Source organism: Parus major, chromosome 1 (assembly GCF_001522545.3).
Source record: "Parus major isolate Abel chromosome 1, Parus_major1.1, whole genome shotgun sequence".
NCBI classification, from domain to species: domain Eukaryota; kingdom Metazoa; phylum Chordata; class Aves; order Passeriformes; family Paridae; genus Parus; species Parus major.
The window spans coordinates 13005002-13071890 of NC_031768.1; the positions used below are offsets into that span (position 1 = coordinate 13005002).

Below are 66889 nucleotides of genomic sequence, written 5' to 3' on the forward strand. Positions count from 1 at the left end.
GTCTATTGGCCCCATTAGCATTAAGTGCAACACTCTGACATCAGAGATATACACTGGAAGTAGTGAGGAAAAACAGGACCATTGAAAAGGTTTTCAGTAGTTCTCTTCATGGTCTGTATTCATCAGTAGGAGATTATAATTTTCTAACTTCAGAAACTACTGATATAAAGTTACAAGAAATTATTTTACATGTCAAGTTCAGGCTCATATAACTGACAGCAGGGAAGGCTCAGGTGGGACTGAAGCACTTGCAGAGTTCTCCTTGGTGTGTGCTAGCTTCACAGAGCCATTTCCTAAAGGTCCACAAGTGCCTTGTGAAGTGCAGAATCTGCAACAGCATCTTTCTGGAGAGAAATCTGCTCTAACCAAACCCATGCACTGAGTGGTGAGTTGGTGACACTTCAGAGCCCCAGAGGAGTCCTGGCCCCCATCAGTGAGTTCTGATAGCTTCAGAACTGTCAAACCTCAAGAAGCTTTGTTTGCTTGTATGACTTTGCTTTGCTGCACTGAAACCATAACAAAGCTTAAATTGAATGTAGAATTTATGTGTTGTAATGAAAGCCCAGACCCTCCAGTGGAGGCACCATCTCAGACATGCTGCTCTGGTTGCAAACTCTGAGTGAAAAATGCACCTTCTGTTGGAAGGAGCTCAGCAGATACTTTTTTGTAAACAAACACATAGGAAGAGTTACAGAACTTTTGTGAATTAAGTAGCTCACATCAGTGCTGTCACCACTCAGTGCTACCAAGTCATGCAGTGCCTGCCTCTTACTGGCATTCTTATCTTTGCACTGACTTGCCATGTTGATTACCACTCAGTTCAGAAAAACCTAAAATTAGGTTGAGAAAGCTTCAGAACAGAGACTGTGTCATCTTACAGCTACTTCTGTCCATGCAAAGGCAGTGGTCACTGAACAACACAGGCCCCAGCCACATCAACAATGAGCTTATTTAACAGTTTGTTCATTGACACTGTCATGTTCCTGGGGGAGGGCAAGAAGGTAACTCTTCTGATGAAATGCCCAGGTTTATCTGCATTGTCTACATCCACATGAAGCTTCCTCTGTGAGTTGTTGCTCACAGAACTTGGTGTGTGTTCCCCATGTGGGATGGTCCTTTGGCCATATGTGCTGAATAACTAAAGGTGATGCTAACAGAGCATGAGATATCCACAGGACATGAGATGAGTTTAGCTGTGCAGAGAGAGGAAAAGAATTCAAAAGCATTGATTCTATTTCCTGGCTCTACCCACTTCAACACTAATGACATTTTTAAAAACCTTTGCTGCTAAAACATTTTACCAAATTCAATTAAGGAAAAGGTGCTCTGCAAAGGTCTTTTTAAATCTAGAAACTTGTTTCCTGAGTAGGTGTTTGACCACAGAGTGGGAAGTCTGGTGCAATCATAGGGACCTTTGCTAAGAACATGAGTGAAATCTCTTCACAGTGTTGTAGGAAAAGCATCAGTGACAGCAAGCTGAGAGGTGGTGTAGCTTTTTTAAAATCAGTTTGAGCCTTGGCAACAGGAAAGACTTTTAAAATAATGATAACTTACTATTAGTGTCAAAACTGTTATTAATGTTAATTTGCCTTATCACTGTTAGTTAGAAGTTGCTTTTAATGTTGACATTAAAAGTACAGGAATCGTTATGGGCATGCTGGATTCCTAGATCAGTAATTTGCATGCCATTAATATGCTATTATTATTTCACAAATAATTATTATAATGTACTTTATGCTAGCATCAATTTTCTAAAAGTAAGGGCCATGTAACCCACAAAAAAAAGTCTGTCTGTGAAAGAGGTCAAAATGTCAGTTTTCAAATGTCTAGCTGTCTGTAATTCATGGGAAATTTTGCCCACCTGTGTAATTCCCTTGTGCATATGTTTCCTACAAGAGAGTCACAGAGAGGTCAGAAACAACGATTAGTGTGGCATGAAACTTTCCTGTGATGTGAGACACAGCCTGGCATGCAGGGCTTAATGGCAGAGACACCACTCCAGGGTGCAGGTGTCCATTCCAGCTCCTCTCAGACACAAGCAGGTGCCTACAGCTGAGGTTAGTGGTGAGAAAGCACAGCTCATAGGGCAGAATTTCTGTGCCAGTCTCTCTCAGAAATGTCCCTTCAGATGAGGTGTTCCTTCAAGGGTCTGGCTTCCCCCTGTTCAGCACACAGAGGCACTTGGGGAAGGCTGCCTTCCAGACAGCTGAATCACCTCAGACATCAGCTGGGGCTCAGAGAAGACAGGTTACAACTAGAACCTGGGAGATGGTGTTTAGGCCACACCATGTGTCTGCAGCCTGGACCTAAAATGGCCTTGGAATAATGAGCAGCTCAAAAGCAGAAGCCTACTCTAACAGCTGGCACTTGCTTTGTAAAGCAAAGGGGCATCAACATACAGGCAATAAAATTCAGAAACAGGCAAAATATTTTTTCCCAGTAGCAAGTTTGCCTGAAAACAAACCCTAAACTGGTTGGGTGTACCTGAACTTGCTTGAATCAAAGCTTTGAAATTACTTCCCTACCTCTGGTAAAGGACTGCAGTGCATCCAGCCTTGTCTAATGCTCCAACACTCCAAGGAAGTCATTAACACTTGTTCTTCAGCACCCAATGGCCCAAGGAGCTCCTTGCCTGCAAAGGGCATGGCTATTTGGCACTGCTAGGGCACAGCTGGAGGGAAAGAGGTGTTTTGAGGCAGGTAAATGACACCACCTCCATCTCCTGCAGAGCTGTGGTTTTAGCCAGCAGCCTGGTGGTTCCACACTGAGGCAGGAGGCAACATGGAGGGGCTGGGTACTTGCGCTGCTGAAGGTGTGAGTGCATCGGTTTGTTCAAGCAACAAACTCTTCACTGAAGGCCCGGGAAGTAGGTGTCCTACAGCCTTGCTGAGGGACTTAACAGTAAGGTGGGATTCCCCTTCCCATCCCTGGCTTCCTGAGACTAAGGCACAGTCAAATATTCCCTGCCACATGGGATGGTGCAGGCCAAGCCAGGCTGGGATGTCTTCCAGCACTGCTAGCACACCACCACAAGGCACCACTGTGCCACTGAGTTGTTTGAAGTAACAGAAGGAAGTCAAAGTTTTTTGATTGGCTAGGAAAAAGATATTTCATATCAAACATGTTTTGGTTTTTTTTTTTGTTGGGGATTATCTTCAGTGAGAGGGTGAAACAAGCCAACAGAACAAAGAGAAATTTTGCACCCCTACCACTGAATTGCAAACAGGCTCTGGGGCTTTTCCAGCCATGGTGAAATCCTTGCAGCTCTCAGCTGCAGAAATCCTCCACCATCTGAATGCTTTCTGGCACCATTTATCAGGGGCAACCACCATCTGCTAACTATTGAGATTTTAGGAAGTCTTGACTAATTTGGACCTAGCAGTAGTGCAGGGGTAGGTTACATACCATGGGGTTTTATGCATGAGAGCCTTGGTAAGTGTAGCTCCAGGCAGGAACTGTTCTGCCATTCCACACTGTGGCAACATCCAGGCTCTAAAACTAAGTCAGTAAAGGCAAATGTGATGAAGATGTAAATTAGGAGAGGGAGCTCACAGAGGAACAGCTAAGTTCCGTATTTGTGCTTGATTTTTAAGCCCTGGGATTTAGCAAACACCCAGAAACCTGAGGGGGAAACCAACATCTATCTGCCTCTCCACTGGCAGGGAATACTGAGCTTCAAAGTGGAGGAGAAAGAGCGAGATAGGCAGCCAGTTCCTCTGTGTCAGTACAGACCAGAGTCACTGCAGAGGGAAGGGAAATACAAACAAGATGAAAACTTATCTGAGATCAAGTTTGCAGTTGCCCAAACAGGCAAACCCATATATTCTGCACAAGTATTTTCCTCTCAGACCTGAGTGGTAACTTAACTTTGTTGGGGCTGGATCTTCCTTTCAGCCAAGCATCACCTGTGACTCGACTGCCAGTTCTTCAGCCAAGGTTGTGGTTTCTTGCTCCCCATCCCCAGAAGGAGCAGCAGGGCACTCGGATTTGGCATTTTCCATATGAAGCCTGCAGCAGCTGCACAGCACATACCACGTCTTCCATAACCCAGCGTGACGCAAGGCCACATTGCTGCTAATGAGTAGAGGCACTTGCCTTAGTGTAGCAGATTGCTTGACTGCAGAAGTGTCTCTTCCACCCTACCAGCTCTGGCAGGCCTCCACTCAGCTTTACAAAGCAAAAGTGACAATAAAGCTCCAAGCAGAACATAGAGCCTGCAAGTGTTTTCTCTTTTCAACAGACACCCGAATTCTGACATGTCCACCCTCAATTTGTGGGTTTTGGGTTTGGAGCCTGCTCCAGGGAGCTGGGGAAGTGGCTGCCAGTATTTGGCAGGCACCAGGCTGTCTCCCTTGAGAAGGGATAGAGGAATAAAGGCTGGGAAAGGCAGGAAGCTTAGGAGGAGAGGGGTGGTCCTTCCCAACATTCTAGAAGGAAAAGGTTGTGAGAACTAGGAATGTTAGGTGTTCAGGCAGAAAACCAACCTTTGGAGACAAGAGTGTGACCAACACATACAAAAACCACAAAGGGAGTCCCTCGTGTGTGGCTCAAGCCAGTACACATGGCATTCTCATGGGGTGGCCTGGCTGAGGTAAAAAATGCACGCAAGGACCAGGTTATCACGAGCACAGCAGAAGCAAACCAGCCATGCTCCAGGCTTTGGCTCTCTGCTCACTCCCTGGTGAGAGGCACAGTGCAACCCCTGCCTGCCCATAGCCTTCTCCTGTGCACTACTCAAAGAGCATCTTTTCACTTTGCTTTTGCAGAAGCAGATGTTCCAGGAACGAAGTGGCCGAATGCTCCAGGCTTTTTCTCCCCGGCAGAGCCCAAACAGCAGTCCTACGCGAGGCCGCTCTCCATCCCGTTCTCCATCTCCACCCTGGGTCATCAATAAGACCTCCCCTCCCTCTTCTCCAAAAGCTGCCTCTGCCTCCCTCAGCAGCATGAGCGAGGGAGACGAGGATGAAAAATAAAATACCTATTTTTTTAACCATGAGACAGAAGAACAAGCTATGAACTCAACCACTGGATGGGGAGAAGCGTGAGGAACACCAGGGGTATCTCTGACAGCAAGGGATGGTGCTCTGGGAGCTGTCAAAAATGAACTGGAGCATAGCAAGGGAGATCTCAGGAAGAGCTTATCCCATTCCCACTCCCTCACAGTGCTGGAAGGCCCAGCCAGCAGCACTTGCCAGGCACAGCCCCAGGGACTGACAGAAAAACACACTCGTGCAAGTTCCTGCCCCTGCCTTGCTGCTCTCCAGCTGCTGCTCCAGGCCAGGCCCAGGGGAGCTCCGCACCGAGGGCGGCTGGCAAGAGGAGCCCAGCTGGCTCCTGATCCAGACCCAGCACACAGAGAAGTGCTGCCTGCAGCTTGCAGAGAGAGAAGATGCAGTTGTACCCTGCTGACCTTGAGCTCCTCTGGCACGTGAAAGGAATGGCGTGGCTGCAGCAAATACATTGAGAAACAGGGGATAAAGTTTGGGTTTTTTTCCTTTTGAATAACATCTTCCCCTGAGCCCAGATCATGCACTGAAATGAAGAGCTCTTCAGGCAAATTGGTGGAAATCCATTTAACATATTCAGTGCTGCTTGTTGACCAAGCCTCTGTGTGGGGTGTACATAAAGAGTCAAGCTTTTTGCTTTATCAAATCACTCTCCATGTTCCTAGTGCCTGAACAGCTGCCTGATCACTTCTGGTTTGCTCCCTGGCTTTGCACTTCGAAGGCATGAAAGTAAATGAAAAGACAACTGGAATGTGGTGGTGTAGGAAATAAGACAGTTTGAAGATGCTGATTGTTTTTACTGGTGAATTATAAAAATATCCCAAGGCCTTGGGACATGGCCTTCTAGGAAAACCTGCTGCTCCCAGCTATGTATCAGCAAATGACAAGCAAACAATGCTGTTGTCACATGATACTCAGCCAGTTAAACAAACTTCTCATCAAACTCTAAACGATGTGTTCAGACACACTGCCCCTGCAGAGGATCCCAAGGCTGTTCCTCTACACTAATATGGAGGGGGAAAAAAGGAAAAAACCAAACTGTTTGAACAGGTTTAGGCACAACTATATTATTTCTCCATCCATGACACCTGTACAGCCCAAGCAGAAATACAGAGGGTAGCACAGGTGAAGCTCTCCCCTCAGTGCTGATCTTCCTAGTTGGCAAAGCCAGTCCTACCTGACATTTGGTTCCATGTTCAGTCCCTCAGCTGGCACCTGCTGAGGTGGCTACAGGAGCTGGCAGGATTCCTGAGCCCTGGGGCTGATCTGCCTCACAGCTGCAGGAAACCCCCAGCACTGTGGCAGGGCTGTGCCACTGATGCCATTTGGCTCCCAAGCTTGCCTGGCACAGCTGTCTCAGCACACAGGCATGCTTGAGGCTCTCCAGCCCAGCAGCAGTTTTGGTGCCAGGCCAGCAGGTAAAGGCTGCCACTGCCCCTGTCTCACAGGCAGCCTGCTGGGCACAGCCTTGGACAACACGGGAAGGGAGCTGCAGCTGCCTGGAATTGTAAACCCACCAGGACACGCTGGCTGCTGTGGGCAGCACCAATCAGCACTTGCTGGTTCCCTACACAGGCAGCACAAGAAATGCTGGAGGAAGGAGGGCTCCATGACAGTGTTGGAAAAAATCTGAGGGACCAAGATGCCCAAGGAGCACGTGGGGTGGTTGTGCTTGCTGGCAGCAGCACCCCCAGCTACTGTCCTTACCTCGCTGAGTGACCTGGTAGGTAGACTCCTTTCCAGAAACTCTTCTGGGCAAGTAAATTACAGACCTTGGTACCAGGCACCAAATTAGCCCCACACTCTGCTCGCTCCCTAGTGCTTTCATTCCTCCTCCACTACCAGGTAACAGATTTTTCTTTGGGAACATTTTGCCAGAAACTTCTCAGACTACCACAAGATCAAGTATGCAGCATCTCGTACTTTGTCCTCTGGAGTCAAACTAGTTCCTTCACAGAGCTTTGCAAAAATAGATGAGCAGGAAATAGGGTGGAATGTGCAAAGGGACAGCTACAGCTACTTCAGCTGCCGCCAGCTGTGTGCCCGATGGGACAATGCAATTAAGACCTTTCTCAGCCTTAGGCAACCTGTTACTGTAATTTCATACCTGGGATGCACTTGATAGTTTTTCTGATCTTTTGCAAGTCTTAAGTCTTCCCATCACAAACCACTCCACCACCACAGGAACTGCCTGCTTCTGCTGGTGCTGTTGATAGATGAGCCATGTCCAAATGCAATGGAGGTGGGCAAGGATTTGTTGTTCTTTGCTTTTACCATTTTTCTTTTGTCCATTTTACTTTCCTAGCAGTTACTGTTCAGCAGCCCTTGCTCAGTGGTTTGAGTGGAGACAGCACCATGACTTGTAAATTGTAACTAGAGAAAAACTCACCAGTGACCTGTTCTTAACAGAAGCTGTTTCTCAGGGTCACAGGTGGCTACCCAGCAACAAAGCCATATTCTGTACTAGGTGTCTTGTTTCCATTTAGGATATCACTAAGCTGAAGCCTTTGCCCTGCTGGTACATTCATGTGCTGTCTTCAGCAAACCAGAACCTTATGGTGTCTGGACACGTGGAAGGCAATTTTGCACTTCTGAGTCATGGTTGGATTTTCCTTTTCACAAGTGTTGCTTTAATTCAGTCCTATTTATCAGCCAAGCTCCACATGAACAATAAAGTGTATGACAGACACAGCTGCCTCTCCCCTTCATTTTACAGCATCTTTGGACACGTGAACACAACCTGCAGAGGAAACCCCACTGATGGCACAGTGCCTGTCATCCCCATCCTTGCTAGGCCAGGGCATTATACCCCCACAAAGTCTTGAGAGCAGCTCTGCCAACATGCCCAAAATGCTGCTGCTTGAGTTCTGCTCTCTGCACAAACAGAATCACCTCTCCTTGCCTTTACCTTGCAACCAGAAAAATGTGGGTGAAGGTAAGGAAGTGCTGTCCCAGCAGGAAAGGTCCAACATTAGACATCAGCAAGTCTGATACCTTCTTTACCCTGTCCCAGCACAGTGGAATCAGGAGCCACTATTTTAATTATTACTTCAAAGTAGAAGAAAGAAACAGTGCTTTTGCAGCCATTCTGGTTCCACTGCTAAAAATGATCCCCAGCAGCAACTGAGTTGCTCTTGTGGGTGACAAGATGATGTATGGCTGTGCCAGATGGAAAACTGGAGCCACATGGACAAATCCTGACGCTGGCTTTTGGACTTGACTCTTCCTTGAACCAAGTCAGTCTGGTATATGAATATTCCTGCTTTGCTTTTTCCCATTTGTCCTTTCTGTAAGAAGTCAGTACCTGCAGCAGCTCTAAAGACTATTTATTCAACAGTCCTGCCTCAGGCAGGGAGAAGCTGAACCAGCAAGTGGAGGCTCAGGACTTCTTAGCCCAGATATTTTTAATTACAGAATAAGCAAATTTCAAAGTCATTTAGCAGAGGAGAGAAACTAATGGCACAGAGTCCACACCAAAGCACTCCCAGAAAATACAAGGTTACCTGTATCACCTGAGATGGATTTGGGTCTGTTTTCAGTGGTGCCTTGGTACCACTTGCGAGATACATAAGGAGCATCCCTGGGAGTGAGCTTACATTGTGCAGCCCAGCCCAGAGGGAACCCTTGTTTTGGTTCATGGCAAACTTCTCAGGAACAAGGCAGCCCCTGAACCAACACCAGGCCTGTCAGCTCAGCAGGGTTTGATGCTACAGTAAATTTGCTTGTGTAAGGGTACCAAACCATCATGGAAAGTCTCCTATGTGACAGCACACAACTCCCTGACCTTCTCATAAAAGAGCTGAAAATGAGGCAGAAAATAGAGCCGGGGCTTTGCCTCTTGCATGGAGATCCTTTCAAGTACCAAACTTCTTAGAACTCCAAACATCTTAAGAACTCCTCTTCTGATTGGATTTTGACAAGAGATTGCTTTCCTCTCAAGCACACACTCACAGGAATTTTCTGCCCTTATCTTTCCTAAGGGAAGGAAGGCTCTTTCCTGGTGTAAAGAAGGGTAGCATTAACATTTCTAATCCAAATGGAAATCAAAGCCACTGCCTCATGGGTCTGCCTGAGGGAAGAGGAGACAGATATAGATTGAAATAAAAATAACTGAAAGCCTTTGGACATGCACTTTCAGCATGCTAATTGGGGAATGTGCGACTGAAACTCCAGCAGAAACTGAGGTGCTTCCCAGGACAAGGATCTGCAGATCTCCCTGCAGAATGCAGCAGGCTCCCATGGTACAATCAGTTCCTCAACTATGAGACCTGAACTCCCCTGCCTCAGCAGTTCTTCATGGCCAGTTCAAACAGTTCTTAAACACTTGGTATCTCCATCCCCTTTTAGATACTCTCTCCAACAGCATCAATCCCTGCTTCAACAAGGAATGCAGAACTGCAAGTTCTGAGCCAGGTGAGGCAGTTCTGCCTTTCAGACAAATACATTTTAATTTTTTTAATGTTTAATGGGATTAATCAAGACAAAAATTCCATTATCTCAAAACAATTATTCCTGTGCCTAAGCACGTGACAGCACGAACACTCAAAGGGAAAATACTCCCTAGTGGCACCAACTAGGCTGCATGTGCACATCAAGTCTCACACATTTTTCAAATTCTAGAAACAGCTTTCATAGAATGAATTATGTCCTCTTCAGCACATTTTGTGGTATTTTTTTTTACCGTATTCCTGTGTTTCTGTAATCATATTTCTCTACAAACACTGGTTTTTCATAAAATAAAGTGACTGAGAACTGCAAAGGCATAATCTGCTCAGTAAGAGCAGATTAATTATAACCTGCTCTTTACAAGTCACCAGCTCTGATTACCAACAGGGGATGTTATTTTAATGTTCTACACACCATACTGGGCTCCAGCTTTTTCATTTCAAAACTAACACATTAACCAGTAGGGATCCAGTTACTTTGCTACTTGACCGTACTTAAGATAAGTTTATATCATCAGTTTAAAAGTTAATGAGCTTCATTTTTACCAGTGTCCTGAGCTTGCACTTCTATGGCATGTCATTAAAATCCAAATGCCAAAACAAAATAAGAAACTATCCCTTGGGGGAAATTTTCATTTGTTCCACTCACCCCCCCCCCCCCCCCGGTTATATAAAAGGCCTCTTACAAATTAGTGCATTTATATCAGAAAAGAAGCAACCATTTAAATATTCATATTGTTCACATGCAAACAAAAGTGTGTGACTCTTTATCCTGTGTAAGAGCAAAATGCCCCCAGAATAGCTGGTACCAAATTAAATATAATTCAAACAGCACCACAAATCTTGAGTGGCTTGTTTTCATCTTTTCCCTCCTCAAGAGAACCTTTTCTTCAAGTAACTCCACACCACAAACTTGTATCACAGCCACAGAGAGAACATGAAGGACTGTCAGAAAACACACAAGCTCACAGTCTGTATCTTATAAAGAAATGGAAGAAAAAATAATGCTATGAGGTCAAACAGCTCTATTCTGACACCTTTAAACTTCCACTTTGGGAAACAAAATCAGTTTGTCATTAAGAATGTAGAGCTGAACCACCCAGGAGCTAATTAAAACCCAGCTATTATGCAATGAATGGTGGTGGTACCATGCCATCAGTAGAACTGACTCCAGCCATTCTGACCTGAATGAAACTGCACCCAGAGAACTACCCATATCTTCTTGCATGTTGTATGCAACTGTTTACCAAGAACCCAAAAGTTGAGATTCATTATGTATTTGAGCACTAACAGCAAGACAAAAGACATTTCAAAAGACCAGAACAAAGCATAACTCCAGCCTCAACAGTCACAAATGGCTGTCTGTTTTATGCAGGCAGTTTCCAAGTGCTGCATTGCACTGATCACAAGACACTGAAGGGACACCCTAATCTGAAAACCAAGGAAGAATTGTTTCTCTGGGGGAAAACCACCTGTAGTGCAACAACAGACAAACTACCACAGCTGTGACTCACACCTGGCACACACAGAGGGCCAGGTTCCTTTACCTCAGTGCAAACCTGACCATGCCTCCAGTGTTGGACCTCCACCACCCCAAGGACCCCATACCAAGCATTCCTTGTCTACAAAGAGATTTATTAACCAAAGGGTGAAGAGCCAGCTGGATCAGACAACGGAGGTGCTCAGGGGCAGCCGTGCACACCCACAAGCCCAAGCCTGCCAGGACAGCTCTCATGGCACAACATGCAGCATCAGCTTCCATAACCACAAGCGTGTTAATGAAACTCCCCTGGAAGCTTCCAAATACTGAAACAGTGTGACCCTGAAAATGGGCAGAACTGAGGCTTTCTTCTGAAAATGGTATTTTAAATCAATGTGTTGCAGGGACCTGCACATTTATTAATTTCAGGGAAAGAGTCCACAGTGGCAGATCAAAATGGAAAATAATTTTACAATGCTGAAATGCTGGCTCCAGCTGCACACTGGCAGAAGCACAGTGATGTGCCTGCTGCCTTTGGACTAGGAGACACATGAGGGGAGTAGCTTGAGCTAAAGAAATACAAAAATTAAGCAAGTTGCTAGGGCAGAAAAGGACTTTGGGATTGCTGTGACACCATTTCTAAATGGCTGCTGCTCTTAGACAGTAGGCATTATTTACTACACTCCATGTAACTCCCAGAGAAGATGGGAGCTTAAACTTAAAAAGCTTGAAGTAAAAACAGCCTCCGAGTAAGATCATGAATATAAACTGATCTGACATTAAAAAAAAGTTCATTTTTTATCAAGCATGCCTGACTTTATATGTCTTACTTAATTTAAAAACTGTCTACTACAAGACTTCTTTCCACTGAAAACAAATTGAAGTACTAAGTCTACAGACATCTAAAAAAGACATGAATTGTATAACAAGAAACTGATCCCTTATTACAAATTGTTCTCCCACATATGCCTGTGTCCTAAAGCCATAAATCTCCATTATACTGCTGCTGCAACTGTTTGCTTTATCTTCTACAGGCAGCAACTGTCAAATATGCGGTACATGCTGACACATTTTGCAATTTTGAGCTGCTTAATTAGCTCCTCAGCTCCTGTGAATACCCCATCATGGCAAATGGTAAGCAGCGAGAAAGAACAACACACAGATTTCTTCTCAGCTGAAGTTTTAAAATAAATTCTTCATCTGAAAGAAAATTATCTCAGTTCTAGCAAAATTCTGGCCATCTGGAGCCTCATTTATTACTTAATAAGAAAACTAACGAGCCAAGCAAGACAGGCCCCCAAGCATTTTCCTGCTCTGGAGTTGCTTGGTAACAAACTTTGTGTTTTTTCGTTTTCTTGAATAACTTACGAATGCATGCAAAACTTCATGGAACGCTGAAGAACTTCCAAGGTAGAAGCCTTTCAAGGTAGAAGCTGTTTCTAACAGCTATTTTGGCTGTCAAGAATATCATAAGAATTCTGGGGGTTTACATAGCAGAAATAAACCCAAACCCAAAAACTGCTTTTATGCTAAAATTCCTCTTGAGCTCCCAAGTACAGCTCTCTGAGCATGCCCCTCCATAGACATGTGAGAAATTGACCTTGGACTGCCAAATCACAAACTGAGCTCCATACTGTGTGAAACCAAACCAGTCCCCTAAAAATACCAACATGTAGTTTTTGCATCATTTTATTTATTCACCATGGAAAGAAAAAAGGAAAATAAGAGTATACACAAGTCAAATATACAGGCAATGGACTAGAAACAAGACAAGTCACAGAGGATTCAAAAATAAATTTAAAGTATTGCCAAGTAATCTCATGAAAAATTACCTTCTCACTCCTCCATTACAGGTTTAGGAGATTCAAATGATGCCACCTCAGAGGAAAGGCAGCACGAGACCACTTTCTCTCGTGGATGCCAAGTGCAGCACAGAGCAGCTCAGCAGGAAGAGCTGTCCTGTACCTGACCTTGGGAACAAAGGGACTTTGTAACAAACTCGGCACACCCCAGTGCAGGGTCAGCACACCTTCCATGTGAGGTGAGCCAGCCTGCAGGTCCCTGAGGATAATCCCTGCTGCAGTGACAGGAGCATCGAGGGCACTGCCTGGAAACTGCCCCTGCCTGATGTGAGGGCATGCCCCTGCCCTCTGCAGAGGGCATGGATTTCAAAGGACTGCATCCAACACCTCTTCGTGTTCCTCCACTTCAAAGGAAAAATTCAGTAAAGCAATTAACACCAGAAGGACAATGTCAGAATTACCATACACTCATCAATCCTAGTACTACATGAAAACCCCTACAGATTAAAGCAGAAAACCAGTTCTCTATGCTGATTTCTGAGGACTTTTAAGGCAACATAATTGCAATTAAAGCACACGAACTTTAAGTTTTCTTATTTATTTTTAATTAGAAAGCCACTTCAATTACACAAATCTTCATTGTTTCAAATTAATATCAACAGCCTGAGTCCTGATCCTGAGAACAGATTTAAGTGGCATTCCTCTCATACACCGTTGACTTGTGCAAGTATTCGCAAGACTCAGCCCTGAAGTCACAAGACAATTTATACCTACATTTCTCATTTGTGAACAAACTCAACCTCTGAAGTCAGTAACACATTGTTCTGGTCATGTGCCATCATATTCTCTTAACTTCAGCAAAAACACATTTACGTATGTTCATCCACAGACAGGTGTGTATGCCAGGGAGAAGCAAGGAAGAGCTACCAGAAACCACAACCTGGAAACAAGCAAGGAAAGGGAACACCGTACAATGGGGAATGGTTATCCTCAAGATAAATACTAACATGAAACATTTAGGCTGTTTTCTACAGAATTATTTTCATTAATCTTGACCACTTTTGCAGCACCTCACACATAAGGACCTAGAGATAACTATATTAATAAGGTGAGGAGGGAGGAAACCTCTTCCATGTCAATGAGGTCAAGATACCACCTTAAATACTATGTCTGGGTGGAGGTGAACAGGAGATTGCACTAAAGATCACTCTTGCTCATTTCTTGGAGAAAGTGAACAGCTGTTTGAAAGTAAATGCTACTGAGGACAAAGAAAAGAATACTACCCAGTTGCAGCAGTAAATGTAGCCTTTCATAGCCAAAAAGTAGCCTGAGTTTTCCAAGAACACTACAATTAATACCCATGTTCTTTATGCATGTGCCAATGGACCTGCTTTAAACACTGCCCAAGAGGTAGCACAGACTGCAGCAGGACAGACTTTCTCTGTGCTCTCCCAGGTCATCACAGTCAATTACACAGGCAAAGACTGCACCTGAGTTGCCAAAGAAGCATTTTGGTATCTTCTGAAGATTTCTCATCAAGTGCGGACTCTGAAAGACCCCTTGTTGCCTCAAAACAAAGCCTAGAAAAGCAGGGAGCACAAATACATACATGATTTGATATATCTATTGATATTAAACTAGGCAGGGGATTAATAAAATTACATTCAAGACACATACACCAGAAAAATGCACAATGAACAAAAAGTAAACTATTTGTTACACTATGACATACAGAAGTTGTTTGTAAATTCTCAGAAAGAATCAAGGAGCAGACATCTCTTGTTCAGTTTGTTAATCACTAAACACAACAGGTAAGGAACATTTTCACTGAAAACTTTTTTTTTGTATTTGTGTGTCCTGTAAGACAAGCAATGACATTAGCAGGCCGTAACTCTGAAATTCATAAAAAGAAAATATACTTTTGTATCATCAGAAAGTTTGGAATTAACAGGCCCAAGATATTAAAACATAGTTATAAGAGATTCCAATCACAGGTAGAAGTAACTGAAAAAATCTGTAGTTAAACCAGCCATGTTAAAAACCTAACCATGCTCATTTTTCAGGCACAGCCATTGAAAAACCCTCTCCTAACTGAAGGTCTTTTGTTGTTGCTTCTGCTTCCTAAAACAGTGTTCGGACTAATACCCCTATGTAGACACATGGCATAAGGACAATGAGTGGGGAACAACTGATGGCACACCTTGCACTGCCACTAAAGCACAGGCTGCCTGGACAAGGTTGGAGAGAAGAAAAGGTGCTTCTCTCTGGTATTCATTGTAACGCTCCCAATAAAGACCTTGCGGAATGGAAAGAAAATTAATTCCTTGTGCTCCACCCTGCTGCTTTGAGGTGTTTGTAATAAGCTCAGGGTTCTTGGAAATGGGAGTCATTTCAGGGAAGTTCAATTTTCAAGCACTGGAGCACTACAGTCCTGAAAGTCAGCCAGTTTTTTCTGTGACTCATGAAATGACATCACTAATATACCATAACATCCTCCATGGTATCTTCAGCTTTTGATCACAGTTTCAATGGTTTACCTCCCATGGCCTGCATTCACTTCATGACAACAAATCCAATATGTCAGCATCCTTCCTTTGCTTTCTGTTTCCTCTCCTCATCGTGTATAAGGAGACAGCCAAACAAGGTTAGGATTTACTACTTCAAAATACCATTTCTAACAAAAGCTGAAACTCAAGTTTCTTATGCAGACTACCTTATTCCTTGGAATGTTTTGGGTAATGTTCCTACAAAAAACTGACCACATGCAACTGAAGGTATTAGTTTCATCACAAATTTCTATCTTTAAGCAAACTCTCCTCTGCAATTACTTGAAATAATTTTAAAAACAGTACGAAATTACAGGTGGGGGCAAAAGATAAACGACTACATTTCAGTAGCTGTGACTTGCAACCAGTGTTTCAGTCAAACCATTCCCCTGGTTTCACCGCAGCAGCACAACTGTATTGCTTGAATAGCAACCTGCCTTCTCTGCAGCAGTGCCTGCAGGGCTGGGAAGTTGCTGCTCTGGAGGCCACACGTGTCACACCCTCACCGTGCCCTGCCAAGATCCTGTGGCCAGGGCCAAACGAGTCTGGTTTGGGAACAGGAGGGTCTCATCAGCCCCCTCCTCTTCCTGCCTGCTGGCAGAGGGGGCTCTGAGGGGAGCACTGCCCAGCTGGCCAGCAGGGAGAGCCTTCAGCAGCTGCCCTGCTGCCATCTGATCTGCAGGGAAGGGCAGCAGCCCATGGAGACAAGGACCTGGTGCTCCCACAGGCTTGGTCCCAGTCCCTGTGTGTGAGAACACCCACGGGACCTTGAGCCCTGTGAGCTCATCCACTGCTCACACCACGGCGTTCAGGAACTCACTGCAACAGGCAACACAAGAACTTCCGACTCCTCAGAAATGGGGCTCTATGGAGTTTATTGCTCAAAGCACTTTATAATGCTCCAATGAAATGTGCTATGAAGTGCAAAGTACTATTGTTAAGTCAAACTAAGATTTTTTTTCTTTTTTTAAAATACCTAGGAATTTCTCAGCATTTCCCTAATAAATCAGTACTTTATAAAAATAAATACTGGGAGGACAAAAGGGACAGTTCCCCCACAATTTTAGTAAACAAATTTCATTTTTCCATGCTAAAATCTTTATCTTTCCAAAAAATATCAAAACACCTAAGATAAATTGAGGGTACATCAGAGCTGCTTACAACTCATCTACTTTATTGCCACAGCTAATGTATCACCAGAATGTCTAAATTTCACAGGTTTTTCTGAAAGGCCATAGTATCAGAAACAGCATTTGGCAAAGACTTTGTGAAGAACAGTTTTCTAATAGTCAGCAATGACCCTTATGATAAATTAAGGGGAAAATACTTGAATTTTTTTTGTCTTTGATATTTTTTTAACTTTAACCAGGTACCGGCCACATTTTGTCCCTCCCATTTCTCCTGTATTTCCAGTTTCATGTACTTAGACCAATGACACATTCCAAAAGCTGGTGTACAACATCTTTATATACACTACAAATTCAGATTACCAGACTGTAGTCAGACTTTGAATGTATAAATAACTTTGCAAATTATTTACAGGTTTTAAACTAATCAGGTTTCAAGCAACCAACACTCTTAAGGCAAATTCATTTGTATGACTGGCTGTATGGCCTCTCAGCATTTCTCTGCTCACCCCAATTTACCCATAAATGATAGGCAAATAGGAAATTGAATTACCCCCTGCCCCTGTATTGACAGAATTTCTTGTATGGAGAGATGATCTAACTACTTAGAAGCTTTCCTCAAAACAAGGGAAAATGCACAGAAATGCATTTCTGAGTCAAGAAAATCATTAAGGTGCATACCAAGAAGTGGAAGTCCTACCGTCTTATAACAACACAACTTTTGGATGCACATGACAAACAGGTTTGGAAATTTAGAGAAAGCATCAGTTTAAAGCTGCACAACCCTTTTTAGAACTATGCATTTATAAACTCACTAGAGATAAGATCTGAAGAGCTCAAAGGGATTTTCTCTTAGGGGTGACACTGTGCAATACAAAACGCCGCAAACAGTGGATTTTCAAAGCACACATTTAACTACGTTAGAATTTTTCTCTTACACCATATTGCTGTGCAAGATACTATTCACCACTTTAAGGGATTCTGCACATTTTACCAATCCTTACATTGGCATAAGAATTGGACACTTCAAATAATATCTGTTTGTTACAACATTGTGTTCCTAAGTGCAATCACAGTGCGATCCCTTTTGTCAATGCACGACTGAAGCAACCAAGCATATTCCGGTGAAGTACACAGGATTCACATACCAAACGTGCTCAGTGCCTTCCTTTAAGTCCCAATCATCACTTTGTTCTTAGTATTTTTCAATGCCCTGATTAGGTCTTTGTTTGGAAGTAATTAGCTACTGTGGTTTGAAGGATTTTGGAACAAAGCAGAGACTTTATATTGAATGCAGAGGTCATCTCCAGCAGAGACAAAAGGTGGCAAATTATCGATTAGCTTTATATTTAGAAGCATCCCTTGGTTCACTGCTAGGATTGCTCCAGTCATCTGCTTCAGGTGTGGTCTTGTAGTGCCGCCATGCTGACTTATTAAAAACAGGAAGTCTTTCAAATGATTCACTTGAAAGGGCCTATGGAAAAACAAAAGCAATAGTTAGGTATCATTGGAGATACAAGAGCAAGGTGATACTCTGGGGAGTTCTACAGTTACAGCTTCTCTACCCAGCAAGTGTCACAGTTACCCCAGTGTTACACCACAGCACTACTTTGAACATACTTCAGCTGTGACTAGTAGCTCTAGTTATACTCAAAAGTCCCAGTCAGAGTGAAAAGAAACTACTAACATTGAAAAATATTTCCCTTCTTTCCAGGGAGTGGTGCCTACACAGATAGCAAGAAAAAGATTTTTGGTCACGAACATTTTAGTGAGATTTGTCACTGACATAGAGCAGACAGCTAAGACAACATTTCCCCTCCTCAATGCTCTTGGGCTCTGCCAGCACACTGACCTGTGGGGGCTGAGCCAGTTCAGTGCCCTGGGTCACCTTTTTCTTCTGACAAAGGCCAGACTTTTCCTCCACATGCACACATGCAGAGGATCAAACCCATCAGAAGCAGAGTTCACAACTCACTTGCTATATACAGCATGGCTCAGTGACAGTGCAAAGCCAACAACCTGCACAAGCTGTACACTCTGTTCTTTTAAAGTCCCTGATGGAATTCAAGCAGTGTCAGCCTGTAGCCCCTGGGTAGCCTGGGCTCTCCCAGAAAATGGCAACAGGATCAATACAGTCTTTTGCATCAAGAGCTGCATAGAATAGAACATATTTGCTAGTCAAGAGTTGGCCAATAGTCCTCTCATTTCTATTGTGACTGTAACTTAAAATCAAAAAGCATTAACCAAATTATCTCTTATCACGGTTCTTGGAAGATTCACCACTTATAAGAGATTAACAAAATGTAACAATCCAACACAGGGACTGGAAAAAAAAAAATCAAAGCAAACAAACTAGTATTAGTTCCAGCTTTATTTATATATTTATTTAATTATATATAACCTAGGGGTTTAGGATTTTATGTAACTGATTTATGTAAAAGTGTCAAAGGTAGCAAAAAGAAATTTGAAAACAAGCTACAGAGTGAAAAGAACCTGCTACATACAAACAACCTGCACTGCCTTAGCAGTTTATAATAGGGTGAAATTCATACCTTCAAATAAATAACAGCATCTGAACCCACGCCTTCCATTGAGTAGAGTTTAAGGTCACCTTGAAAGTACCTTGCATACAGACGAGAAATTGGCAATCCATAGCCAAACCCAGCCTGCAAAAACAAGAGAACAAAAGGAAAAACATGATGGAAAGTTTAAAAAATGCAACAGATCTCCATTAATTTACAAGAGAGAGGATACCTAAGTACTAGATTTGCATCAAATTATTTTTGAAGCTTCCCTTTATTTCTCAGCTTATACTCTAAGTCCATATTCAGCCTTTTGAGCAAACTCCTTTTTTCCTGTGCATTTGTTTTTTTGTACGAAAAGGACTGAGTCCTTTGCTAGAACTCCTTTGTCCATTTGCATTTTCTCAGAAGCAGGAAGGTGCAGCATACCATACATGCTGCCTGCAACCAGCAAAGCAAACCAATGCTCTACACAGCTTCCTCACTATGATGACCACTGCTGTAGTATTGCATTCTTTCTTTGGTAAAAATCAGAGTTTTGACAGCGTATTTTTTCTCCCCCAAGCCTGCAATTATTATCTCAAATGTCTTCACACTTAGGAGACTACAAGAAAGCCAGAAACAACTTTTGCCTACTTCATCTAGGTCACACTATTAAGTTTCTGCTGATGCCACAGTGCCACAGAGATCAGCAGAGTCCTGCAGAGGAACACAGACTAATACAAGGTAAATTATCCTCTCTCTTTAACAAAAGATCAGGACTCCCCAGCACTGAATGATCTCCTGAGGACTGAGACATTACAGCCCACACCATTTTCAAAGCATAATGGAGTTGATGGTATGAAGTTTAGACTTTAAATTGACAAAACTAATATTCATAACATGCCTGCAACAAGATCAATTACTTGGCACCTCTTCCAACCTCTCTTGTCAGAAAAGTTGTAAGAAAACCCTCCAAGTCTCTCTCACTGGATCCAGGGAATAAGATTTTTGCAACACTCAATTACTCTTTCAGATGACAGGCTATGTGCTGAGAACCACAGTGGTTGGTTATGCACCCAAATCCCACCTGAATTTTTCACTATCCAGTGTAATAAAGAAACTATTCCAAACACATATGCATTTGGAAAAAAAACCCAAATATATACTTGGCAAGGTAGTATGGGTGGACTAAGAGAAAAATGAGACACTTGAAGCTTTCACAAAACTAATAAATTAATTCCACAATATTTCTACAAAAGCAACCTAACAGAAAACTGATAAACATGTCCTAAATGTTATAAACAAAGGCCTAAAATTATACAAGTAAGAGAATGCTAAGAAGAAGGATTTGCAAGCATTATGTACAGCTAATATGTGGTATCACTTTATAGGAAATCCCTTGAGGGAGAAGTGAACATTAAAGAACTTGTACTACAGTGTCCATCACATATTCTCTTGCTGTCATCTACAGTATTTTTTGATCCTTTTTGCCTTGTTTTTACAGAATTCTAAATTTAGTTTTAAACTGGTTTACAGTTGCTCACTCAGTTCTTCTGAGCAAAATGAGAAACAGAAATGCCAAATATGCCCTTTTCACACACTGCTTGTCATAGTTATTAGTGTCCATTAACAGTTAAAACAGTTGCTTAGCTGCACTTTTCCCAACATCATTTTTTAAATTTCACAAAGAGAAATTTCATCTCCCACTAGAGACTTATGCATCACTTTCAAACACCTGGCCTTGAATCCAGAGGTTTCTTTCTTAACCTCTGAAAGATTGATTTCACTGTCTTAAAAAGAACTAAAAAATGTCAAAAGCTGGCTTCCTTTTCTGGAGACTAGACAATAAATACATTACAGAAACTGTAAAGCAGAGTGACCAAAATGCAACTTACGGAAAGTCCATATCCCAAGGACCAGCTCAGGTAACGGGCAATATCAAACAATACCATAAACACTTCATGCTTTCATCACTCCAGAGCTACCCCTCCTTAAAATCCCACTTCTGTTTGTCTCCTGTTCCTTTATGCTCTGTGCTAGCCCACATCATACAGCCCACTTTCAAACACTCTGTGCACTGCCTTTAGGGTGCTTTCCAAACCAGATAACTTAAAAGAAATAGAGAGACAAGAGACCCCATATGAGTACCTTGTTAAATCCTGGCCTTACAAAGGGTCTATTTTGCAAAACACAATTAACAAGAGGTGTTTACTAAATAGATCTGCGCTTGGCCTAGAGGACAGAATAGTCTGTAATGGCACAATTCCCTTGAGAAAGGAAAGCTCCTTAGAGCAAATTTATCATTAAACGTTATGGTATGCATTAAAAAAATAGGAAGTTATTACATTTCTGTGTTACTAGCATCGACAGATTTAAATTAAAACTAATTTAAGCCACATTTCTCCCACTATAAGCAAATGCTGCCAGAAAGAAAACAATTAAATTCCCTAAGAAAACCTACTATCATTAAACATGACCATGTGTTTTAATGTGTACTCTACATACTGTGCAGATGAACCTAAGACCTGCTAGAATCTGAATGCTGCCATGGTAACAAGGTTTCTCAGCAGGATTTAAACAACATTTGCAATGACAAGGAGCAAAAATTTTCCCCAATCAACAGAAGGATACTTCTCTTCCACTGCCCAATTCCATGAATGTTTCATAAACTAGACAGGGGATCATATAACAAGGGGAAGAAATGTTAGAACAGAAAAATATGTCTATTTACATTGCACCCCAGCTTAGCATAGAATATTACCTAAGTCAAGGATAACACACCACCAACCTTCTGCAGCAGTGTAATTCTGTGGTTTGGTCTTTGGCATTAAACAATAAAGAAATTCCTTCTGTATGGGCATCAAAGAGGATTTATGTGGAACTTTTCTGCTGAAGGGTTTTTATTTCCAGACAGACATATGAATCATTGAAAAATTATTTTTATAACTAGATCTGGGCCATAACACATAACCTTTCAAATTTCACTGCTAAGTCCTTGTTCCTGTTAGAGGCAAGATATGGCAAAGACTCACAGTTTGTGACTTTTTTCTTTCTGCACACACATATAAATAACAGAGCTGAACAGCTCTTCTCAATGCTCAGTCTTGTGCAGGCAATGGTCAGACTCACAGGGTAAAAGCTATCAGACTCATGAGAGAGGGGGATCCTTTGTAGGTTTGACTAGAGTGGCATAGACTGGGAAAGGAAAATAAAACTTGAAAAGGGATACAGAAGAATACCAAGGGTAAATGCCACAGAATCAAAGTAAGCAGTATTGAAGATGAGGAAGTAAACACAGCAATGCATTGCAAAAGAAGCACTGAAAAAAGAATAGTATCAGTCGTAAGATGAACACATTTTACAATCAGAGCTACAAAGGAGGAGACAGTTTAATAGTGAATACAACTGGTAATCAAGGTATAAGTTTATCCTGAGAACAAGTTTCAGGAACTCCTTGTAGACTGATACGGTAAATTGCTGATCAAAAGTGAGACAGAACAAAGGCAGATTATGCATCAAGAGAGATTCTACCGTTTGTGACAAAGAAAAAAGCTTATATTTGAATTAAGGCCTGTTCCCTCTCACTCACCCACATTCAAGAAGATTTTCTACGAAAAAGAAGTTTGAGACATAAGACTGAGATGTGCTGTAGAGGTAGGAGCTGTGAAAGACCCATACCAAGTCAGTGCAGACACAGGGCTGGGTTTCACACCTCCCCCAGTGCAAAGGGGTAAACTCAGTGCAGTGCACTGCCATGCCACAGTGGTACCCACTGTGGTACCCACTGTGGACCAAGGCAGCACCATAAAGACTTTCTGCTCATAAGCTAAGAGGAAGTTTATTGCCTCTGAGTCACTCTGAACTGATTTTACCCTCAGTTTACTGTTACATATTTTATATCCAAAATAGCAATGTGGACAACAGGGAACAGCCCCAATCTGTGCTAGGGAGGTTCAGGGTGGACATCAGGAAGAATTTCTTCACTGAAAAGATTGTCAAGAATTGAAACTGGCTGGTCAGGGAAGTACTGGAGTCAGTCACCATCCCTGGAAGAGTTCAGGAAACAACTGGACATGGCACTTGGTGCTGTGGTTTAATTCACATAGTGGTGTTTGGTCAAAGGTTGGGACTCAGTCTTGGGAGGTCACTTCCATTCTTAATGATCCTGTGAATCCATACTCTGCCCCACATTCTATTATCCATCTGAAGGCACTTGAAGCACAGAAGTATCAGTAGGGGAGAAAAAAACCAATCACTTAGGAACATGATAAATGAGAATGCTCCTAAGCAGGAAAAGGAAATTTCTTGGAGAATCATCTTTTCAATAGGATTAGAGATAAAGGATTGTATAAGAAACAGTAGAAATGAGAAGAGGCAAAATACAGTATCTGTATTAGTCCACTTACTGAAAACCAGTCAAGTGGAACAGTAGCTATACAATTTTTATCACAATGAGCCAATATGCAATTTAATCAAACCATTTAGAAGTAATATTTTAATATTTTTTTTTAAATCATGTTTACTATAAGAATCTACAACATTCAACACTGAAATAATTGCCCTGATGCATCTCAGAAAGGAGTATCACATAAGATATTTCCAATTAAATAGGAATATACCAAATAAGTTCATACCACATGCAGGTTCGCAAATGTTTTTTGTTGTGTTTTTATAGTCCAGACCTTACAGAAAAATTATCTTCAAGCTTCAGTAAAAGCTTGTGGATTGCCAGAAGGTGCTTCTCAAATGCTGAGCAGTGTGGCCCACCTTTTTAATCCATTTATGATAGGAAACTTAGATTAACAGTAAATTATACACCAAAGAGGAGCTCATTAGATCATTCACCTGATCAGTAATATAGCACTAAAGATCCTGCCCATTGACCTGTGAAAATACTGTGCTTACGCAGCTTTATTTATGTTTGTTTCCAATAATGTAATGTCAAGACAAAGCAAAGTAATTTTCTATTCTGTAGACTAAGTGATGATAACAGAATTAATTTTCTCCTGTCCTACCTAGATAGACCTGCTAATGATAAGCCATTTCTTCAATGGAAAACCAATGGAAATCCAGCAGATTGCAGTGAAGGATAATGTAAAATCAGAGAGGTGCAAAGGGACATTTATATACATAATGCAATTGCTTACCAAAGGCACGGCCCTTGAGGGCTCCAGACTGGGCCTGGGTGCTGTTGAGTACATGTAGTTAAACAATCTGTCTATTTTTCTTAGAGGTACACCTCCACCTTGATCACTTATCTAAGGAATGAAAATTTAAGAGCTTTAAACATTATGTTCTAAAAAAAACCCCACAAAACATCAAGAAGCATTATCTAAATTACTTTAGATATACTAAAGAAGCAGTTAGGGACTTTGGGACTGTCTGGTTTGGAGAAAATAAAGCTGGGAGTGCCCCTGCCATGGTGTACAGCCTCATGAGGAGGGGAACTGTGGAGGGAGGTGCTGATCTCATCTCCTTGGATCCAGTGATGGGATATGTGGGAACAGTTCAAAGCTGCAACATCAGGGGAGGTTTAGAGTGGACACTAAGAAGCATTTCTGTATGGGAAGGACTGTGAAAGAGCAGAACTGAGAGATGTTCCTGGAGAGATGGTCAATGGCCCAAATCTGTCAGTGACCAAGATGCATTTGGACACTGCCCCCAACAAATGTGCTTTGACTACTGGTCAGCCCTGAAGTGGTCAGACAGTTGGACAAGATATTCCTTGTAGGTACTTTCCAACTGAAAATATTCTGTTTTAGTGAATATGAAGTAGGTGATAAAATAATTAATTTGCTTTTTCAAATTAAGTCATACTACTCTAAACCTAGCAGGTTTGCAAGCTGTATATTATTTTTTAGGCATTTACCTTAATAGATAGATCTTCTTTCCCCAAAGTGACTAAGGTTTTGATCGATGGATAGGCTTCTTTCTTACCTTCATGCAATTCCACTGTAGCTCTCATTGAATTCTGAAGATAAAAGAAAATATAGTCTCTTTGATTCTAACTTTAACATATAAGCTTTTTGTGACAAGTTAGAACTTACCAGAATTTTATAGCACCTACCCTGTTCTACAGTTGTGCACAAGACAGAAAAGGCTGTATTTAACAAATTCAAGTGCCATCAAGTCAATGAATTGACTGGTTAAATTTTTTTATTACAACTTGTTATACATAACTTTTATTTATTTTATATACTCAGATAAAAGAAAGCAAGACTTTTTTTTTCCTCCTGTGTGAAATCAAGTAAATATATCCAAAGGATGAGAACGTCTTTCACCTCCATCATGCACCACACATCAACAGTGATGTTTACCACAGAAAACTAGTTTTGATTTTCTCAGCCTGGGTCACATAATTTTTAAGTTACCAACTGTCAATCTGACTTCATGTTAACAGTTTTCACTGCCAGTCTCTCCCAGTTCTTACAGCTACAACTTACTGGCTTCAGCCTGTTTCATGACTTGTACCAAAAATATACTTACATGTACGGTACAAATTCTCATCTGTTCTGCCCCAGAACTAATTTACAAATGGCAGAATGGGAGAAGACTTAAATGATAGTTGACAAATGTCAGAAATCTATCCCCAAAATCCATTACTTTGAAAAAGTTTCTCTCTGGCCAAATGTAAGTTTTCCCCTCAATTCCTGGTGTTCAGCTGAACCACATAGAGACCTCTTCTCTTCTTTTAAACCATTTAACAGCTCTGACATGCTCCATTTTCACTCTTGTTCCAATTATTCAACAAACACAAAACCAAAACAAAGCACGTCCTCTACACCATTCAAAGATACAGAGCCTGTTTTCACAATAAGGACATTGATCTTAACCAGTCCTCAAATATGCAATACAGAAGCAAGCTCAGAAAACCTGCAACGTCATGAATATTCCATCACTGCAAAACTAGACTGTCAAGAGTGTTCTAAGTTAATCAAAAAGCTATAAAAAGCACAACAGGAGAAGTGGGAAACCAGGGTGGTTTTAAATACATAAGGTCATTAGAGAGGGGTTTAAGTCTGGCTTTCAAACAAGAGAAGAGTGTTTGAAACTCAAGAATAAGCTTAAGAAAGGAAATCTGAAATAGCATTTAAGAGCTGCAACCAAAAGGAATCCAAATTTCAAGAGTAATAGGGTCACAAAACCCTCCCAAACATTAACAAGTGCAACCTACCTTAAATAATTCAAATAACATATGGAACAAATGAGACGGTACATAGACTACTTGAATAGGCTTGTTTGGAGCTTTAGCTAAAAAAAGAGAAATAAAAATGTCAAATCATTTTTCTTCAAAACAGCACTTTGCAGCATTGCCCTTTACCAGAAAAACATGAACATGTAGACACAGACAAGTATGTAAGCATGTTCTAATTTTCCCAGAAATTAGTTCCATGAAATAAAAACAAATGGTAGTTACTGCTGTCACCTGAAAAGACACGATAATTATGATCTTCAAATCCATCCAGTCAGAAGACTTTGTTGACACACAAAACTTCATTAAGCAGTGGCTGGCACATACAACAGTGTATGTTAACCAAGAAAACTTTCCTACTTAAGTGGGAAACTTTCACATGCTCACATACTATGTAAGCCTATTTGCTACACAAAAAGATTCTTAAACTAAAGAAAAACCCACTGTTTAAATATTCTAAAAACAACTACATATCTTCCCTTCATTAAAACACGCAAAATGTAAGTATTCATAAAAATTTCAAATCTACTGCAAATAATATCACAGCTTCCATATTCCAGACCATCACTGAATTGTTTGTCCACTGCAGTCCCACTGAGTGTTTCAGCAGAGGGGTTATGGCTTAGCACAGCTTTGAATGCCAGAGTGCTCACTGATTGATTGGGCAGGAAATAATACAGCTGCATTTAATATATTCCAGGACAGTTTGGGGGCTGAAGTCATCCCTGAACATTCAAATATCTACTGGCATTAAATTATGCAGTCACAGAGAGTCAGACTGAGCAGCAGTTCAGACTGAAGTCTTGAACTGTCTGCTTCATAAATTCCAGGATAATATAAATATGCACAAAGAACATGACTGGAGTCAACTTCATTCCTTTTGGCACTGAGAGCTGGTAATAATCCCAGTCATTATTTTAAAAGTCATGGTAGTGAAAACTCCTAGGAAAAGGAGAAGACCAAAACAATGCTCTCCAAGGCAACTTGATATTTTATTCTGTTAATTTTGTGAGTCCATACTCCCATTCCCTTCCACTTCATGGAAACCAAGGCAAACTGATTCACACTTGTTTGAGGCACAGAGATAGAAAATGAGTCATTGTTGCTCTTGTGAGGTAATTTGCAAAGTTACTTTCCTTATATTGATAATAAGTTGATTTAAAGGAAACAGGTAATTCTTTATTCACTTTTCCTTTTTTTTAGCTCCAGCAGCTTGCTTTCTCTACTCTTGGATCTTTTTACTTATTCCTTCAGATGAATTTTGCATTGATTGATTCCTCTGCTGCAACACTCAAGTACTTTTAACTCCAGAACCACTCAGTTTAAAAGGGGAAGGTTGGGTCCTTTGGTTTTGGGAGATGGATGGCAATGCTGACAGTATCACCTTGTATAGGGAAATATTTCTACACTAATCAGTAGTACTTTGAGCAACACATATTCCATGTATCTCACTCTCTCATTGAGTGTTACCTAATTCTGAGACTTTTGCAGTTCTGCTGCTGAAGTTTGGACCCATCTTAATATTATGTTTGGCTGCTGTCCAAAACCTGGGAGAGGATCACTCAGGAATTTTTTTTTAACTAATAAAAAAATAAGCTTCCTTTTGTCAATAAAATAATGAACAAAAAGCAGTCAATATGCTGACAAGGCCTGTCTCATAAGTTTTGTGTCATCCCATTTTGATCTCTGCAATCAAATTGAAATAGATTTCCATGTGAGGAGTTTATGATTGGATTTAAAGCATAGACTACCTAATAAAAATTCCAACTTTGCCATCTTACACAGAAGGGCTCACTGCTGTGTTGAGTGCCAGTGGAATTCATAGGTTTATCATCAAACTTTGGAATGGAACAAGTTTCTGTTCTCTTAGAAGACTAAAAGGTAGGCATGTTTCTTTCTCGGTTATGAGGAGTCTTGGTTTATTTTCTTTAAAGTGACAGTGAATTTAGCAGATAGAACTCTGCATTCAACATAAAAAAGTACACATCATGATAATAAATTATCATTCAGGTGCCCATGTAGATATATTAGAACAAAAGTAACTGCATAGTTCAAGTTATAACTTACAATTAATTAATAAAACCAGAATTCACAGATACCAGAAATGCACTTTCTTAGATACATCAATTAAATTAATTTCATAATTACCATTGAATTCTTCAACTTCCAGATCAGGTGCCACTGTATAGTACTGTTCACATAACATCTTAGCTGTTTCATAAGCATCTACAAAATAACAGAACAAACACTGATTTATCAAAATCTTCTAGCAATGACCAGCAGTGTTCATTCTCCCTGTAAAAGACCACAAACAGAATACTCACTTTGAGCTCTAGTTTACAAAAATGACACTGGTATCCAATATAATCCTTTTTTCTCTGTACACTCATAGCCTGGTTGTCAGGAAAGGAAAAACTCTATCTAAAGCTCAAAAAAAACCAAAACAGAGTGCTGGAGAGAAGCTATTTTTCTTCTTTGTTTGGGGCTTAAAAACCAGAAGGATATAATCTTAGGGTGACCATAAAACCTACTTATTCTTTTATTTCCTGATAACAGTTTAATATTCGTTCTTTCCATCTCAAATAAAAAAATATGACATTGCAGCCATAAATTCAGGTTTTCCAAACACAATACTGTTTACAATACTTAATTTTCAATTTAATTTTGGTGGAAAAGCTGGATAAGATTCTTCATTCCTTCACACTGAACCAAAAATTACTCCCCCAGAAAATACCTTCCCATAGCCCTGATCAGGCTTTATATATTGCTGAGACACAGATAGAAAGTTTAAGTTCCCCTTTGTCACTGGTAGTGCCCCCCAGGGTTCAATAGTGAGCAATATTGTTTAAGTTACTCATCAGTGACTTGGCGGGGGGGCAGAGGCCTCCTCAGCGAGTTCACTGATGGCACAGAGCTGGGAGGAGAGGCCGATTCCCCCGAGAGCTGTGCAGCCCTTCAGAGGGGCCTGGACAGGCTGGAGAGATGGGAGAGGAATGGTGTGAAATTCAGAAAAGGCAAATGCAGGCTCCTGCCCTGGGGAAGGACAACCCCAGGCACCAGCACGGGCTGGGGCCGACCTGCTGGAGCAGCTCTGCAGAGAAGGGCCTGGGGGTCCTGGTGGACAATGAGCTGTCCAGGAGCCAGCAGTGCCCTGGGGGCCAGGAGGGCCAGGGGGATCCTGGGGTGCATTAGGGACAGCTCTGCCAGCAGGTCAGGGAGGTGATCCTGCCCCTCCACTGAGCCCCAGTGAGGCGTGTCTGGAGTGCTGTGCCCAGCTCTGGGCTCCTCACGACAAGACAGACATGGAGCTCCCAGAGCAGGTCCTGTGGAGGGAAACAAGGATGAAGGGACTGGAATATCTCTCTTTGGAGGAGAGACTGAGGGAGTTGAGCCTGTTCAGCCCTGAGAAAAGAAAACTGAGAGGAGACCTCATCAGTGCCTAAGACTATCTGAGGAGGAGGTGCCAAGAGGTTGGAGCCCTTTGGAGGCTCTTTTCTGTGATGCTGAGCAATAGAACCAGAGGCAGAAATTGATGCACAGGAAATTCCACCTGAACATGAGGAAGAATTTCTTCCCTGTGTAGTAACCGAGCACTGGCACAGATTACCCAGAGAGGGTGTGGAGTCTCCCTCAGTGGAGATGTTCAAGAACCATCTGGGCACAATCCTGTGCCATGTGCTCTGGGATGGCCCTGCTTGAGCAGGGGGAGGTTGGACCACATGATTTGCTGTACTCCCTTACAACATGACCCATTCTGCAATTCTGTATTTGAAAGATTTCTTACTCGTTTCTTAGCAAACAGGGTCAAACAGTATGAGTACAGTCTAACATTTCATCTTCCTCTAAAAGCCTACTCTTTGGCAGAGTCCTTAGACTGTTGAAGAGACTGTGAATTTCACAGCATGCTTCATGGTGTGGATGGAGATTAAGTAGCAATAACAGTGAGAGATCTATTGGTAAATCTAAAATCCTGGCTCCAGGAAAAAAATCTGAATTTGCTGTGTGCTCAAAAGTCCTAAGACAGTCAGTGCCACCCCAGGCAGCACAGACACAACACTTGCTGTAGCTGCTTGAAGCAAGAAGCATCTGTTTAAATAATTTCTTCATTATTTTACTGGCATACAAGGCTTATAGCTGGCACATACCAGTACCAAAATCAATATTTTAACTGATAAACTGCTCAGAATGCTGCCTGTGAACCAGCACATTTGGGAGCTAGCACAGCATACAGAACATAAATTAACCCCACCACCAATTCTACAGGGTAAAGGACTCAATCACCTTGACTCCTTGTCAGGACTGTCAAGCCCCTGTCTTTAAGGACATTTTGTTTCTTTGAAAGGCAACACTGAATACTCTTTGCTATGCCCTTGTTTGGTCAGTGTTGTGTATGATCTATTTTAGCTACTTGCTCGAAAACTGGATGTAGCACCTTCTGACACTATGCACTCCCTGTCCAAGGCAGTAACTGTGAAGCTGATGATCAAAACTGATTCAAATATTGCTATTAGAATTCAAAGCAAAATAAACAACATGGCCGCAACATATAAAAATGCTGAGGCCAAAGTGGAGTAAGATCAATCAAAAGAAAAAAAAGCTGCTGAAAAAGGCCACCCTAGGAGCCAAGAAGAGCTAGAAAAATGCTGTTAAGAGAGCTGTAAAAAGCATTACTAAGTGAGCTATCACACAGGTCAGATTTTGAGATAAGAAAGGTTTTCCTCTCACTTCCCCAAAGGCTGAGAAAAAGTGAAGGGAAGAAGCACACTCCTTCTCCCTTTGCAGGCTGCACAAACAGCAGTGAAGGACAGAACCTGGAATTCTCTCCTACAGCAAGACTGCATTTGCAAATAAATACACCCAGAGTGTGAACCTTCCACAGAGAAGTTCTTGAAGCAGCCAGCATTGGCTCATGCCCCCTTGCTAACATTCTGAAAGCGTGTAAATATTTGCAACACAGAGCAAACAGGACTTCCAGTGTTTCTGTGCCAGGTCAGGCAGGTACAACCATTACATCCATGTCTTCTGCAGGAGACAAAACAAGCTGTGGTATGATCAGATGACAGAGGAAAGTGGAGTTTCACTGGGATATCTGTACACCTGAGGACATTTTACTGAAAGGCCTAGCTAAACAAAGCTAAACAAAATGGCAATTTCACTTACTCTCAGTTTTCTGTAATATCAGCATGTGATACAAAAGCAGTACATGAGAACCTCCTTCTAAGTATTTCAGGGGAAAAAAAATCTAAAGTTTAACAAAACATTTAGACACTTCATCTGATATTTAAAAATACAGATTAAAGCTATTAAAAATCAAATTTTTTCCTAGTTCTGTTAATAGACCAAAAATCTGTTAACAGATCTTCTCAATAATGAAGACATCAGAAAGTCTCAATAAGCCCAGGGCTTTATTGTGAGCAGAACTTTCCTTTAATAAAATAAGAAAAAAACTATTTAAATCACCTTCAGCTTATTGTTTCTAAATAAAGTATTTCTGACTATTTTAAGACCGGGGATTTCAGTGAAAGAAATATTAGGTTCATCTTACCTTTAACCACCTCTGCCACATCACAATTAGGATCAATACTTCCAATATGTTTGGGATGAGCAGGATTAATATCTCCACCAAATAGAAGTGCTAAAATAAAAAAGAAATGGTAGTAAATTACTTATTACCCTTAAGGCAGGCCAGAAAGTTTGAATCTGATGGTATCTGAGATTTACTGGATACTGCATCATCCTGTAAAAAGATACCCCAGCAGATTGCCAGAATCCTCGTTTAAGAAGACTACTTGTCTAACTGTTCATCTTCCCTCCCTTTTTTTTTTTTTTATTTTCAGTTCTTACAGTTAAGACTAGTTAAAACGAAATTTGTGATGAGGGAAGGTTAAGGTGAAAACCTGCATTCCAAAGCAGATCATCAGAAATTAGATAAAATTAAAATATAAAACACTTCATTCATACTATTGTGGAACGGAAGCACTCACAACAATGAAGACATTAAAGTAAAAAGAACTGTGGAACTGGAAGGCATCATTAAAAGCCTTTTACACTCACCTAAGCTGCAATTTCACAGTCAGAGATCTCTCTCACTCACTCAACTTTCTCCCTGGATCTCAGCAGTATGATCCCCACTCCCTCTTTGTACAAGTGTCTGGTATCCACCAGACCCTTCACCAAGAGTTTAAAGAAGACACTCATAGAAGTAGAAAGATTTTTTACTTTATTTCAGGAGTGATTTTCTGCCATTTTAGCAAGTTAGTGAGCTCTAACATGAAGCAGGTGCAGCATGAGGTGAGCAAAAGTCTAGATCTGAAAGCTTTTCCCATCCTGGGCACAGCAAGTTCACACACTGGGCACTGTGTCCTGCAGAAGAGTGCTGTAGGAAACAGTCTGCACAGAATGTAGGAACAGGAACACAAACTAGGCAGAAGCTTGGGTCTGCATTCTGCTTTCCAATTATCTTTTTCTTCAGTGCTTCAAGATTAATATTTGCCAGCACAGACAGACCACTAACACTGCTAACACACATTATACAAGGTCAACTAAACTTTAAGCATCTACAAGCAGTTTTAAGCTCCAACCAGTTAAACACAAAGATCCATAGGAAAAGCTAGTCCAGTTCAATGAATCAAGTTTAATATTTTAGAATTAGTGCAAATTATGCTAGTACTCAGCCCAAGAATTCTATTAGGACAATGTTTGCACTCTATTGCTAGAACTCTTCTACGAAAGCCTTTTAACTTGGTTTTATGTCTCACTTCTCTGCCCAGGTGCAAATAAAGAAAAAGCTGTACATTAATCTCATTTGTATGCTTTTCCACATTCAGGTTATCTGTACACGCACAGCAAGGCATTTGTTAGACACATGAGAGGTTACTGGAAAGACACACAACTTGTAGAGAAACACCTCATACTCCAGCAGCAGCATTATCTGTAGCATACAACAATTTCTAAGAGCTCAGAAAAGCAGAACACTGAGCAGAGAATGAAGCTCTAGAGCTAAAAGGCACAAGACACACTAAAACAGATCAGAAGACTGTCCTTAACTTTACACAGATCACTTTCTGCATGGCTGCACATATTGGTTAATAGGAGCTGTGCAAGTAACTCCCTTCAGTCTGTAACACGAATATAAAAAAGTGAGTTTATTAGTAACAACAAATGAAATAGAACTTAATGACAAAGGATGACTAATTCCAGCATTTATCCATAAATAGGGAATAGGAAGTGAGGAAAGCCAAGAGATATAATTTAAAACTTCAGCTAGAAATAATTCAACCTCTTCAGAAGGCAAGAAAGTCTAGATAACTTTCTGGAAAAAACAGCATGTATAGTACCTAACCTATTCAAAATTTACAGCATCTTTGCATTTCATTACGAAATAAATATCAGCACTACAAATTATGTTTTGTACAAAAAGTTTTGTGAGCAGGAAGATACAGCAATTCTACTACTGCCTAAAAATACTTCATGTATCACTTCACAAGCCATCTCAGCCAACAAGACTAAAAAGTGAGAGCCACACTAACAAAGACTGAGAATTCTAGAAAGCACACTGGTGTTTTGGATTCATTTCTGATCATTGCAAAGTACCAAATTAACCAGTTGCCAGTATTATCTTTTGCCATAATTAGCACAGAATAGTCATGAGTAAGGGAACAAAAATACAAAACAAAGCTTCATCTTCAGGTTTACAAGCAATAACTAATGAATTTTCAAGGAAGAGAAAAGCAATTACTTACTGTGTTGGTTAATAAGCATACGGAAAGAGATGCGGTTGGTGTAGAACCTATCTAGAAAATACTGGATGTTACTGCTAACAAATGGATCAAAGCCATATTTTTCCTTGTATTCAATCACCCCTTGTGCCATGGTTGGAACCACGTCATTGTGTCTGTTCCTGACTTTAATTAAAACATCTAAAAAGCTGAAGGAAACAAAATTAGAAACAGATTGTTAGAAATAAAATTAAATTCAACAGCATAACCATATTATCTGTTTACTATGCCCCCCAGTCAATAACAAAATATCAGAGGGAAAATCCAGAAATATAGCACCAAAACAAGCCTATTTAAAGAGACATATTTATCAACCTCTCCCCCACAAAACCTGTGAAGCATTTAGAGCCCCAAAGTAAGTTATTCCCTCCCCAAATATCTCCTGAAATTAAATCAATCTCTCTTCAACATTGATGGATAGCAAAAGATTCTCATTCACTACAATCATATGTACTACCATATCCCTGCAACTTCTAACAGGTGGGAGATTGGAAAGAAAACTCAGGAAAAGCAACCTGACCACCCTTTATAATTTCCTTAGAAAAATTCGTGTTTTCTTCCCAACACCTCAACCCATGCAGTGAACTTTGAATGCATTTCCTTCCCCCGGGGTCTCCTAGGCTAGGTTAGAATCTCAGGACAGGCAGCTGTGACTCCCGTTCAGTTTCCTCTGACACCACTGGATGGCAGAGCGAATGCAACAGAGCTCTCCTCCAGAGCTCGGTAACTTCGAGGATAACACTCCCATTGCTTTTAACAAGCATTTCCTTTGAAACAGCTTGGAGGATTTCTGTTTCTCCTGCCAAGGCAGCTCAACACCTATGATCTTCAATGTGCTCATCCTTTTCTTCCCCCACAAGCATACCCATAAATACTTGAAATATCAATTATTAATAGCTTTCTAAAGCGGAAACATGGAAAATCAGTACTACTCAACTGTGCTACATTCTCCAACATTAAATTAATGTTAATGCCACAATGTTTATGTAATGTTGTTTTAGAAAGTACAAATGGTGAAATATAGCTTTCCAAAGAAAACAGAGGTGGAAGGCTTGTTCAGATATGTCTGTATCTGCAACTCTAGAGATTCTTTTCCAAAAAACATGAACAGAACATTCTTTGTAGATTTATAATGAATACTAAAAAGAAATGTATTAATTATTTTTATCAAAAGTAGAATATACACGAGCTAATGAAAGAATCACAGAAATCATTGAAAGGTCATCTAGTCCAATCCCCCTGCAAATGAGCAAGGGAAAGAACAAAGACCACGAAAAGTAAAAAAGACCAGCCACGTCACCACATTTAAATCAGATGTTTTCTTCCTTTCCAGCACCACTCATGCAAGGCAGTAATATTTTTAATACCATTTTTAACAAGTGATACACTTTTAAAATAATTTCTCCCACTCTACCATGCCAGCTGCAAAGGAATGTAGGATTCCTTTTTACTAGTTTTTCCTGATCCTAAGTCTAGCTACCAGTTTTTGCCTGTTAGCAAACAGTTCAGCAGTCTTTCAACACTACTCTGCTGCACAGAAGATGAGAAGTTTTAACTGCCTAATTCCCCATTCTAAATACTATCACGGTACATAGGACTGTTCTTGTACTTACAAGTCTTGCTGACTTGGCAGCTTAGAACACTTAAGGCTTAAAACGTTTACAGACTTTTTATGCTTATTGAGTTTTGATTCTGTGTGATCTGTTACCTCTGAGAGGTGATGTTAGAGACTGGTGCCTGGTTGTACTTGTGCTGCTTCTCTGTTTCTGAGCAACAAGACCCTACCAAAGAGCTGGAAGCAAGGCTTACAGCCACACCTGAAACAGAACTAACAGTAGTCTCTCCTAACTGTTGTTTGCTCTCCCATTTGTTTTTAAATATCTCCACTATCCACAGTATATACCTGATACCAAGAAGGCAAATTGTTCACTGTTAGTCCACTACCGAAGTGCTTAAATGCACAGAGCATGCCAAAGGGCAAAGGGCTTAGGTTTATCTGAAGCAGACCAGCAAAATCATAGCTGAAGCTTAGTCAGCATATAACTAAATATATAATAAAGGAATGCCTCATTATTTGCCTCATTATTGCACTGATATGACAAACCTCCTGTTCCATCTTCCACGATAACTGAGTTCACTCACGTGTTTCCATCAAGCAGATGCTCTTAAAGGAGCAAACACAAGAATATAGGCACATTTCAAAGTAGCAGAGAAGAAATCAGAACACATCTTAATTTTAACACTCATTCCTTACAGTCCCTGTACCTGCTACACGCCTGAAAGCCACAAAGCTTTTACTGGACTCAAACTGTGGGGGACCATATCAAGGAATTTTTAAACTGTTTACAGGATTAACTGGGAATACACCAAAACAGCTCTAAAAATTTTTGTTTACCAATTTTTTGTCCACAATTCTGTGTATTTTCAAAACCACAAAGAATAAATAATGCAGTCGGTTTGACAAATGAGAAATTATTAATAAGAAGCTACTTTAGTTAAGTGAGCTTCAGTGCTTTCTGTATTAACAGAAGAATACTTAAGCCATTACCACAAGTGTTAAATAAATAAAGACCAAAAAATTCTGCAAATACAATAAATAACTTGTGTTGTGACATTTATTAATTAACCTCCTAATAACCTGCATATACTATTGTGTTTTGATCTATCATTACAGTGCAAGAAAACAAGCATAAGAAAGTCAGTATAAAAACAAAGGGAATTTTTATAGTGTCTCTTATGGATAGTATTACCTGAAAGATGAAAAACATGAAAGTGATTAATAGAGTAAATACCTTTTCAAATGCAACAAATGCAATAGTTTGGGTTTTTTCAGAATGGCTGCTCTTTTTTGAATCAGTGCTAGCTGGCAGCTGAGTATCACCAGAAAGAGAGGTAAAAGTTCACACTCTGAAAGGTTTCTCCACTACAAAGTATGTCTACTTCCAAAGTTCAAAACTAATTAAAGCAGCATGCCACATTATGTAAAAGTAACAAAATGTCACCTTTGTAATCAGATATACTCCAATATTTACTCAGCTCCAACTGCTCACCAAACTCCTATTTTAACTGCAATGCTGCAGAAAGGAAAGTTCCTTGTTTACCAAGTTCCTCCGTGTTATCTCAGACATGCTGGCAGCTGACGGCTTCAGTGGCTCCCAGCTCCAGGACACTCCCCCACACACCCTCCCTTGAGAGGGCCACAAAAAGAAAAATCAGCAAAGAAACTTGGGGGTGTAGCGGCTGCTCTAAGTGTGCTTTGAGAGCACATGAGAACAGCATGTTTTACAAACCCTTCAATTTTTGAAACACAGCTTCAGCCTCTATGCGTTTACTGGATAGTGACATCTTGGGAAATGTCCAACGTTTGTGCCTGCTTGCACCCTTCACCAAGCATGGACACCTTATCTTAGGGCTCCTGTTATCACACTGTTTGGCAGAACTGTGCAAAAACTTCCACCTGATCCCTCTACAACTCAAAAAAGATATCTGCATTATCAAAAAGGTAAAAGTAACCTACCATCTGGCAAATGCCCATACTACTGACAGTGACAGTAATGTGGCAATGCTGCAGTGAGGCTTCATAAGGTTTGCTAACCAACAGAAGGCAACAGAGAAACTGAAACATTTCTGAAATGCTTCATTAGAACAATGCCAAGGGAAAAAATAACTTCAAAGGATTTTGTCCAATGTTGACAAAAAGGTAACACTCATGAAAATCCATCTGCCCTCCAATTCATACACTAGGAGCAGAGAGAAGCTGGGCCACTCTGAAAAACATCAACTTTAGTTTAGCCTCTGCCCCTACTCCTCTAACCACTCACCCTCTCCACTGCAGGGGCACGGCTGCCTTTGTTGGGCACACACTGTAACATTTTAGGGACCACTGAGCAGAATGTGGGCTATTCTTCCACTACATCCATTTCCCAATTCACTTCACTATGTGGCCTCACACACAGCTGTGCCAGTACATGGATGATATCTATAATACTGTAACATTAATACAGAAAATGGTTTCCTCAGAAAGACAACCCAAACTCTGAGAATACCAGAGCAGGCTCCCCAGACAAGCAGCGATAAAACCACAAATAGTCGGGGACAGTTTTGTGTTCAGCTGATAAATGTACTGCACCATTTTAGAAAACAGTAATTGAAGAACTACTGCCAGTTACTGGAGCACATCTGCAGATATCCAACCTCCTTGAAGAATCAGTTTAGCTCTCCTTCTCTCCTCTGCTACTGTTACCCTGATTAGCCAGAACAGAAACTGAAGTCCACCTCAGCTGACAGGAAGTCCAACAAGGCACTCTTTCATTTCCAAAAATCAACTTCTCTGTTATTCTTCATGTTTTTTGAGTGTCTGAGGTAGACACCATGTTCAGCTCCAAACAGAAACTGCTGGGATGGTACTGGAACAAAAGCACTTATACCCACACAAGACTCACATCTTGTGACACGAACTAAGCTAAAGGAAGAAGAAATGGGGGCCATCATGAAATGCCTAAATCACCTGATATCCCACAGGCCTTGGATGAGGATGGGCATTTGATGACCAAAGAATGCAAGGCTGGGTCTTCCATACTATGAGCCATATACCCTGTAACATGAACATGTAAAATGTGCTGTTCTACAGCATGTTCCACACAGGAACAGGACAGTGGAAAGAAGCCAAGAGATGAAGCTGCTCCAACCCCTCATTATAGGCTGCTCTTGGCAAGGTAGTCAGAGATACCCCACAGATACTGCCTGCACAAAAAACGCTTTGATCCAAAGGACCAGACATACCTTATAATCTTCCAAGCTTTTCTTTAAGCAAACCAATCTGCGTAAAGAACTACTCCTGTATGTCCCTAAAGACACTTAAAGTCACAGATAATGGCTCAAATTCCATATGTAATGATATGTGCAATCAGAAAAGAAAACTTTTATGCAAACTTAAATGAACTTAGATCTGTGGGGGGTTTTCCCACTGAAAAGCACCTCATTTAACTACCAGCATTCCTAATACTTTCTGACCATACTGATAATGCTTCTGATCACAAGACATAACAGTAAGATAGGACTAGATAACAGCAACATGGAATACTGTCACAGGAGTTGAGAAATTTCTTAGATTTATCTGTGGGTTATTATAAAATAAATATGGACATATTTAAGAGTATTTTTGATAGACATAGTTTGTAAAGAATATTTTAAAAATTCTAATTACAGCTCAATATGCAATTTAATGACAGCCTTTAGTAAGTTAGGAATAGATGACACCCCTGAGCAGGAGAGTAAATCTGACTTTGTAATCTTAGATAGCCTATCCAATACTGCCAAAAAGAAAAAAATCTGCTCTTTAATCGGATAATACATTTTTAATCTCTTTTCACAGGCCAGATGCAGTATAGAAGACAATTCTTGTTATCAAAGACCCCAGCTGAACTTCACCTCAATAGGTAGCAATAAATTCCATGCATCTTTATTATATGTACTTAATTGCACAGAATACAATCATTTCAATATTTCAAAGCTTTTAACAAACAGTTATCCTGAATGATATTGGTATTTTCTTCATTATGAAATATTTACTCTACTATACTCATACAGAGAATTGCAAACAGTATTTGCAGTTGCCATAAAAAAAAAAATCAAGAATGCCATATCCATATGGCAGAATCACATAATTCATGTGTTAATTATGAGACTCTAAAAATAGATCTCCAAGAGAACTACTCGTTAGCCTTTATAAATATATATATATTTATTATGCCGTGATCTACCTTGAACCTCTGATGTTCATAAAAAGCTGAAATTCAGTTACCTAAGTACAGAACACCAAAGATGGTTTCAGAAGCGACATAAACACCTTGCCTTAACCCACAGATCCTGATCATTACAGGCTTAAGAGGACCTGTCCTTAAGAGGACAGGTGTTTAGGACAGCTCATGCCATCTCAAAGGGCAACAGACACCTAAGTTTTGGTAACTTAATCCCATAAAGGAAAGCCTGCTGATAAACTAGCCACAAACAGAAATTCCTGTGTCATCGGCAAACAGTAAATACAGAATCACAAAATATAACAGGTAGAGGTGGTTGAAAAAATCTATTTGATTTATCCTCTACAGATTAAGCATGCCTAGAATGCCACAAAAAACTATCTAATGCATTTATACAAGCTTTTAAAACAGGACGCTCTACAGCCTTCAGTCTGTTCTCATTAATACTACAATCTTTCTTTTTGCCCTGCACACATTCTCAACTTTAATAACAACCAGACATTTTTTAATTCTCCACTTCTTCAGTTAGAGCAACCAATTATCCTTTATTATAGTGATCTTATTTTTTTTGGCACACGTTGACTTCCAGTGTCTCCAGTATCTTTTTCTGCCAGTCTAAACAAATGCCTTCAGCATTATTCAGAGGTAGAAGTATCCAAGTCTCTAAATCTTGTTCCTTTCCCATCAGTACAGTCTGTGAGTGTTTTAATTTCCAAAAAGGTAGTACCCAGAACTGCAGGCATCATTCCAGCATAGTACTCTGAGCAAATGGTTCTTTTCCCTTTGTTCAACAGCACTACAATTCAGTCAGTCTGTAATCCTTATGTCTCCTTCTACAGCTCTGCCATGCAGGTAACTTCATTCTCCTGCATGTACTGGTTGAAACACAAAAGCTAAAATGTCAAGATCTCACATAACAGGCCCACAACCAAAGGACCACAACATTTGAAATGCAGCACCTCCTAAATCCCTTATGTAACCTAATATAACATCACAGTTAATGTATCTGAAGTTTGCTGAAGGCAAAACACCATTTTTGCACAGCACAGGCCACATGGTACACAAACAAAGCAAGATGTTTTATGAAACTCTATAAAGCACTGCTTGATCATGCAGGATTTCAGAGCTTAAAAAGTAATCCGAAAGACAAACTACCTTAAGACAGCTAATTAATGGAACAAAAAACCTGCAAGAAGTAATATCCTGAAACAAAATTGACTGATATAGGTACAGAGTAACAACAGACCCTATTGTTAGACAGGTGTGTGTGTTTTCATTTTGTTTTCAAATCTCTGATGCGTATGTTGCACCTGCTGTTCTCACATGTGGGGCTCTTTTCTGTTTGATGCATACACATTTGAAGGAAACATTCTAATGGCAATTTCAATGTGATTTTGTTGATAAAGAGAATTGGCTAAGTTTTCCTTTCTTCTCATGTAATGTTATTCAGTGAAGTAGGTGAACACCACTAATTGAAGTCCATTAAAAAAGCTTTTAGATAAAAACAATGACTGACACATTGGAATACTTTAAAACTTAAAAAAAAAATCAAACTAATAATGTGTTAACATACTTTATGCACAACAGAACACTAAGCTCAATGTGTACTAAAATTACATTTTAGTCTTAAGTATCTGATATGCAAGTATAGTCTCACATCCATGTTGTTTTCTCAATACAGCCTTGGAGGCAGCATTTCATGCCATTTCTTAAACTACCAGTCTGCATAAATACAAAATATATTTTTCAAAAGCACTTAAGATATCTACATTCTACTCCATATTACAATTTGGGCTTTTGCAAATACATACTCCACCTCACAAATAAGGTAACTGCTTTCCTATAGTACAAAACCACTTGTTATTTGAGACAGATTGTTTTAAAATGGACTGTTAGAAAAAATAAATTACTCACTCATCCAGAACATGAGGATCCTCAGGACTTTTATTTTCGTATTCTAAAAGCTCAAGGAAACTCTGCATGTACCTGAAATAAGCAAAAATTATAAATAGACAATTAAAATACTTAAACCTAAAATACTTTTGAATTTATTTAATTTTAAGACTACAGGGTCACGTAAAAGTAATAGATGCATAGTACACATTTCTCTGCAAAGACTAAGAGTAAGTGGGATGCTGCAACAAAGGGAAAGAAAGCAACTACAATATATAAGTTTAAAAGTATTACTTATGACCTTACAGTCTGCAATTCAAGGAAACTGCTATATCAATCAAACTGGAGTTAGCAGGAACAAAACTTCTCCATACATACATCTGTAATTTCAGGTAGTTTGTCCCTGAACTTTGATTTTTCCACTCTTCTACTCTGTACAGATGTTAGTTTATTCCCATATTCCTTAGAGAGCAACCCAATTTTCTTTCAAAATAAAGCTCAGGGGAACACTCCCCAAAGGCACAATAACAGGACTGCTGGTCCTACCGGAGTACTCCGGGAGAGCACTGCCATTCACACACTCCCACAGCTCCTCTGTGTGACACAACCCTCAGCTTCATAAAAACCCCTCTTACACAACACAGCTCTCTCCTGTTCAGATATCTAGTTCATGTGAGATTAACTGAGGCTTAGAGCCCCAGAGGTACCACAGAGCCCCCAAATCAGAACCCCTCAACATGCACATGGCCAGCCTGCTCTGTAGGTCACTGGCCCAACATCAGGATAAATTCTGCCACCTCACACACAGCACTGCGCCTCGGGACCAGGGATCACCCCTGGAGCAGGTGCATTCAGCAGCACAGATGAAGCTTTAAGGACTACAGAACCAGGACCTATTTCCTGAGGTAAATCACATAAGCTTATCAATCACACGCATAAAAGGGAGAGTTTCAACATTACCATCCCTTCACTCCTGGTTAAGCACTGCCACTCAAACTACAATATCAACACCAATCAGATGTTAATCAGATGTGTGTGTCAACAGTTCCAACTCCCAGCAGTGGTGAAATAAATAGATGAAAAATCAAACAAACCTTTCTTGCACACGAGAACAGCTAATTGAAAGGTCTAAACAGCTAAAGCCAACACAAGAGAGAAAAGATAACCACAGAGCCTCCACAAGGAAGAAGCAAAACAAGTAACCAAGCCTCTCCCTTTTCAATAGCAGCTACCAATAGATTAGGTCAGCTCAACAAAATGATCATTGCATAAGCTCTTTCAGTAGCAGTTCTATGTTAAGACCAGCTTAATAAGACTGAAATTTCACCCTTCAAGCTGAAGTGAAGCTAGGGACAGCATTGTTGTCTCTGTGATAATTCCCTCCAGAACCACATGCCACTTACTCCACCCCCATTTCACATTGCAACCACAGGTTGACACTGCTCAGGGACACTGATGTTTTCAACATGGTCAGCACAGGAACACCAGCTCCTGTCCCTCACTGCATTTGTGCTCTCCTGCAAACATCAGGAACCATTACAGAAATCCCCCAAATATTTGTCACTTACAAATAGGGCACGTAGTTAATATCCCTAGTATAGCTTATTTCAAAAGATGTTATTTTATGCTGCTAAGAGATGGCACCACTTCACAACCATCACACTGAACTCAGCTGATGCACATGAAACAATTAAATTATGATCATGCTCACTCAAATACATGTTCTTCAACCCCCACCTGTTATCATAGACTATGAAAGTCCTATTTCTGAAAGACACCACCAAGCTTGAGAAGCAACATAGCAGGTTGCTTTTAATACAGACCCACTACCATAAATGTCAAACAGCAGCAATCCTGTGCAGACACAAGGATAAAATAGCAATGAATGCTGCTGCTACTGAATGTAGCTAGCTGATAGCTGATTTTTATACTGTGTGGATTTGACTGGTTGCCTGCCATTACTGGAGAAATTATGAAAACAGGCAATGCTTTTCCTTTAGAGTTTTCTCCTTCTGATTCTAAAATAAAGGAAATACTACTTTAGAAGTTCATTAGCAAAAGCATTGTATCCAACAAGTCAGCTCAGAGAAAAGGTGAACTTCAGACTTAAGTTACTTTATTTTCTTCCAAGCCCACAACTAAACCAAGCTAGAAAAAAGTCACTTCATGTCAAAGAACTGTAACCCACTGCTCAGTGCTTACCACTGTACATCACCCAGTCTGGGATGCTGTAATACCCTGTGTCTTAAATCTCTGAATAGAAACTAAAAGCTGCAAATGCTTTTAGCACCTTTTTCTTTTATGTAGGTGTGATTTTCAGTTTGTACACCAAATTCAGCCCTCCACCCCCTCTCTCTCTCCCAAACAGCTCAAAATTAAAGAAATTAAGAAAAAATATGTTCAAAAGGGTAATTTGTAAATCTGGTCTTAATGATTACCACCATTACACTTTGAGGACAGGTGAGCAGTCAGCAATCCAGTTCATTCCAAGAGTGTGTGAAAAAGTCATTCTCTTTTCATACAATCCATCTACTTCCTTGTTCTTTTATTTGAGTTGTAGGTGCAGAGAGGGATAAATGAAAGTGGTAACTACAGGATTTATCAAGCAATGAAAAGCAAGACCTTGTGATATTTAAACATAATTCACACAAAATTACCAACCAGGAAGAACAAAAGGAAAAATTCCAGAATAATGCATTAATTGCTGTATCATTAATAAATCAATACAACTATACAGAATACAAATCTAAAAGAAAATTAAAAAACCCAGTATATATGAGAAAAAGAGAATGTCCATTATATTATGCTATGTTTCATGAACCATCAAAAGCAGAAATCAAAGTCAAACCTATTGTCTTTCTGGTGTTTAATTTTTTATCACAATACACAACAATTCATTGGGCAAACTCTTTCGCTTTAAGTACCCTTTTGCCTTGTTCTTCTGTTAATTACTGCCAAGTAGACTGAATTCTTGTGAGTCTGCCACATGCAATAATTTTAGAATAGCACATTTCATACATGAAAGCACTGAAAAAGCCCAAAATATCAGCTCTGGGTTTTCTTTTCTTAAAAAATTAATGCAAGACACTTCTGCTTTTTCCCTGATGTGTATTTCACTAAGATTTTCCTTTACAATCATTCTAATATCAAAGCACTAAAATGATAAAATAAATCTCCATGGTAACACAATCTTGTTAGCATAGTCTCAATGCAGAAAATAGAGAAAAACCCAATTATTAATCCCCAAACTGTACGTATTTCTCTAATGGGTCTTTCCCAAGAGGGAAACGAAAAGTTATAGCATTTTCTAAGGAAAAGCACTAAAGAAAAATACAGAAATTTGTCCAGGACTAAATAAAATGTGAATTTTACATATACTGTGCAAACCTCACACTTACTTTTGAAATTTTATAATCTCTAAGCTTATCTATTGTTAGGTTTTATAGTAACTATTTTCCTTCATCACATTAGTGACCATATCCTTTATTAAACAATTCTGCCATATGTTCAGTATCCTACCTGCACTTTAGATATATTTCCCTCTCAAAGCTGGCCTAAAAAAGGCCCACTTCTTTGGATCAAGTTTCCCATTGATTTTGAAAAACTGAAAACAAGGTGCTGATTGTTGATCTGTCTGCTATTTGGAATTATTGCAGTTCACAGCCAGAGGATATTAACTGTGATACTGTCTTGAGTCACTTTATTCCTTCCCTACTCCTTGCAAAAGATACACGTAAATTAAACTATGAACTCGAACTGGGCAAAGCTGATGTTTTACCTTTACTGAAATGCAAAACTATTATTTTTGGTTTGTTAAAAGTTCACTCTCTGGGTAATTTATTTATTTATTCAGGAGAGTGTAGCTGAGCAGCACAAAGGAAGGACAGTGGTCTTGCCTCTCCTCAGTGCTGCACACATCAGGCTGAGAAGCCCGGAAGGGAAGGAGAACAAACCAACAGAGCACCTCTCCCAAGAGCAATCAAGCAATCAGTTGTAAAATCTGATAGGCAGCGAAGCACAGGAAGCAAAGTGCCTCCAGCATGGCCATGGAGATGGATTGGAGAAGGAGAGAACAAGCCTTGCCTGCAGCAGGGAGCAACAAAACCAGGCTGCCTCCCAAGGGGAACATAAGGGGTGAGAAAACTGATACAATCCAGAATGCTTGATGGCTGGAAGCAGAGAGGATTGATGGGAAAGGATCCGTGCTGTACTGTAGGCAGGGATGATTTCTTATTCCTCTATTTACAGAGCCACTTTAATTTAAAAGTCTAATAAAACCCATACTAAAGATTAGAACCTTTCTGTATTAATTTCTGGAATGCTGGCATTAAAGAATAGATTGGGAACTCAAATGTTAAAGCTCCAGCTAATTTGGAGTCTCACCAAAAGCACACAAAACCCATTAAGTTTTCTAGTGTAAAATCATAGCAAAAATTAAACAAACATTCTCGTGACTATAAAAAATATTGAATATTAACAAATAAATATATTAAAATAAGGAATTAAATGTCTTGCTCACTTGTGGCAAATGTACAAAAGACTTTTGCTTGTCCATTAATGAACTGCCAAGCTTTCTCAGTGTATGGCACAGCAAAAACAAAGAATTGTGAAATCTGACCCTCAAAAAAAATATTTTCTTGAAGTAGCTTTCAAGAATTTTCTTTCATGCTATACGCTCACAAAACAGATGAGCAATTTATATTTATTTATTTATTCTACTACATAAAATTCAGGAATCTCACTCTGGGTATCTTTAAACTTAAAGTTAAGAAACTATAAATGTATTTCCAAACTTGCTACCAGCATAGCTGCATATTACTTAACATCATTCACACTGAAGTTAATAAAAACTTTGGCTTGGTCTTTTTAAAATATAAATTTAGAAGTAAATTTTACCCAAGGTTCATCATCAGGAATTACAAACTACAGGTAAATGTTTAATTAAGCAATTAAAAACCTCTGAACAGAAAAATAAGAACTAAGCTCTTTAAAGTCCACACCTATCATCGGTGGGAAAATGCTACAATTACTTTTCTTATTTTTGACAGAAGATGTTAAAAATATTCTCACATAATCTCAATGAAGATACTCCTTTCCACAAAAACTTTGGATCAAAATTAGAAAAAAATTACAGAAAACACTTTAATTTCAAACTTCCATCTCTGGGCTTGACATCCATTCCAACTTCTTCAACACAGTCTGGTATTTTAGCCTGTCCAACAGGTCACTATTGGTCTACAGCTGTGATAGTGCAAATCACATTTTGACTTAACACTTGACACTGCTTTTTTTCATTTTGAGTTTCGGGGTTTTTTTCCCTTTTTTTCATCAGTAGTATCTATTCTGGCCATAGAAATCACCATGAGACCTCAAACCTCTTCAACGAAAATTCTCAAGGGGCCCTCCACTCTGAACACACCCATTCAGTTCCTTTGCCAGAGGGATCCAAATGTTGCTTAGCTCTGTATATACAGGCAGGGCAGAAGCATAAGCCACAGCACAGACATTTGGACTAAAAGTATTATGCTGCAGTCACTACAGAAAAAATACTGCCTTTTCTTCATTCACCTATTTGTCCACATTTCATTAAAGACAGCTTCACAAGTCAACCAGATAAAAAAAGCCTAAAAGACCTGCATATTATCTACTCTTTTCTATAAGCATAACAACTTCCTGTGACATCAGACAGACAGACAAGCCTTCAAACATTGCAAGGTGCCACTTAACCACAAAGTGATTATGTGGCTCTACAGCATTTACAGTCTCTTTAAGCACTTCATCACTATACTTCAAATCATCATCAAGACATCCACTGTTACCTTGCAAAGACAAACACAATACCACATATCCTAATTTATATTTTCTAAGTCTGAAGCTTGATAAATAGGATACCCAAGCCAGCAGTCAATGTATATAGTCAGCACAGAAGCTCTTGGCTCAAAGGCTATGACTGAATTTAACACAAACCTAAAGGATTAGTTACATTTACCATCAAATAAGCTTCTGCTCACAGAGGCACTTCTGTTGTATAATGCAAAAATATTTTTACAAAGTCTTTGGAAAAGGATTAACAGGTAAATGGACCCACGAACAACAATTTTTTTGTGCAGATTACATCCAAGGCAGCAGTCTCTAAATCTCACCAAACATGCAATTAGGCTAGAAATTAATTGCTGTGAAAAAGATGGCAGATCTTTGAATCACTTTGGATCTACGCTAGTTATTACAATGGAGAATGTTTAATGGATGACACCAGATTTTTGATCCATTCCATAACTTCCACTGAATACCACATAATGTTTTTAAAGATTTAGCAGTGAAAAAGCAGATGAAGTTTTAATTTTCTCTCAATATTTTTGACAAAGGAAGAATAAGGAGAAAGACCAGCTGTTTCAAGAAGCCATGAGTGCAATACAGTAAGCAATGTTTAAAAAGCTTGCTCTTGGAAGTTACAGACTCATTTTCATTACCTGGTAGACAACAGTAAGTTTTTACTAAATTACAAGACTAACTTACAAATCCTTAGCTAGGATCCAGATTAGAGTATACCATCAACATTAGACATAAGAAAATGAAACTTCATTTGACAAGACACACTATAAAGAATTCAAGGCAGAAAACTGACCAATTAAGAAGAATTCAACATTCTCTGTTGCAAGCAAAACAACACATACAGTGTTAGCTTTATTTTCATTCCACTTTTTTTTTTTAAACTTACCAACTCTGTACCAGCCCAACCGAAGGCCTGTTCAGTAAATTATCAGGCAGCAAATTGACTTCCCTCATGGTGTTTGCCAGTCGCACAGGAAGCTCCTTCCGCAGGAACATGTATGAAGTCTTTTCGCAAGCATTGTCACGACCTGTCAGAAGAAAGGAAAAACAGATGCCCATTGCAGCAGATTAAATTTTACACTACCTAATGTTAGAAGCTTTAAAAAAACCACTTGTGAAAATAAAAAGTTTTAAAGCAATTTCAGTACTCGCCTTTACTTTCCTCTCACTCGTGAAACATATTTTAAACTTTTACCTTCCTAGAGCTTAACCCTTTTTGTCTGACATTCTTCCACATTTCACATAATCTCATTTTCTCTCCCATAAACAGAAATTTGTCATCATAGAAATGAAACTCATCAAATATCAAGTATTGAAAATTACCTGGCATAAGACCCAAAAATACTAGCTTTTATCCATACAACTTTCATACTAAAGTGAGCTTTTAACAAGTAAATGCTGCACTCATAAGAGAGAGTAAGGAGTGGAAACAAAAAGACAGAACAGTGACAACAGTTGCTGATGTTTCATGTCACATGTTCTTCAACCTTCAGCACTTTAACATTTGAGCAGCACCTGGTGAGACCAGCACAGGCCATCATCCCTCCTAGGACTGGCCTTTAAGATTCTCACTAGGGACCTGGAAGGAAAAGTCCAGTGCTTATGACCACATTCTCATTTGGAAAGGCCTCAGCTAAGATTAACTTTCACTTTTAAAACACATTCTTATCTAGGCTAGTGTTTTGAAAACAAAACATAAACCCCCGCAACCGTACAGTTAGAAAGCAAATAAATGGATCCAGCAAAATAACAATACCTTCCTGCACACCTAGAGATAACCACATTCATTCTCTGAAGCCATCCTATATGAATTGAATTCATATGAATATGAATTGACACAACTAACAGCAATCTTAAGCTAATGTACTTACTAAGGATACCTATAAAACTTTTTTCACAAATATTTAAAAGCACAAGATATTAAGCCACTTGCCCAAGTAGTTTAGATGGGAGATCAGACTTTAATTCACATAGTTTTTTGTATTTTGCATCATTTACAAGCGGGGGAAGTTCCATCACAACTAATTTCTAAACAATTCAGGTAAATTAAATTTTTTAAGAAGTCCATGTTTTACTTGCAATGAACAGCCAGGATTTTGCTTTCGTCTAGAAAGACAGCAAAGGTCTTTTGTGATGATAACCAGTTCAACCATCCGCAAAATTTCTGAGTGAAGGCATAATGTAAGAGCTATAAATTATGTTCAAGCAAACCAGAAAGTGTTAAAAGCCCTGCTAGGCACATAATCACTGAGATTTGCAATTTGTAAGATTCAAGTACAATGCAACCAGCACAATCAAGGAGATACTTTTTAAGACAGTCCCATTATAATCACAGAGTTTTCACCTTCTTTGCATAGATAACGTGCATTGATGGATTAGTTCCTAAGCCCTAACATTAGCTTGGGGAATATGCAGGAAGGATTAGGATTTCCCTTTATTTCTTGCTCATTTAGGTATCATCAATCTGGGGCTCATTAAATTCTGATAGTGCTACCAATTCCATTATAGTTCTTCCAGTAAACATTTGGACTTATTTAACTTGTTCACATTTTCACATCTCAATTACAAACACACACATCCTGTCAAAATTAGACAAAGGAAACAAGATATTACATTTTCTGTGAAGCACTGTAATGATTTCAGAGTTCTATCCTTCAAGTAAATCAGATACCAATTCACCTACAACAGAGGACAGACACTTGTTTGTTCATGAGTCACTGTATACAGCAGGTCTTTAAAGACTGAGGCTGGACAACAGGAAAGACTCTCTGACTCAGCTCAGTCTGGAAAGCTCCACAGAACAAAGACAACAACTGCTTCATCCCAAGACTGACTGAGAGCAAGTGCAGTGATTCTCTAGGTGATAAAAAGCAAAAGGAATGAAACACAGCCCATACAGAAAATTAGAAAATTATGAGTAAGAACCCACAGCTCATGGATTTGTGCAAGACAAACAAAAGCTGCTACAGGCAGTCAGGGCTGTCTGAAGAGACCCCACATCCTCTTCTCCCACACGCAAGGACACATCTCTGTTCAACCTATCACAACCCAGCAGCTCTAAGCCATCGCTTTTTAAGGAGCTGCCTTGACCTGTTGTACGGTTACATTTTAGGTACAGAGTCCTTTGGGGTCCCTTTGCATGTTCAGTGCAAGAAGGGGAAAGGAAGCTCTGGTTTAAGACTTCCCAGCTTGCAAGCTTGCTTCAGCATATGTTCAGCTCATCTGTTTGGTTTGGGACACATGGTCCTTTTATCAGCTCCTTAGCTGCAATCAGTTTATCTGAGAGCCTCCACAGAGCTGCTTCAGCATTTAGCATCAGGTCAGTTACCTGCCTGCCGGACGGCACATGCATGGCAAGAGAGAATGGCTACCCACCAGGAGCAGCAGTAATTAGATATCCTCCAGCTTTCAAAGCAAAAGCAAACTAATGTTGCTCCTTGGCTGCTGCTCCTCACAGCAACACCTGTACAACCACTTCCATCAAAAGAAGGGACAGCAGATTAAGTAAAAAAATCCCTCCGTCTATATGTTTGGTATTTTCTTAAAATAATTTATTATAAATTACATGATAGTTGCTTGTATGATAAAGTAAGTCTAAGTTCTAAAGATATTTCCAGAAACAGCATTCTAATAAGCTGCAATGAGACTTCTGCATGTTTAACCTACAGTCAGTTTAATTTTTTTTCAAAGGCTGGCTTTAATTTTGATCTAGTAATTACATCTATTTTTCCAAATATACAACAATCTTTCTTGATTTTGTTATGACTCCAGCTGGGTCAATACACATTGACAGCATCAGGCTTTTGTCTTAAAACAGCACAGGCTAAAACCAGTCTAAATCTAACAGTTTCAGTTTAAAGGAATTCAATTTAAAGGATTTGAAATCACTCTCTTAAGGTTAAAGTGCAAGTTAGGTTTGTGAATAATCCCTCCTTGATTTACACTGCAGCCCTCGATAAATTACTCAGAAACACAAATATATGAAACAATGACCCGCTTACCTTTGTATAAACTCAAATGGAAGAAAGAATAGTCATTCTATGCCCTAGTGGTAACTACACTACACTAGGCATCAAGGGCTGTATTCTGCTTTATTTCCAAAAGTTTAAACTCTTTATAAAGTATGTTTTTAAGAAACTGAAAATGGAAATACTAGAAGACTCAAAGTGAAACACTTCTTTTCCACAAAGCCAAGAAATAAAGTAAGGCATCTCATGATATATAGGGTTCATGAATTTTGCACACACCACCACCATTTGTTCCCCACTATCTGTAAAACAGCAATACTCAATTGCAATTGAACAATAATTCAGTTTTGTGGCTTTAAGTGGAGTAATTGCCCAGACCAAATTCTTAAGTCAGGCATTGAGAAAGTTTCTTTCAACAAGTATCACATTAAGGCAACAAAAAGAACAAACCAGACAGGATACAACCTCTTTGTCAGAGGTCTGCTCTACTGCGGGGAACAAAGCAATCCCATACTATTCTTCCTGGTAGAAAATAACCCCATAATGTAATTACATTTTCTAAGGGATTAGGTGTTAATTCAGGGTCAAGAGGCTAGATTACCTTCAAATTTTTACTCTTAAGGAAGTTGCACTTTCAAAATGATTAAAAAACTTTAAGATCACACCTACAGTGCCTGCAACTTAACCCAGAAATTGATCCAACAGGATAAAGGAAAAGCACACATAAAATATCCCACTCTACTGGTAAATTACACGATATTTTGAGCTTCTTCTTAAAGCACAGATGGATGCAGCAGAAGTCTGACACAAAAATTAGTGAATCTGATGGATTTACTTAAGAAGAAACAAATAACACAGCAATGCTCTCGAAGGCCTCACTGGTCACTACAGAGGAGGCAGCACTAACCTTGTCCATCAAGAACCAAACAAGCATTAGACTTAAACTGCAGAAGATTCAACTCTTAATTTGCAGAAACTTCCTGATGGTAAACACTGTAAAAGAGACCAACTTGATTTGATTTAGGCATGTCTCTTATTAGTGAAGGTAGACATCTGCCCAAAATTACACTAAGCTAGTTGAGTCAGTCTCTGAAATGAGATTAGATTTAACACAGCCTAACATTCATTGTAGCCCTAATTCTCTCATGACCCAAGGGGAAGAAAGTGATCACCTCATATTTTGTTAATCACTTGCAAAGCGAAAGCAGTGCAAATTTACACAGGGAAACAAGTAAAAAGTCAAAACTCTGAAGCAAGTCAGAGTTTGAAAAAACACAGAATATACTGCATAAATTAAGTTATATAATAATAGCTGCTTTGACAGAAAAATGACAATAAAAAGCAAGCTATCTAAGGAACTAATCCTCAAGTTATTACTATTGTATGCATAGCTCGTACAAAAACTGAAAGAAATGTCAAGCGTCACCACTGGTTTAAAAAAATGAAGTGTTGAATAAATGTTCTACCACCTTCAATCTTCTGAACAATCTTAGCTGTCTGGGCTCATTAGTTACCCTATATAAAAGCCACACAGAAAAGCATATTTGTGGACTCCTCTCTGCCACTTTCAAACCTTCAATTCAAAACTAGCACCAAAGAGAAACCGTGATGCCAATCTTGAGACAATTTTGTTTAAAAACAAGTCAATGTAATGGACTGACAACAGACATGGCCTTCAACATAGTGAAAATAAGAAAATACATCAGTCAAACAAAGATCTAAACAGCAATCTCCTGGACTTTACATCAAACTAAGGTCAGTGAAGAATATTTTATGGACAACCTTCAGTGTAGCAGCCGTACTCATGACAGACACGGGGTTTCTAAAAATGCAGTGTACCTGTACAAACACTGCTGCATTTGAAATGGTCATGGTTCACAAGTGTTGGTGGATTTGCTTATGCAGTGAAATATGATACACCTGAAGAATGATGTGACTGCCACAGCACAAGTTTAAGCTGAAAATGTAAATAAACTTACACATTAAAATTTAAAAATAAGTTCACCCAGAAGAAGACATTTAATATTAAATCAATTTTTCCAGACATGAAAAAGTGTTACATGTTTCCACCAAAAACGAATCATGCCATTTATTCAACTAGACAGGTATCAGAGGGAGAAAAAAACTTAAGAAAAACATATTAATAAAACATGACCCAGAACCTTTGTGGTAGCACAGGTCACAAAAACAGACTTGAATGTATTAGAACTTCTACATGTAATGCCATCAGAAAGAAAAAGAATTAAAAGTGAAATGCTTCAGGGTTATCATTGTTATCACTGGTGGACCTTCCATTCAAAGGAAACTCAGGAAACAGAGTTCTACTCTCGGTTTTCTCTACTACTCTCTTTTCTCCTCTCCGGATTCAACTCTTCTCTAATATTAATTCATCTCTTCTGTTTCTCACTTTTACCTTGTACTCCACAGTGCTAAGAAATAGAAAGCAAATTAGACAACTCTTGCAAAGCTTCACTTAGACAAAACTTTTGCTCTGGTTCCTGCAACAGGAGGCACAAACAATGCAGAGGCTTTTCACACACATGCAGCAGGCCCTGATCCAATTCTGGCAAATTCTACAAAGTGCCAGAGCAATACTGTGCTGTCCAAAATTCACATTATAAAAGGATTAGTTCCATACAGAAGGCTCTACACAAACCTCCATTCTGCTGCAGAAGAGGGCAGAAATGCAGAAAGAGACCATGAACTCTAGTTCCAATGCTCTTCAGTTCAGCTGCCAGATTCTCACATTCATGAATACCCGTTTGAGAACAGACTCCAACAACAGTCCTTCACAATGATGGTCAAAGTCACCTAGTTCAAAAACCTAGTACAATTGCCACATCCCCAGGTTGTCACTGGACTGCCATGGTCACATCATAAAAGCATCAGTAGCTTCTAAATATTAACTCATCTGTCAGAGGAGGCAGGAAAAGTAGAAACAAAGTGCTCTTTTCAGTCTTTGCACTGCAGGCAGAGGTCTAGTTCTCTCCATTAACTATGTACTGAACAGTAGAGACAGACACTGTACTACTTTAAGACTCAAAAGCAAAGTCCCACCTGTTGTACACCAGAGACAAGGGGCTTCATCCAGAATCCATAAAAAAAATCAGAAACTACTACTGCTGATTTTAGATAGGGCAAAATAAAGGAAGGAAGACAGGAAAGCAGGAGTGACCAACCATATCTACTTTCTTCTCTTGAGCTTCCAGAATATTTCTTAACTCCTGTATAGGCAAACAAAACAAAGTGAAGCAGAAGTATAAATAAATCTTCAAAAGAATATACAAAAAGAGCAATGCATCAGAGCAGACTGATCAAAAGCTAAAACTGATAGCTAATAACTTGCTGCTGAAGGTAGGAAAACAGAAGTTAAGAAGAATAGTGTAATTCCAACGATTACACACCGTTTCAGGAACATGGGCTATTTATTAAAAGACAAACAAGCTATGTCTGCACGGTCCCAATAAATGTGGCTACAAAATAAAACCCACCAAAACAAGTCTGAGCTTAAAATCATTCCTATTCCCCAACAGTAATGATTATATTTTCAGCATACTCTCTAGACATTTATCTCACCAAGCTCTAAAAATACCAATACCACAAAAAATATACAGGATTTGTTTACCTGCTACCAGACATGGCTTTGTAAAACCCAATGAAGATGTTGAAGCAAGTGGAAAAGGAACACATAGGATATAATAGATGTTGTCTCTTGTTGACCCTCACTCCCTACCACACACTGCCTGTAAGAAATCTGTGTTTTGAAACTGGACCTATCACGCTGTGCTACAGAATAGCAACTACAGCCTGCACAGCTGCTCTATTCCAACTCTGTAGCCTACAGACAGAGGATCTGATATTTAAAGATCCAAACCACACTACCTCAGGTATTCAGACTCTTTTTAGACACCTCAGGATTAAGCTTCAGTCCAAGTTCCATTACTGCTCTCTAAGGCTACCTCCATCAACCCTTGCAATTGTTCCATGTAAGTGTCCTGTTTTAAGGGCATGCCTTCACTTACCACAGTAAGAGATTGTTTCTATGTCAGTACAGAAACTAGAGAAATTCTGAAGTTTCAAAAAATGAAACTTGAAAAATTATTAAAAAAATATTTTAGCTCTTACTGGACTATAATAAACATATCATTTTTATATAGTCAATTAAGTTCTGTCAATCAACTACTGCCAAAAAACCAACCTAAAGCCAGAGGAACTGAAGTCTGCAAGTAATCTTTCCCAAATACTTGTTTCTCTTCTTCAGCCCAACTTGCATGACTAGTTGGGCCTTTTCAGCCTAGAGGAAAGCATTCCAACAGGGGTGCTTGAGATCTTCTCAATCTACATGGTTTATGTTCACAGATGAGAACTCAGTTATTACCACTGTACGGCCATTGATTTGCACTCTGTGCCGTTTCACTGCTAAGTGCAATCCAAACTAGAAAGCTCACATGTTATTTAGCTTTCCAGTTAAATTTTCCAGCAGTCACATGACACAGCATATGGATGAAACAAGGGCTGAAGTACTGAAACAATTGAGCTTTATAAACTATTTCAAATTTCTGCAATTCAAGCATCACATTCAAGAACTCTTTAGCTAGCAGGGCAACTGCAATGCTCACTTTCTGCTCCAAAGGAAAATTTCTGCATAGCATTCACTCAGGAGAATATATTAGCCTATATCCTGTTGTCTGAATGACCAGACCAAATCCCATTCAAAATCAATGTCTAGACTTTTGAACTTAAAAAGCTGAAAAATAAATACAACTACTCTTGAATTTGTATACAGAAAAAAATACTTATCTCCACTTATTTCCAAAACCCCTAAGTGGGAGCTGGTTTATGTCTTATGTGTATTAATTACTATGCCCATGTTAAGGAATACCACTGGCATCGAGAAAAAGTCAGTTCATGTTTTCATATAAACACAGGTAAAGTTAAAATGTCAGCTACCTGTCCTTAGCACAGCAGGATAGCTCAACATGGAGTGAATCATTACATCTACTATCATATTAGCTATACACTAATTTCATAATAAATAATAATAACAACAGTATATAACTTGTCAACTCCATTAAGCCTGTTTCAAGTAAATGGTGCTCTGTATGAAACTGACTGCGCTGGAAAGCAGCTTAACTTACTGCTGTTCTGGAACAGATCAACAGGAGGAATTAACAGATGCACAATACTCTGCAATAATTAATTTTAACTCCTACAGCCACAGCCTTCCTGTCACAGAAAAGACTCAAGTGAAGACATGTTTGTCCCTCTCAAGAGGAATGGATTATCAGATAACCGCTTGTCAAAGATGTAAACCAGCATTGTGTACTATTAAACAGAACAATCCAAATTAAAATAAAAGCATAAATTTTAAAAATAGGCTTCCCTGATCTAAAACTCATGTTTAGCTGCTTACCACTCAGTTCTAACAAAATAACTTTTTGAGTATTTTAATACATTTGCCAAGAGACAACACAGTAATCAAAAGTATCTATAAAGTTTAATGCAGAGGCATTAAACCAGTTACAGGCTGTACTATTTTTAGACGTACAGACCCATCTTTCCTCTGAGCAATTTGGGAGTAGGCTGAAAGTCAGGTGAATCATTTCAGCAGCAAAGCTATGTCTCGCCATTATCACAGGCACTCCCCTCAGAAAATGATAGACAAAGAGCCAAAATGTTTGCAGGAGAAACCATGGTCCTGATCAGGTTCTTGATCTTAGAATGATTTGTACAACCCAGACTCCTTCCCTGGCCAGTCCCAAGGGGCTTCTAAAGTAGCCAAACAAAACCAAAACAACGTGGCTCTGCAGGCTGTATCAGCTCTTCCACCAGCACTACCGGACCAAAGCAGGGAGCAGCAGTCAGAGGAGCACAGAGGTGGCACAGCAGCCCTGGCCTGCACTGCCAAGGGGCTCCATGGCTTTCAAACAGGAGACCCCAGACAAAACAAAATTTGTGTTTCGCTCTGGTGAGATGCAAAATTTTACAACAAATTTAAAACTTTTTTTTTTTTTTTAATGTAGATGAGGCTTAAAGCAGCAAGCCAAAAAAAACGTATTCCCCTTTTGATGCTCTGATCAGCTTCTCTTACAAGAAACTGACCAGAAAAGACTGACTTGTGCTTCCTGGGTCTTATAATCACCTTCTTCTGCCATAAGAGGTAAAAATCTATTTCACATTGGAGATTATAATTAGATGTTCCAAATTTTTAACACTCTCCCTAAGCTCTCACAACTTTGACAACTTCCTTCCTAACCTTTATGAAAAACTTCCATAATTCTCTCTAACCATTCCAGAAAAATACAAATCCCTGCTTTATCCTCTAGTTCCTGACAACCTGCCAAAGAAAAAGCTATTCCAAATCCCTGGCATAAATAAAATTAACGTTTATGAGCAAAGACTCACACAGTTAAAACCAATTACATAAAAATACTGCCAATACCACATGCTCCAGTTTCCCTTCAGTCTCACTGAGGTGAAATGCATTACATAGTTACACATCTTGTTTCGAAACACTTCTGATAATTAACAAATCACCTTACAACAAAGATGAGAGGATTCCTCTATGTCATTGCTAGTTATCAGAGTTTGAAGATATTCTTGAAGTCTATAAAAATCTTTCAGAAAAGCATAAGCAAGACTAAACCAAACAAGTCACAGTTAAAATATATTTTTAGCAAAAAAATTTTACCTCTTTATTCACAGTCTTAAACCTAATTCTGAAAAACACCAATTATCATTTGCACAAGACTAATATTTTAATGAATTAACTCAGTGAAAATATTTATAATACTGTGTCACTTTTTTTTATACTGACTACAAAGTAACAAAATAATTTAAACAGAACAAAGAAACGTGAGAGAATGTCACATTTACATAGAAAGGTTTAAAGGAAACAAGAGTGAGTAAAATAGCCTCTTATAACACACCAAGCATCAGAAAAAGGAGAACTATATCTCAAGAGTCACAGTTCAGTGCTCTAATTCATCCTTTCAACATATTATTTCCAAAAAGAAAAATTACATTTAACTGACTCCAGACAAACACAAAACCCCAAACATTTTAAAAAGGATAAGTAGCAGCCTGTAAAATATTTCAGCAGTTTTGAGAAAAAGGTGGCTTTCAAAAAAGGCCATTATATTAAGCATAACTGGCAACAAGAAAAGCTGTTCTAATAGAGTAACTGCGGAATTAGATAAAACAAAACCTATGCCTAATTTTATGATGGATTATGCTGATTTAAGAGGGACTGGAGACGTACCATTCACTCTTCACAACACAGTCCCATGAAGATCAATGACTGCTAGTGCAATGTAGATTGTTTATTATTTATTGTTCATCAACATCTGTGTGAGCTGGCTGCTGGAGCCAGTTTTCCTCACAGTGCCCAGAAGGGGCTGTGCCTCAGAGCTGTAACTCCAAGTGTTGGTGATACAGCTGTGTTTGGGCTATGGCTGAACACACGTGCACAGCTTTCCTCTCTCCTGCACTCAATCTCTACCCCAGCAAGTAGGGCTGGGGCTGGGTACCAGGCTGGATGGGGACAGAGCCAGGACAGCTGACCTGAGCTGGACAAAGGGATGTTCTATATGACACGATGCCATGCCCAGCAATAACAAACTGGTTGGCTTTGTCCCCCAAGATGTCCATCACACAGTGACTGCCTGGGCACAGCTCCGCTTCTGGGAGGTGGCGAGTGACTGCCTGTGCATCACTTGTTTCTCTTCCTCTTGGCTTTACTTCTTAAACTCTCTTGTTCTCAACCCATAAGCTTTCTCATTTTTGCCCTCCCTTTTCTCTCCCCATGCCAGTGGAGAATGGAAGAAGGGGAGCAAGCACCTGGGTGGGTGCTCAGCTGCTGGATGGGGTCAGCCCACCATAACACTGAACATCTGATGTAACAACCTTACCTTGAAGTTATTCCATTATTTTATACATTGAGTTTTGTTTGTTTTTAATTAAGCATGTCACATGGGGCTGTGCCAAACTTCATAAAAAGCAAGGTACAGCACCTATTATTACTGCCTTAGCATACACCAAATTAACTTGGAAATTAGACCAGGCCAACACAATCTATTGTCTCTTTATTACCTTATTATCTCTTGGTGCTTATCTATGTATTACTTCATTATTAGCTTCATCTCTTTTTCAGCTACTTCAGTCAACCTGATTCAATTCCAATGTCCTCCTCTTCCTTTTCTCTGAAAGACAAGCAGTGTATTTTCCCACTTAAAAAACCCTGGGGCCATCACCATTCATTATTTCCACGGCACATAAGCACCACCTGTGCTGCACCAGGCCACACATGTTTGCAGAAGTGTTCAGCTACTCACAACACACAGAACTGATTTACTTTCACTGGAACCCACTAAGCCAAGAGGATCTAGACATATTTCAGCTTATCTAAATTTTGGGTCAGGGGAGAGTTGTGATTTCCTTTATGTTTCTGGATATAATTCATCTTTTTCTGAAGACCAAATCAAATACAAATTCAAGATTCTTTATCAGTACCTACATTTACCGAGTAAATGTTTCACTTCAGCATTCTCCCCAATTAGTATAAATTATCTCAACATCTTTTTATCTCCTTTTCTATCCCATGACTTTTCACCTTGGCTGTTATTTGTACTGCAACCCAAGACAGATGTCCTTGCTTCCACTTTCATATGTTTTTTAATCAACAGTGTTTCTGGAAATCCTAACACTGTTCTATTGCTTTCTTATCTTCTGTCTACATCAGAATTGCTCTTTCTCAAGCTGACAGATCATCTTACACTCCTCCTTATGTCTTAGGAGAGACACTATCACCCTGTTTTCTAGGCTTGTAAAAGTTACACTATTTTTAAATCACTGACTGTCAGTTCTTCCATTCCAGAGAAGGAATGCTACCAAATCCATGTTCATTTTATTGAAAATTAAATTTCAGATTTTCAAGTGCCTCCTTATTAGCTTAAATCTACCCTAAAGAAGGCATTTCAACAATTTCTACCACTTCTAGAAGAAAAACATGGCCCAAATATTCTTAGATCTTCAAGAGCTAGAAATCCTACCTTTTTGTCCCTCTAGAAAGAAGCTTCCCAAGCCCTCAGTTTCTGTCAAGCAGCATTCTCCATTGCTTCTGCTACTTACTAAAAAGAATAAACAAACCCACTTGCACTGCTTATTGCTTCATGCAGATGGGAATGTCCTCTCTCTTTCACCCAAGACAGTCAGCTGTGTGCTTACACGCCATACCATCTTCAGGGAATACAAAAAAACCCTCAAGCATGCAGACATGTCCATGGGCAGGGAAAGAGCCTTCCATTCCCAGCATCCCAAGGCAGAGGACTACACAGCTCCTCTGATCAGTCCATAGACAAAGAGAACACTGACTGATAAATTTTCTGCTGTTTTGGGAAACAAAACTCAAGCAATTCCACCAGCTGAGCGACGCTCACTTGTAGACAACTAGCCTATGCCTCTTAGGGCAAGAGTGGCCAGTCAAACCCCCCAATGAAGGCAGAATTTTCAATGCTTAGGCTTTATGACAAAGAAAAAAAAATTGCCTTGGTGATCCAGTTTGATCATCTACAGCAATTTATGGAATTTGTACTATAACAACACTAAAATGTGGAATTCAGAATATGTTAAAAATTAAGTAATTAAGAAATTAAGTATTCCTTTATTGAATAAACAGCCTGTAAAAGTGGTAAGTCACTGTAAAAGTGATACAGATAATTCTGTAAATGAAATGCATCACAATCTAGTATTACACAGCACTCCCACACACAAATATCTCTATTATATCACAGTTCAATAGTGACTGCTGAACAGTTACTTAATTACAATGACTCTTCCAGACCTTCAAAACAATCAATATTAGGCCTTATAAAACCCTTCAATATTAAATATAGTATTGGAACATCACTGCCTGCCAGCAAGTGGCAGTTGTAAACAGGAACAGGTTATAAATAACAGTTGCATCAGAAAGGCTTCCAGCTTACTTGCTGTGCTATAACCCATTCAAAGAAAACCCTTTTTAATGTTCTGAAATGCAAACTTTATTCTTGCCCAGATCTAGGGAATGAAGGACTGAACATGGAAAAGTGGTAACTGCAAGAATTCAAGAACAAAAGCAGACAGACAATCCAGCTTGCACATCCAGCTGTCACTGGTAGCCTTTCAAGGTAAAAACTGCACAGCAGTAAAACAATTTCAATCCAATATTCCATAAAACCCCTAAAGAGATTCTATTTAAAGCTCTAAAAGACATATTTGAAGAACAATACTAAAAATTCTGGAAAAGTCACAAAAGTTAATTCCATGGTATTTTCATAAGGCTTAAAACAGCTCACTTAATGTATTTGTCTTTACAAAATCAAGAAAGATAACTCCAGCACAATGTACATATATCACACAGAGAAAATATTCCAGGCACCAAAGGATCCCAACCTACCAAAAAAAAAGCTCTAATGAAATTGCTGGATGGAAGCTGAAGCCAGTCAGATGAAAATAAGACAGTAATGTCTGACTAGCATTCATCTTCCTAATCCCACTCAGTGGTCAGCATACCAATGGTTAACATTTGTGCTAAGAGGTTATTTTTGTTTTAAAGATGCATTTAAATCAAGTTTAAGGTTTTAAGGACCATGCACAGTGAGCAGCAGAAAAAGCACAGCCACAACCATTAAATAGAAGGTAATTATTTAAGATCTTTTAGCCCTAAACTTTGCAAGTGCTATAGATGCACAGTCTCTTCACTAACGTTCTATTAAAAAAAAAAACTCCAAACCAATAAAATTTTTCCAGTATCTTTTTGTATAGAAAAAATCTTCCAAAAGACATCTTTCCTAAGATTAATAATTTTATTTGGAGACAAGACAGGTTTTGATCTCCACTTTCCTACCCCCACATGTTCAAACTGTATCTTCCAGCTACCTCTCCAGTGGCAGGCTTTCAGCTCAGATCCATGCCTCTATCAAGAGGGCAACATGAAGCATAAAGACTCTTGCAAAACCCCAATCTAATATTGCTCCTACAAATTGCAGCAACCAACAACAATACTGATACCTGGTTTGCTCTTTGTATCATTTTGGAAGAGGCCTACATGTTTCCCCAAGACAGGTAAGATTAATAGACGTCACATAAACTAAACAATTTCATACCAAAAATGGTATTTAAAAAATGAGAAGTATCTACCAATCATGTTTTCCTCTACATATGCCCCAAAGCACAACAGTTCCATGCACTCATTGTGATTATCTGCTGCATGCTCAGCTGTTCTCAGTACAGTAAAATTACTAAATTACAACCTTTGTGATATTTTTCAATGCCACTAACTGCAGCAGTCACCACAAATATTTTGATTATAACCTACAAAATCAGGATCTCCTAAGTCACATTCCACAAGAATTCACTGTGATTCACTATCTTCAGTCTTCAGCACAAGCACAGCTTTTTTATCCAAACTCCTTAGAGTACTAACTGTGTGGTACATGAACACTAATATATGACATGTTCAAAGAGCTAAAAAAAACAAGTTTAACCCCTTAGGTACACAATTCATCCAGAGCATTTAATTTGAAACATGAAACAAAATGGGCTAGAATATAGCTGGGTACAACTGGCCAAGACATCTTCAATAGAAGAAGTAGATGGTTCTGACAAAACACACCTTAGACTCAGGTCTCAGACACTTGGTCAGCTGAACAGCAGCAATGAGAGGATTACATGAATACAGTATTCTGGCACACGTTCACAACACAGCACTAGCACAGCTTCAAATGATTCTTTCATGCATGATCAAAGGATTACACCATTTATACTTCACTCATCTCTTCATTTGTGCTTAATTGTATGTAACTTTTGCAGTACAACCATTTATTTGACAAAGCATTTGTCGGTAACTTTACTGACAACTGAGGTACCCAGACGTGAACAAGCAGCTGAGTGGAACTTGCCAGCTGGGGCAGGGTTCAGCACTCGTGCAGCTCTCCCAGTCTGGCTCACGCCAAGGACAGGCTGCAGTGCAGGCACCAGGAGCTCATGTCTCTGGGAGCCTTTTTCAAATATTAAGGCTCTCCTAGAAAAGCAACTCTACTTTCCTCAAACAGTCAGGTTATTACTTCCCAGGCAAGGGACTGACCAATTGGTTACCCATCTGTGTGGTTGCTGCTTAAGTATTGGGTATTTTGGATTAAACTATCACTGTCAAAGGCCCACCTTACATGCTGAAGCAAAACTAAACTGAGATGCTCCATGAATATGAATCTCCAGATTGGCGTTTTTTTCTCAGTCTAGCCCCCAAAATTTACAAAGATCCATGGATCTGAATGTTAGATGACATCTCTACTAACAAGCTCATTTCAGAGAAGGTATTTTAGTAATTAATTTAGTCTGGGTCATTAAGGCATGGCTGCACTTGGAAATCTACCAAAACAACTTCCAGAGGAACTACTCAAGTCTGAAAGTACACAGATGAATTCGATTGGTAGATTTTGTATTTTTTTCCAGAGTAGAATAATTATGGAGGCCTGGATAAACATGCTAGCATTAAACAAGGTCAAAATTTGTTTATATTGAAATACACTTACAGAAGGTCATTCTTTTGCAAAGGAGAGGGATTGCACAAGAAGATTGGGAAACGCACTTCATAACAAAAGAAACTGTCTGAACAGAATTCATGAGTGTGCAAACAGAAAGTGCACACACAGAAAGAAAGAAAAAAGCTGTACAGTGTGAACGCCCAGACTTTCTGACACAGAGGTCCCAAGCCCACGGCACAGTAACCTCTGACACACGGCAGCTGCAAGCTCAACAGAACATGGACACAAACAGGGCTTGGTTACAAAAACCAAGTGAGTGCCACTGCTTCAACTACTGCCTTCTGGTTTGCTTCACAGGTTTTTAGTAACTGCAAGCTACTTTAAACAAACTGTCTCTTACAGTGGTATAAATAGCTGAATTAAGAAAGGGAAGTTTTAAAATAAACGTCATTAATTTGTATCACTGGAAGAGAATAGAGACTCTACAGCCTCACAATGCACACAACTGTGTTCCATACAACACACACTGCTAGTCAGTAGTTAAAAAAAGCCAATTGCCACCAACTATCTTGGAAGACACCCTTCAGCTCACAGGAAATACAAAGTTTCTCTTCCTCAGCTCACCGTAATTTTACAAATGTGTAACTCAACTCAATCTAAACAAATATAAAAAAGGACATAAGGAACACATTGTAGTTTCACTATTGTCAGAAATTAAGTCAAAAAACTCTCTTCACATAAACCTGAATCACAGTAAGTGCAAATTCCATATGAGAAATCTACATCAGACAACAAAATCAGACAGCCATGACAGGGTAATTCATACATTTTCTTTGGGCATACTCTTCTTCAACACTTGTTGAAAAGTCAGTCATGGTTTTGTAAAACAAGCACCACATACACGTAGGTCAATTTAAAAGACCGTTTCTTTTGAAGTGAGACACTAAATAGCCTCTATAAGCTGACCACAAAACAGTGTCTTCTTCCCACTAAACATTCTTACAAATGAACAAACACAACTGAACTGCACCTTGAGTATCATGCTTCTTATGCTTGGCATATTTGGTCTCTTCAATACTCGTGTCCTTGCAGCACCAGCAAATTCTTTTTTGGCTAACTCAGATATAAGCAATGCAGTTCCCTGACATGGTGCATATTATCCAGGCCTTCCACACCTCAAGTGGGAAAACTTTTGCACTATCACTCACATTTTGATGCCAATTTTTCCTCTAGGCCTATTGAAGACTCCAGCTGAACTTGAAATTACCCAAAGCTGTAAACATTTAGGATGACATAAGTTAAGTAACTACACTGGGTTTTGTTCTATTTGCTTAAACTGCTGTAATTTTCCTACCTGAGTTTTCCCAAATAAATACAGGCACTAAAGACTAAGTAAGTGGAGATGTTAAGTGGCCCATAAAACTTATTAAGATCAAGGTGATAGGTTTAGCAAGGTTGATACAACATAAACCTACTAATTTTAGAAACTCCTAGTGACCTTCCAAGACTAAACCATAGACTTTTTTTTTTTCTTCAGAGGTTTTAAATGTCAATGACTAGATAGCTTCCCGTCAGTCTTAAGACATGAAGACCCCTAAGTACATAGCCACACACAGAAGATTCCAATGACACATTCAGTGACAACTGGAGCATGTCTAAAGAATAAGGCTGGCCAGGCTGTATGTAACGTCCTGTTCTCATTCTGTTCATTTCCAGTAGCATAACCCAGGCTTAAAATTGTAAAATAAAACTACTTCTTCTGGAGAATCACAAGACCATAAAGTAATTGAGCACTATAATGTTAAAACAAACACAGCATTATGAAAAGGCTGCTACAGAAGAGATGTCCAAAGGCAAACAGTAATGCAGGGCAACACAGAACTGTACCAAAAAGCAAACTTTTGTCCAAACATCCAAGGCATCAAAGCAAATCCTGAAATCTTTACACCTCTTTAGTCACAACTGAAAAGACTCACCAACACCAATACTTCCTCAGCAACAATTTACAAACCCAACTTTCAAATAGGCAAAGGTGACACAATTTGTTTAGTGCCAGGATTAAAATAAAGATATTCTAAGTTTTAGGCCATCGCTCTTGCCAGTACAGAAAGACAAAGAGTAAGAAGCACCAGTGCTAGAGAAGAAGCCCAGCAGCATAGGAAGGGCTGGGGAAGAGGCAACAAACTCAGGTGAGTGGAGACCAGAGAAGAAAGCAGAGTTTCTAGTCAGGTTCTCCTTTAAGTGGAGACAAGGGGTTTTGGTGGGTTTTTTTCATGGTACAAAATCCTGTTTCATTGAGAGGATGTATCAAGCTCATTACCGGCTTTCTGTACTTACAGCATTCTTTCACTAATACCATTGCTGTAATTGTGCAATTGTATCCACTTTTAATCACTTTCTGGCTGAATACTGGCTCATGTTCGTCCTTTTGTACCCTTACTGTAAGAGTGGAATGAAGGAGCACCCTGTTAAGCTTCACGATGTTACACAGGGCCTTCACATTCACTCTATCAGCAATATTTATATGGTAATAAAATCTCAACAACTCTCATGTTAGAGAGCAAGAGTCAAATAACCTCCGATAAAGATACGGGTTTATCGTTATCTAGATGGAAGCATGTTTTTTAACAGCAACACAAGCCACTCCTGGATTTCATTCCAGGGCTTCTGAAAAGAAAAACTATATGTATCATCAGCAATATTTCCTGAAGTGCTCCTGAATTTTACACAAACAGGTTTCCTATACAAGTGCGGTTAAGAGTTCATGCCCGAACTGTAAATAAGCTGATCTCTGCACAGCAGGTTTAAATTTTCATGCTCAAGACCATTAACTTACTCTCTCCTTCAGAGTCGCTAAGCTCACAAAACGTCAGGTCAGGAACCCTAATTTTGATTCCCATCCCCACGGTACCCGTGTCAGGGGATAATGCAACTGAAGGAGGGTCAAGCCCGCCTCTCCCGGTCCCTTGGCGAGGTGAGCAGCGGCTGCTTGCTGCCCACCAGCTGCCCACACCGCGCCCGGGCCCCGGGGGG

General features: G+C 39.7%; 2 protein-coding genes across 6 annotated transcripts in view; one reads left to right on the plus strand and one right to left on the minus strand.

Annotated features, from left to right (window-relative positions):
* The window catches only part of PCYT1B (phosphate cytidylyltransferase 1, choline, beta), a 42802-nt gene extending 35107 nt beyond the window's left edge, over positions 1-7695 (plus strand). For 2 of the 3 annotated variants that reach the window (XM_015626798.3, XM_015626788.3), the window contains exon 8: positions 4767-7695. In XM_015626798.3, coding sequence (XP_015482284.1) covers positions 4767-4973 — 207 coding nt within the window. In that variant the 3' untranslated portion in view covers positions 4974-7695. Of the gene's footprint in view, positions 1-3894; positions 4213-4766 lie in introns of those variants that run through there. The other variant, XM_015626806.2, reaches the window with a different exon arrangement.
* Positions 7696-12604: 4909 nt separating this feature from the next.
* On the minus strand, positions 12605-48392 carry PDK3 (pyruvate dehydrogenase kinase 3). Of its 3 annotated transcripts, XM_033512217.1 has the most exons (10): positions 48251-48392; positions 41554-41625; positions 33845-34029; positions 31648-31737; positions 28251-28328; positions 26085-26161; positions 24780-24881; positions 24058-24168; positions 18959-19072; positions 12605-17880 (listed from the first exon to the last, which is right to left on the minus strand). In XM_033512217.1, the coding sequence occupies exons 1-10, from the start codon at positions 48358-48360 to the stop codon at positions 17737-17739; spliced, it is 1083 nt and encodes a 360-aa protein (XP_033368108.1). In that variant the 5' UTR covers positions 48361-48392; the 3' UTR covers positions 12605-17736. The 3 variants fall into 3 exon arrangements, with proteins under 3 accessions (XP_033368108.1, XP_033368109.1, XP_033368111.1); XM_033512218.1 differs by lacking the exons at positions 41554-41625; positions 48251-48392 and adding an exon at positions 36883-37007; XM_033512220.1 differs by lacking the exons at positions 41554-41625; positions 48251-48392 and adding an exon at positions 36673-36828.
* Between the last annotated feature and the right edge of the window lie 18497 nt (positions 48393-66889).

Bases quoted from the DNA above. Each gene is read 5' to 3' on its own strand.
- PDK3 (XM_033512217.1), bottom strand. From the start codon at position 48,360: ATGTTCCTGCGGAAGGAGCTTCCTGTGCGACTGGCAAACACCATGAGG. The intron at 41,626-48,250 runs GTAAGTTTAAAA...TGCTTATTTCAG, and splicing joins GTTGGGCTGGTACAGAGTTG to GTACATGCAGAGTTTCCTTG. The intron at 24,169-24,779 runs GTAAATGCCTAA...TTCATTCCTTAG, and splicing joins AAGAAGATCTATCTATTAAG to ATAAGTGATCAAGGTGGAGG.